Source organism: Vigna unguiculata, chromosome 9, assembly GCF_004118075.2.
Source record: "Vigna unguiculata cultivar IT97K-499-35 chromosome 9, ASM411807v1, whole genome shotgun sequence".
Lineage (NCBI taxonomy): Eukaryota > Viridiplantae > Streptophyta > Magnoliopsida > Fabales > Fabaceae > Vigna > Vigna unguiculata.
The window spans coordinates 30,636,971-30,708,552 of NC_040287.1; the positions used below are offsets into that span (position 1 = coordinate 30,636,971).

Below are 71,582 nucleotides of genomic sequence, written 5' to 3' on the forward strand. Positions count from 1 at the left end.
TTGTTAATTTGAGAGTAGAACTATATATATAAAAAAAAAGATTTAAGAAAACAAAGAAGTCCACCAAAAAAAATACAAAGATAAAGTTTGGAAAATACTAAATAATTAAAATCCTAACAATAAAGTCATTCAACAATTTATAAAAATAAGATTTATAACTTTTTAGTTAGCATATTTAATAATGACTTACATTATTTAAAATAATAATGAATATGGTATGCAACAATTAAAAGAATATCTATTGTTATAGATTAACAACACATGTATTCATCTGTACTGTGATTTTGTGCGTTCATGTATTTATTTCTGCTATATTTTTATTATGATGTCAATTTTTTTTTAATTTTTTTTAAATTGGCTGAAGTACTTAATATTACATATAATGGAAAAAAATATAAATGTAAACTAATTTTGTGAGTTTTAGATGAATTTAGCTTTAATGAATGTAATTTAGATAAACGTTTTCGAAGTATTTAGAGAGAAAAAAAAATGAAAGAATCTCTCCACACAATTTAATATTTGTTTATATTTAAGTTGAAAAACGTTTTTGCAAAAGTTAATTGATATAGTTTCTATAAATTCTTTTAAGAAAATAAATTTATCTTTTAAATTTTCTTGTTGTATAATAATATTTTATGTGTAAGAAAAGCTTTTGAAACAAGCTTGTATAAGCTATTTATTTTTAAAATTTATTCTATATTTAATTTTTACGGAAAAATGATCCAAGCAAGAAATAAAAAGAAAGGGATAAATTTGTTTTTGTTTCCGAACTATTCACTAAAAACTGTATTTCATCTGCATTTTCAAATATATCTCAAATTTGTCTCTGTACTTTATAAAATAATGTAAACAAAAATGATTTTTTGACAAATATTTTATTTCAAAAAATTGACAAAATTATTAAATAGAATTTTTTTTATTCTTTTATAAAAGTTATAAAAATAAAAAATAAAATTTAGGATTTCTTTTAACAAAAAGATGATTATTTCTCATAGTTTCTAAAACAAAACTTTGCTAAAGTAAAATATCCTTGAGATCAAACAAATTCTACCAAAGTCTCTCTCCCCTCACTGTAACTCTTTCTTTGGTGGTGGCGGAGGCGGTCTTGACGGTGGTTAGGGAGACTGGTGGCTGTCTCAGTCGCCACATATAGTAAATATACATGATTGAGTTTAATTCGAAAAACTATTTCTAAGTAAAAAAAACTCAAAATAATTCTATGTATGTAGACTGAAATTTTAAATTTAGTCATTTATATATGTATTGTCGAGTTAATGTGGAAGCATGAAAAAAATTGAAAAAAATAAAAATAACACCACAATAAAACTACGTACACGAGTCCATATACTAAGTAAAGAAATGCTGAAGAAGCAACAACATTTAACCAAAAAATAAATCCAATAGAATTAGAAAACGAGAAGAAAAAAAGAGTGAAAAAAAAAACACAACTTTCCGTTCGAAATAAACTTTACGTGTTGCTTGTGTGTGAAAAAATGAAGAGCATAAAGATGATGATGCATTTGAGAGATGATGAAACAATAATTTTGGTCTCACATCATGACATGGGTGGTCCCTCTAAACGAAGAACGACACTTCCCTGGAGTTGTGGCAGTTGTTGTGGGCTCCAAATGCAACAATCTCCTCCGGCGTCCAAGGCATCGGAAATAGGCTTAATGACAAGAATGCCCTCACCGGTGGTGGCGCAAGAAAAGGCGCCGAGAAAGGCCACAAGGGAAATGATGCCATAGACTTCCTGGTGGGGGCTCCACAACACGCTGAACCCCAACGCCACGATCTGCAACGGAAGAGCCACTAGCATTATCGATGCCAATATGTAAATCCTCACCCTAAGGCCTTTGTTGATGACAAGAGACAAAACCCTCCAACACGAGAACAAGAACCACGTGCAATAGGTTATACCAAAAGCTGCGAAGGCCACACTGGTAAGGAAGGGATAGGTGCAAAGCACAGTGTCGAAGCCGTATCCGTCATTGAAAATCATGGAGGTTTCCACAGGGACACGGTTCTCCAAAGGCGAGAAGAAAATGAGCAAGGCGTGGAGCGTGGCAATGGGGAGACAGATGAGGAGCACGAAGGTGATGGCCCAAGCATCGTTTGGGGTTTTCCTTTTTATAGAGGCATTGAGGAGGAACAAGAGGGTGACGAGGAAGGCGGGTTCGAAAAATCCTAGGGAAAGTACGATGTGGACTTTGCAGAGGTTGGCTTGTTGGGATATGGTAAAAGAAGGTAGAAAAGTGTAGATGTATTTTCGGCGGAAAAAAGGTAAGCGGAAAAGTTCAGTGATGGACCACAAGAATATGAAGAAGACAAGGAGGAAGCGCACGGTCCAAAGGGAGTTGAAGTTCTGTAAATGCGTGAGGGATTTTGATTTTAAACGGAGGTGGAAGATGAAGCTTATGGATAACACCGAGAGGATTATAAGGCCAGAGATGAATGTTACGGTCACAAGGTCGAAAATTGAGTTGAGAAGTGGCAGTGCATGCGTGAGCAACATGGATCGCTCTGTTTTTGTTTTATTTTCTTGTATGTATTATATATGTATGTGTGGTTACATATATATACATATATACCTACGTAAGTATCTATTTTTCCATGAATGGTTGTTTGGTTGATGTATATACGTGCGTTTGTTGTTTGTTTCCGTGTGTGTGTGTGTGTATATCACCCCACCAAATAATGTTGTTTTAGGTGGAAAGAAGGGTGCGAGAGGAGGTGGTGATGGGATTTGGGTGACGCTGGCTCTGGTGGCGGCGGCGGCACTGGAGGAGGAGAGAGGGTGAGGTTAAGCATGGGAGTTTGGAGATGGATGGTTTAGGGTAAAAAGGCATGTAGGTGTGGGGTGTAATTTTGGTGTTTTTGGTGTTGGTTTAGGTTGGAATGGGTGTTGTTCTCTCTCTCTCTCTCCCCACTCTTCCCAACCTGGGGAGGTAGAGAACAACTACAAAAGATTAAGGTTTTGAATCAGGAGGAAGGTTGCAGATAGAGAGAGGAAGAGCTAACCTTTTTTTTCTTTTTTGGGTACGAGGAGGAGAGGCTGGTTTTTTGCTGTAATGAAAAGGATCCTTTAATTTCGGTCGTTTCCGTTTCCATGGTTGGTTGTCATTTATGAACACCACCACCACCCTTACATATATACTTTCTCCTTTTTTGGTCTCACATGCACAAAAAATATATCTCCTTTTATAGATTTTTACACCTTTACTATATCATCTACTATCTATCTTCCTCATTTCGCTTCTATATCATCTATTTTCTCTTCTGCATTCTAAACACTATCACCACACTCTATTTTCAAATTTCCAATGCACAATTAATATCACATGACATGTAATACTTTCTTTTATGCATCAAAAAACTTCTTATGATTCTACCTCATATCACCAAAAGTGCGTTTCTAAATATATACAAAAAACAAATGTTTACATGCATGTTATCCAAACCGGTTTTAACAAAATAAGAGCATTGTTATAAATAGATATATAATTTTATTAATCTTATTTAGTTATCCATCATATTTTATGTTGTTTTCAAGATATTATTAATATACTATTATATAATATGGTTTGGAAGTAATTGTTTTATTTTTATAAAATTCTAAAAGTATTATATTTTTGTATCAAATATGATAATGTCTGCATATACAACGCATTTTAACATTTTCTTGTACTCAATTACACATTATAAATGCTTAGAATTTAAAAAACATAAAGTGTGTAGGAGTTGATACTTACAAATTACAAATGTCATGTTACAGATGAAACAATACTTCATATTTATGTTGGAATTTATGTCTACCCGATGATGTTTTGTGTTAGGTTTATCACGTTCAACACAAGAAAGTTAAGCTAGAATTTCAAAAGTATCACCGCATACAATTGGCTTATTTTCCTCTAATGTGATGAAAACCATTAAAAAACCAGACCACTCATAACATATTTGTAATGAATGGCTATTATTTTGGGTATTTGGTCACATAAAAATGGTGGTATTATCTTTAAAAGTGCAGTACTAGGTATGAAGAAAGTTTTTATATTGGCTCAAACTAAAACTAAAGTATGAGCTTGGATCACTAATAAATATCTATAAAAAAACATTCTCTTATTCTTACTACAATTACATGTTTTTTCTCAATCTAAAAATTTCAAGCACTTTTGGGGTGATTTATCACTTTTTGGTTCACCATGATATATCTTTTGTGCTTCCTGTATTGTGGTCACTGGTTAGAAGTGATATAATTTGCACACTCTAATATTTATATTTTTAGACTTCACTCACTCCTCTAGCCTTGGTTCGATTTATATCAAAAGTCCTTGGAATTAGCTCTTTGCATTATTTTTGTATGTCTTTCTGATTTCATCTTTTACAGGATAAATGATATATTATTAGGGGAAGATGTTTAAGTTTTGTATTCAAATCATAGTCATGAAGGGTGTGCTTCTTGCTTGGGTGTATATATCATTATAATCTTTGTTATATTCAGTCTGTGATGATTGTGAGATATTCTATATAGGTAATGGTGAAAGTCGTAACACTATTTTTTTTTTCCTTTTTGTATATGGGTTGAGGTAACTCAATTGCCTCCTATTAATATGTGTTTTTATTGATAAAAAAATAAAAAATAGTATGTGTGATGCTAATGGTAGTTAGAACATTCATGTTAATTTGGTGAATCATCACGAAGGAACAAATTGAGTCTTACAAGTAGAATGATTTGTAGAAGATGAACATACAATTTTGAATGTTGAGCAATACCTTATATGGTGCTTAATGTTGTTTGAGTTGTACATTTAGATTCTTTGGTGCAGCATACTCACAATGATGTACCAAACCAATGTAAGTTATGTCAAATACCTCTAGGTCTAAAGGCAATTGTACAAGAAGTTGTGAGGGAGAATTAACCATCCATGGTGTCCCTTTATAACATTGAACACGAGTGGTGGATGAAGCTCAAAATGTTGTTTCTCTATTGCTTGCATCCTATATAGAAGTTCATTTAGTGTGGGAGACATTGAATACATTTCTTGTATGGCCAAAACATTTTATCAAACACAACTTCAGCATGGACAAAAGTATTAAGAATGTTTATTTATTTTTATTTAATTAACTTTAATAATATTGCATTGACTTTTGTTTACTGTTTAGGATGTTGTGAAATAGATTGTAACTCTTGGTGATTCCAAAAGAGTTTTGAAAGGTTATTTTTAACCGTTATTAAAAATGTTGTGTTCGGTAGTGAATGCAAAACATTGTCAAGTGCAAAGAGTGATGGGAAAAAGACAAATGTCAAGTGAAAGTTGATCTGTCATGGGAGAAAACATACAAATTGGTTAAAGTTGTGCCTCAATTCCAAGGATATTTCTTGTTACCCAATGATTTATTTACTTAAAATATGTCATGTAAAGGATTAAGTTTCAAGGTACATGAGAGAGATGTTTTTCAACTAAATGATATAGATATTATGAGAAAGTATGAGATCTAAGAGAGAAATCTATGTACATATTTTCTATATATATATTTGTTGATAAAAAAAAACAATGTTATAAGATACGGAAGTCTTCTCTAAATTTTGTAGTTTGGTCTTTTTTTATTAACAACAAATTTGAATAATATATATAGATATAAACTGTTTTTATATAACTCAACCTAAAATTAAAATTGATATTCTATGGACCTCCTAGACTCATTTAGATTTTTACAAACATGCTTTGTAACTAACTTTTATTTAAGAAATATATATATATATATATATATATATATATATATATATATATATATATATATATTCTTTAATATGATCATATTAAGGCTAAAGTTGCGTTTTGCGAGAGGGAGGGAGGGATGAGAGCATAATTGTGTCACCTTCACCCTCATAAAAAAATTATCTTTTTCTTTTTTTTTATCCCATTTTACATGCATTTTAGGTTTATGCATCTTTTTCTGTATTTTCTTTTCGTTCTCATCCCATTTTATTTCTCTAAAACTATTACTTGTAACTAAATATAAAAATTAAAATCAATAAATATTGTCCTTTAAATTTTGAAAATATTTATAACCTAAAATACATTAATATCTTATATTTCATCAAATTCCTAGATACCTCTAACTTCTTTTATCTCTCTCGTAGTTATTTAACTATTTTGGCTATAGTTATGCAACACCGACACTATATTTACATTTACCTCCCCCTATAAAAGAAACACATTATATCATACCTTTAAAAAAAAACAAAAACATAAGTCTTAAAGAAAAAAGTCAAATGTTAACTTAAAAATCATTTAACATAAAAACTTGTGAGAATCCCTTTATTAAGAAAAAACCGTTTTTCCTTTAAACTCATGTTTCTCTCAAAACTTCCCTCTCTTTCCCAAATTCTTAATTCAGCTCTCATTTTTTGAAGATCAAACTTCACAAAAGTGATCTACACAACTAACTCTTCTAAGACCTTTCAATCAATTTCTATTTAAGGTAAGTTTGAATTTATGCTCTATTCTTTATAGCACAGACGATTTTCTATCACATGCAAACTTACTTTTGTTATTACATGTCACCTCTATTCATCTTTGGTGAAATTTTCTTTGGTTGAGACTCTATAATGTCATGTCTTGATTATCATTTAGGCTTTTTGTTGTGTAGATAGAGTGTTTCAACGTGTGAAACTGTTTAGGTAGAAAATAACAGTGTTAGGTCAAGACTATTAGGTAATGGAAGCTAATTCATGATAAAATTTTATGTTTTATTGTTGTAGATAAACTTTGCTAGGGATGGGCAAAAAATCCAATTTTCATGATCCAATCCAAATTTTCTCTAATCTAATCCATTTAATATTCATTTTATTAAAAATCCAATCCATTTAAAATCCATTTTATTGGATTTGGATTTCAATCTTATCTACATTTTATGGATTGGATATCTATTCTCTAAATCTAGATTTTCAAAATGGATAATTCAAAATATCCAATCCAAATTTTCAATTTATATTTTTGGTTAGGTTAGGATAAAGTTCGAGACAGACTAGCCCAAATTAAGCCGTATTTGATTGAGTCGGCGTGATCCTATACAAAATTTGGTTGAATGTTGTCGAATTCAGTCAAGTCGGTCTCGATCAAAATTTGGTCTGGCCGGTCTTGGACCAAATTTGGAAGTATTCAGTCGAGTTGACCCCTACCCAAATTTGACAATATTGGACTGAGTCGACCCAGACAAAATTTGACAATATTCGGCCGAGACGACCACGACCAAAATTTCGCCGAATTTAGCCTAGTTGGCTCCGATCAAAATTCGGTTGAATTCAATCGAGTTGGTCCCGATGTAGATTTGGTCGAGTCGGCCCTGACCCAAATTTGGCTATATTCAGCTAAGACGACCAAGGACGAAATTTGGCCGTATTCGAACGAGTCGATCGCGATCCAAATTTAGCTATATTCAACCGATTCGACTACGACCGAAACGACCAAATTCAGTTGAGTCGGCTACGGTCAAAATTCAATCGTGTTGGCCTCGACAAAAATTTGGCCGAGTTGGTCCAGGACCAAATTTGGTCGTATTCGCCAAAGTCGATCGCGACTGGAATTTAGTCGTATTCAGGTGAGTTGGTCCTGAATTCAGTCAAGTTTACCATGACCATAATTTGGTCGAGTCGGCCATAGCCCAAAATTAACCGTATTCAGTCGAGAAAGCCTAGGACGAAATTTGACTATATTCGGTTGAGTCGGTCGTGATCGAAAATTGTCCATATTCAGTCGACTTGGTCTCGACCGACGAATTTAGTGGAGTCAACCCTAACCGAAATTTCACCGATCAGGCTGTGTCCCAAATGTGGCCATATTTGGCCAAGTCTGCTCTGGCCAAAATTTGGTCGTATTAGGCAAAATTGGCCCTAGCCAAAATTTGACCGAATCCAATCAAGTCGATCCCTACTAAAATTTTGTTGAGTCGGCCTTCGCCTAAATTTGGTCATGTCGTCCTCGATCGAAATTCGTTCGAATTTGGCCGAGTCAACCCTAGCCAAAATTCCCGAGCCAAAATTTGGTCGAATACGACCTAGTCGAGCTCGATCAAAATTCAGCCGACCCCGACCGAAAGTTTGGCAAGTTCGTACCATGCTGAAATTTGACTTCGTTGGCCCCGACAAAAAATCTGCCAAGTTATATGGTATCGGTCCTATGGACACAAGTTTTAGAAAATTCATTTTAAATTTATTTTATAAAAAATGAATTTTGGATTTTGAACTTGATCCAAATATTTGGATATGAATTTGAACTTAATCCAAATATTTGGATTTGGATTTTAAAAAAACTCAATCTACTTTTTCTGAAAAATTGAATTTGGATCGAAAATTTAATCCAATGATTTGGATCCAAAATGGATGTGGATTGGATCATTAAAAATCTAATTCCATGATCACTCCTACTAATAACAAAGTGATGACTGGACATGACTTTGATGATGTTATGGTGAATTCATGGCTTTGGGTTGAAGGATTGAATATCTTTGATGTTATATTGTAATGTTTCTAAAATCCTTAAATTACTTGAATATGTTAGTACAATAAAACGAGATTAAAAGCAGCGGATGAATTTGTTAGGGACATGGTAAATTATTGGACCTTGTGGTGTGTAAAGAATAGAAATGGGAGAATGCACTGAATGATGCATTATTGAATATGGCGTGGTGTTTGCATTCTTAGTGTTGAGGTTGACCATATATCCTAATTTAGGATGAGTCCAAGTGTATTAAAGAGGGATTGTGATGTGAGACTATCCTGACTCAACTAGTATCTAACTCACATAGAGGATGATAGGTGAAAGTCAAAGGAGGATTCACAGGACAAACATTATTTTTTTTATCAGCCAAGAATAAATAAATAGATATAGAACACTTATGGGTACTCTAACCCAAAATGCACATGTTAGACCTTTACATAAGATGTGCAAAGATCCAAAAAGAGAAGCTTCTTAAAACAAAAGCTTCATACATGAGCAAGTTCAATATATAGGTTTGGTTCAACAAATAAACCCACATGGCAGATGATATATGAAAGAGGATTACACCAATTGAGCTAGTGAACTTAACTCGTAAATACTGGATGAGATATATGATGTTCCACTTGAGTTATTATTGTAGAGAGTGAGAAGAGGAGGGTCAATTTGATGGGTGCAGGATCTCATGAATCCATTCAATAGAGTTGTCTTCCGAAAGTAAGAGTCTATACATTTCTTCCCAGTTTGATGCTTAGACTTTAGTTAATTGACTTTCTATTATATTATATCATATATATATATATATATATATATATATATATATATATATATAAATATATATATATATATATTGTCTCAGATTTTATTTTTTAAATCTTGGTCAAAGTTGTAATATCATTCAATTGGAGATCATTTCACTGATAATTAGCTCACCTTGACATTTTTGTATTTTTTTTTTTTTATTCTTGCAATGATTGTATATTATGTATATACGAGATAGCATAGTTAGGAGTTGATAGGGATAGCTGGCCACCGAAGGTATAATTGAGATATTTTGGATGACGTGTCTTAGTATTTTGAAAAATTGTATTAAGTTCTTAATGGTATTTTGAAAGTTTTTTTATGACTTGTGTAAATCATATTCTAAGATAAAATGTTATATAGTTTAAGAACGGAAACGTAACCTAGTTTAATTATAATTACTAATATTATTTATAAGACTATAAGAATGTTTAGAAAAATAAGGTTGTTACAAAACTATTTTTAGACATTTTTTTATAAATAATTCTAAGAGAAAAATAGTAAAAATAAAATAAAATATTCCATAAGTTAAAATTAGCTTATGGGAAAATTTCATTTTTTTTCTTCTAAATTTTATTATAATAAAGTTTATGATTACAAATAAATTGGATTTACAAATTCATTAATGATTAAAAAATTCATCAGTAAATATTCGTTAGTAAATTTTACCAACGGATAGAAAAAATCTATTCGTAATTATTAATGGTCAAAATTTATCGATGTTAGTAATTATCCAGTGGCAAATATCCTAATTTGGTTTTTCTTCTTTTTTTCTTTCTCCTCCTCTTCTTATCATAGTGACCTCGTTGCCACCATCGTACTCTGATCGTCACCGTTGTTGTCGCCTTTACAGCTCTGACTTCTCTTCCTCCTTTCTTTTGCTTCTCACTCATGTCCAATTAATTTATGATAAATATTTTATTAAATTCGGCGAAAAATTATCGTACATATTATTGACGAATTTACCAACAAGTTTAGAATAATTATTTATTAACAAATTTACCAACAGATTTTAAAAATATTGAATTATTAACATATTTATAAATTTTAAAAAAATGCATTACCGACAAATTTTATAAAAATTCATTACCGATGAATTCCTTTATAATGTGTTTGGATGAGACAATTTAAGAGGTGATTCATTTATTTGGATAATTTGAAATTCTTTATAATGAAATGTTTTGTTTGGATAGAGAAATTAAAAAGTATTTAAAATGCATGCATTATTTTTTAAGTATTTCAATTAGCTAAATTAGAAGAAATTCAAATACCCTAAAAAAAGGTGGAATTTGAAATTCTTCTCACTTAATCTCACTATAGACTCAATCCCAAACGACATAGGCGAGTCCGACCAACCTGAAGACCTAGGCGGATCCGACCAGCCTGACGACCAAGACGAGCCCAATTGGCCCAACGACCTAGATGTGCCCGATCGACCCAACGACCTAGTTGGTTTGGGCCAATCGAACAAGCAGGCCCAATGACACAAATGGGCCCAATGACCTAGATGGGTCGAGTGGGCTTGACGACCTAGTGGGGCCAAGCTGGGCCAATGACCTAAACGGGCAAGTTGGAACAGGTCGTGTCGGGCCAGGTTGACGAACTTGACGGGCACGACCGGTAGGTATGGGCCATCAAACTTGTTTGAATCATCGGGCCGACCCAACCTGTCTGGTCGTCAGGTCAGACCAATTTGGCTGGGTAGTCGGGTCAGCCCGACCCATCTGGGTCGTCGAGTCCGTTTCCAAATTTATCATGAACTCAAAACATAATTAAGCCTAAAATAAATATTGTAAAAATTAAATTTTATCTCACAAGAAATTCAATTAATTTTTCTAAACAAGAAATTTAGATGTAAGGTATTTTAATTTCTTTATCCAAACAAGTTATTTAGGAAATGAAGGGGATTTAATTGCAAGCAATTCAAATACAAAACATTTCAATTTCTGAGCATTGTTGAAATACTACATCCAAACACAATGTTAAGAAAATCCATTACCAACAAATATTATTTGAAATGGTAATAACTAATGTGAGAATTTTAACGTCCAACTTTCTAATGAGATTTGTCGGTAAAAATATTTGTCAATTAAAAAAATTATACATTACTAGCAGATCTATTAATATTGTTATTAATAATAAAAATTTTAATTATCAACAAATTTTAATGATAAATCAATTATTGAATAATAATTGTATCAATAGTTAAAATTCTAAAAACTGTTAATAAATTTTATTTTTTCAAGAGATTTTTTTTCTGTCATTCAAATTCTATCAATTCTATGGATAATTTAGCTAAAAAAAATCGATGTGTATCAAAATATATCCTAGAAATAATACCTTTTGTATAATTTGTTCATTTTTATGAGATGAGATCTATTAATTCTTGTTCTTTGTCCAGCTGGATTAGGGGTGTTAAAGTGAGACAACCTGACTCACACGGGTTGGCTCACCGCGGATTGATCTAAAGAAGGATTATAGTTCAATCCAACTTATTCTTTGGTGAGTTAGAAATTTTGCAATCTGATCCAACTCACCATAGGTTGGTAGGTTAGGGATTGTCTTACTTACGAATATTTTTTTTCTATTTATTTTATATATTTATTGCATTACAATGAGAGTGAATTGACTTAATTTATTTTATATGATAATGAAATCAATGTATTCACCTAATTCTCGAAATATTATTATAAACAGTGGCAGATCTTGACCAACATTGTTGGGGGAGTCCAAATAATACATCCAAAATTTATACATTTCATTATTGTCACTAACACAATAAAAATGAATTCATAACTTAGTATAACAATAACTAAAAAATAAATCACAAATATCTAAAAGATTGCCCTTCGTTCCTTTAGATCCCTGAACTCATCAATAATTCACGGGTAGCTTCCCTTTTATCACTTCTAAAAAATGAATCTATTATTTTATTCTTCATCAATATACCTATTTAAAAAAAATACTAAAAAATGATTTATCATAATCTAATAAAAAATTGAGAGACATAAATACCAAAATAAAATTCGATGATAATCAAACCACACTTAAAATTCAATTATAAAAAACACACAGTACAATCATTTTTTCTTCTATGTTAATAAAAAAATAATAATATAAAAGAGGCTCATTAAATAAATTATTAAACTAATACTTCACTATCAAGTGAGACAAAAGAGAATTACCTTCTTTATTTCTTAGAGGATGGAAGAGAACAATTGAGAGATGAAAGCAAAAATAATTGATCTTTTTCTCTTCAGAAACAAAAGAAAATAGGTAAAAATGGAAGATGAGAACAATTTATAAAAAATTCAAGGCATAAACATATAAAAGTGACTCATTAAATAAATTATTGAATTAATATTTCACTATCAAATGAGATAATAGAGAATTACCTTCTTTATTTCTTCGATGATGGAAGAGAACAGTTGAGAGATGAAAGCAAAAATAATTGATCTTTTTCTCTTTAGAAACAAAAGAAAATAGGTAAGAATGGAAGTTGAGAACAATTTGTAAGAAATTCAAGGCATAAATATATAAAAGTGGCTCATTAAATAAATTATTGAATTAATATTTCACTATCAAATGAGACGAAAGAATTACCTTCTTCTTTTCTTCCTCGAGGATGGAAGAGAATAAAGGAGAAATAAGAGAAAAAATAATAGATCTTTTTCTTTTCAGAAATAAAAGAAAACAAATGAGAATGAAATATGAGAACAATTTATGAAAAACACAATTTATAATGAAAACAAATAATATAAAATATCTTGATAAATCTTTTTAATCTTTATTTTTTATTATATTTGATTTTATATTTTATTATTTATTAGTATTAATTATTATGTTTATAAAGGAAATAAAATATTTGATTTAATATTTATAACAAAATAAAATCAAAATACTAATATCTATAATAAAAAAATTAAAATGTCGATGGTAAAAAAAAAATTCAAAATTTTTGGGAGTGCCAAGGCACCCCTGCATCCATAATACTCAGCCACTGATTATAAAGATAATAGTTAAAGATTAAAGTATCAACATATCTAACTTGACCAACAAATTAATTAAACATTTAAACTTTTCAAATATTATTGAATAACATTCTGGTATTTAAAAATATAAAATTGTGAACCTATATAATTAGGATTAGTAAATAATTATAAAAAATGTTAGTGGATTAAGTAAGTCAACCTACTTTCATCCCGTTTAACACATGAATTAAGTGAATCAAGTTCAGTTTAATCCACTTTTAAAAAAAGTGAATTTTTGTTAACTCATTCTAATTCAAATCCGTTAGCTACGAGTTAGAACTCATTTTATCATTTATAATCCGTACTCCTACAAGTGTCAAAAGAAGAAAAAATAAAGTAAATACAGCAAAAACCTGCAACCTTGTTATAATCACCCTGGTACCAAATCCTCCTGCACTACCAGAGTTAGGCTGAGATTATTAATAGGTTTGTTCATCTGAGTGGGAGAAAAGTGGGGAAAGTAAAATTGGGATATGATTCTGCCAACAACTTATGAGGCAATACACATAAAACCTACATTTCCAGTGATCACTTTCTGTTCCACCTATATATTAAATTTTTGTTCTTTTCCTTTTGTCCCTGTGTTGCGCACCTGCATCCCACTAGTGAAATAAAAAAACCTCGATTTTAATAATTAATGTTTCTTGTTTAGTCATGCATAACAAAACATCGCCATGTATAACAAATTTACATCATTGTATCCTTCAGACAACACAAAGAAAAGAAAGGGTGTGAGTCACACATCGTGGGGCTTTGTCTTAATAAACATCACTCCCTTTATTCTGGTTTCGATAGTGTACTATATAGCAGAAGTAGCACAATAATTTTGAGGATGTTGAGACTATGTACCAAACAAAAGGAAGAAGGCAAGAAAATGGAGATAGAACTGTGCAAAAAGGGCTTCTCAGAACCACACGTTCATTTTCTTCCTTTTTCCATTGCATCAATCAACAAAACAATTCGTTAGAAGCTGAAAACCTGTGTTTCCATTATCGATGGTTAAATTAATGTCACATTTTGTAGATCAATTGTTAATTCTAATATATTATAATTAATTGACTTAAAGAACCTAATTCATGACACTATTATCTCCAATCGATATCAGAGAAAGCCTTACTTACTTATTTGGATAAGCTATGCCTAAAGTTTCTTCGTTATTTTGCTAACCTTTCCTCGCAGATGAGTTTCTTTGTTTTGTGAAATGATGACACCACCTAATATTAAAGCTACCTTTTGTTTTTCACTTTCTTTAACTTATAATATATGCATACACACACAAATACATAGTTAATATAAAAAAATGTAAAACTTGCAACTTAAATAATGATTATAAAAGTCAATAATTTACCATACACAATAATACATATAAATGGAATGATTAGAAAATAACTAAGATATATATAATAAGATTTTATTAGCCCAAATGGGTAACTGAGAATCGTTTGTGATTACGTTAAACTTAATTAGAATTAATTTGATCACATGGGGGGATATATTTTGTAGAAGATAAAATAAAGAAAGAGTTAAAGAGAGATTCGAAAGATTTTCAAAAGACAGCAGAAAGAGGTCTCCTTTTTATAAAGAAAGAAAAGATAACAATAAAATAGAATCTATTCTACAGAATATTTTGTCACACAATATGCTTCAACTTACTATCCTTCTACATCAATGCCTTCCACTCACAAAGAATTAATTGCTGAAAATGATGAAAAGAGAAATTAAAGGGACGAAAAAGAACAATAATTGAATAATTGGTAAAGCTGAGGCGGTGGAGATCCACACGACATGCAGTTCTGTAACAGGAATCAACCCGAAAATACATAGAACAACATTTTGAAAATCAACGGAGATGATATTACAGTAATTAACTTGTGTGTTATGGAGATTTAAAAAGAAAAATTGGGTTTCAGTTAGTAATTTTTCTTTTGTTATTCGTAAACATGAAGGGAAGAAGAGCTATTACGATATAGGTGCATATGCTAACACTATTTTACTTAGTTAAAAGTCTAGAAACCCCTAAAACAGATCCTACACATAGACAGACACATGAGATCTCGAGACTCGTGATGAGAAATTTGGATCCAATGATTGAAAAGAGTGAACAAGAGAGAATGATATATATAGGACAGTGAAACTGAAACAAGCATGACAGAAAGATCTGAAAATGAGTAGAACCAGAATTCAAAAAGCAAATGATGGGTGCCTTTTTTGTATTGTGTTGAAGACAAGAAGGGCACATGTGCAGTCAAATGTTTTCATCATTACACGGATCCACCACTGAATCTCACTCACCATGAATCTCCACAGGTAAAAAAAGGGAACACAACAACATAATCAACGCAAAAGGGTATAACAACAGCCGAAAATTCAAAGAAAACAAAAACAATTATATCTGACCTTGAGAGGATGGTGATTTTGATGATGGAAGCTGTAATTGAGGGGAATGAAGCCTGGTCCGAGGAGACATAAAACATAATCTGCAGATGTTATATACAATTATTGCATCTGAATGATCTTATGTGAAGCAGTGAAAGGTAGAGTTATATATATATATATATATATATATATATATATATATATATATATATATATATATATATATATGATCGATCTCCTTGGACCACGCAGCATTCCCCTCAAAAGATGATAGCTTCCGGATCTTGTTCATTACATATGTTGAATCTGACTAACCCTTAAGAAGGTGGTTTTGTGTTGTGTTTGGTTCTGATATGGAAGAAGACACCATATTTGAAGGAAAGGAATGAAAAAAAAAATGATTTGGTTTGAAAAGAAAGTAAAAGTAACGCGCAGAGAGAGAGAGAGAGAGTGGAGGATGTGAATGGATGGGGTCTGGTGGTGATGGTTATTTCTGGAACACAGCTGTAGTTGTTGGATGAGTCTCTCTCTCTCTTCTCTCTCTAAATGGTGTGGATGGAAGCACTAAGGTAATGAATGGAGTTTGTTGTATCTGGTTTCTGCCATAATATTTGATGCTTCCATATCTTTAACCTAATAACTCTTTCATTCACTCTCTTACTCTACTTGTCTTTTATGGTCTTGGTGGAAAATAATCACCATCATAGTCTATATACATTGTGGAAAACAAAAAAGAAACAAAGTAGATAAAGTAATAAATGTAAAAGGAGTTATAAGGTATGGAGGAGGAGGATTTGGAAGGAAGAATGAAACAAGAGGTTCCTCCACTAACAAAATATTAATAACTAATAAAAAACCTAAAGGATAAAATAAGAAAACAAAACTTTATAAATATATACATTAATTAATAAAAAATTATAATAAGTAAGATTTTTCAACAGTCACTACAAAAAAAATGTATTTTAGCGATCACTGAATTTGGTCGCTAAATAACATAAATCAGTCACTAAAATCATCTGCGACTGAATTAACGACTGAATTTATGGGATAAAAAGTCTAATTACATTGTTAGCAGAATTCATCTTTCTACAATAAAGATAAAGAGTGCTTACGTGTGTACATTACAAGAAATTTTTTAAATATTAATCAATTAATAATCAAATATTTAGTGCCTAATTTTTTAATTAAAGACTAATTTAGAGATAAATTTATCTAGTGATTAAAACCTTAATAGTTAATGATAATGACTAATTTAGAAACTAATTTAAAATAGAGATGAGGTTAATTATCAATTATAATTTTTTTAAACTATTTTAATTACCAATCATTTTAATTTATAAATGATATCTAAATTATTCATTACAATAATTAATTATTTTTTGTCATTAAAACTAATCATCGTTCAAATATTTTTTTTAGTGAGAATTTTGATAAAGGTTTTGCATCGGCAATATTAATTGCAGACCGATTAAAAAAATAAAGTTACTAAAGTTTAAACTTTAGATTACTAAGCAAAAAAAATTGATGTGTTTTTATAGAGTAAAAAGATCCTCGTACAGTTAAAAGAAGTATCCAACAATAATTCTGTTATTTCAAATGAAAATAATAATCTTTATCCAAATTTGCTTTAGATCGTATTCACGTGAGAGTAGTTGTAAATATAATTGTACTATGGTCACGCATCAGTTTTATATATCGTTTAAGTTAGATGCATTGTTTTATAAGAATATAAAGTAATAAAACAAATTTCCCAAATAATATTTTATTTAAAAAAAAAAACTTATAGCACTTTATGCTTTGAGTATGGACGTATATATAGAATTTGATGCAAAGGATCACTGAATTATTAGACAATATCAAGCGAATATGATTCCCATATGTCATTGAATGACAAAAGAAATATATAGTATTTTTTTGTGTTTCTTTTTTGTCGAACTAATAAAAAAATTCTTATGTGTATAAATTATCATGGTCCTATACTTATGTAAGTAAAAGAAATGTAGAAATAAAATTGATATTAATTAAGTATATTAGGTGGTCCACTTTGATACCATAAATTAGATTAATTTTCAAGCTCAAAATATTCCATGACAACTCATATTACAATAAAAAAAAGTGACGTATACAGATTTTTCGTAATTAAGTTGGTGGTGCATATTTTCTAGTTGATTACAATAAAAACAATATTGCACTTGCAACATTAATGCTAATAAATTAATAAAGATTCCTTTATCAATGACCCAAAATAACCAATAAAAGCTGTTTTAGGCACTACCTTTTTCTTTGATTTGAACTTTTAGACGCTACTTTTTGAAGAATTAGAATATATGTTTATCAATATAAGTTTTCTTTTCCTTAAGATAAATTTATTGAATCACATAAATAGTTTTGCATGTATAAAATTAAGGTTACAGCACATGCATTTGTATTGTCGGGAATAGTAGATGCATGCATGCGTAGATGGCGTAACCCAACTTAAGTAGGGTGGGTGGAGTAAAAGAAAAACTATAAGTTTTATTAACTATTTAATATATGAATGTTTTAGCAATTTAATGAAATAATGTAAAGATAAAGTCAATGTATACACATATTCATGTATCAATATCTTCGTTATCTTATTTCAAATATTGTCCATTTTAAATCTAATTTTTTTCATAATTTTGTTTTTAAAAAATAACTTGAAATATTAAAAAACTAAAATATATTTAAATTGTTTTTAATCTCAATTCATAAAATTATTAAAAATAGGAAAAATAATTAAATTAGTGTGAGTTGCACATATTATAAAGTAGTTTTAAAACTAATTTACGAGAGATATCTCAACTTTCTTAAAATATATATTGTAAAATACTTTTTTATTTTGTCAAAAAATTCAAAAGACATACAACAAAAAAAATTGCAAATAAATTAACCTTTCAACTCTTGGTAGCCAACCACGTTATAGTTGTCTTTCGACAAGTACTTGTGTATATTTCGGGCAATATTTTCTCCAGAATAATCAACTCAATAATTAAGAATTAATTATGAGTTATTCATTTTTGTAGTGTTAAGTATGTTTTTAGTTCTTAAACTTTGATTAAAAATTGGAATTCGTCCTTGTTCGAAACTTCAATATATTTTATTTCCTAAACTTTAAGAATGAATTAATATAGTTTTTTTAACTCAATTACATTAAATTTTTTAGAAGTGTCAAACATATTTCTTAGTAGATATTGAACTAAAAATCTGTCAAACAGTGTAAATAACTCTAATACTAATATGAAAAGCGTTCGACACGTCAAAAAAAGTTAACATAATTGAGGTTAAAAGGATTATATTCATTTATTTCTAAAGTTTAGGGACCAAAATTTATCGAATTTTCAGACAAGAACAAATTCCAATTTTAAATCAAAGTTCAGAGACTAAAAACGTACTTAACCATGCATTTTAAAATCAAATCAAACAGGTATGTTTTTGTCCGATGGTTCAACAAGTCGAAAAAAACATTAAAGTATTGAGCTCACATTAACTAAGGTCTTTTTTTTTCACCTCCCTTTTCTCGTCCTGCACCCCATTAAAGTCGTAATTTTCAAATTATCTCTTATTAAATTTATATTAAAAATCTCCACACCTCTTTATTTTTATATTTATCAGTCGGAAGATATTTTCAGAATTGGAAAATGTTTTTCGAAATATTTATTTTAAAAAATATGAAAAATATATTTTGAAATGATTGTTTCGAAAAATATTTTTATATCCAGAAATATATTCTACAACAGTCAATCCGGAATAAAAAAAAAAATATTTTTTATCTACAAATACATCATGAAATACTGGTTTCGAATTTTTTTTTGTATTTAGGAACAATCATTCTAAAATACAAAAAAAAAAAATAGATTATGTGTTTCAAAAGGTATTTTTGGTTTCCGAGATAATTTTCGAAACATCCATTTTGGAATTTCTTTTTATTCTGGAATGAACTTCCAAGTTTTTAGAGAAAGGATATTAAAGACATTTCGTTGGTGTTCTGAGTGCAAGAAAACAATAGAATGCAGGAAGAAACACCCTGGTGTAAGTATGAAGAAACCCAGTTTTGATGTGGGCTTCTAATGTCAATAGTACGGGATTTCTTTTTGCATCTCCCTTGTTTTCTTTTTGCACCCAAGTGTATGTATGAAGAAACCCAATTTTGAAACACTTAACCTGAAAATTTTTATTATTATATTTCGGATTAAGTATTCTTAAAATTATTCCCGAATGAAAATAACTTTCGAAGTGTCAGTCGTTAAGAAATATATTTTTTACACTGCATTCTGAAATAAGTGTATCAAAACATATTTCAAGATCCAAAATTAACTTTTGAAATATTTAATCCAGAAATCTTTTTTATATTTTGGATTAAGTGTTTCGAAAGATATTTTGATCAAAATACATTTTAAAACCCAAAATATGTATAAAATATATTTTATATTAAATTTTTCAAAAGCTATTACCAGATTTGAAAATTCATTCCAAAATATTCGGTCTGGAAAAATTAAAAAAGAAAATGGAAGTACAGGATTTTTTTTATTATAATTTTGACGAAGGGTAATTTGGAAATTACAAGTCTTGTGAGGGTGCAGAAAGAAAAGAAAATGCAGGAAGAAGAGCCCCATTAGTATGGTCGTTTATATGTAAAGGAAGGGTGTCTTTCCCGACTTAACTTTATTTTGAATTGTTACTTTTTCTCCGCTAACTTTTAAATTTGAATTCCATTTTCATGCATTTTTATGTTTTAACTATAAATTTTAAGGGTCCCAATAATAATCAATTGAAAATAATTAATAAATTTAACATAAAATGTCAATTTATAATGTTTTCTGATTCTATATTTTTTGAAAAACAATTGAAACAAGATAAAAAGTCACATCAAGTAGATTTTTCACCCATTTGGATCAATAAAACCAATATTTCTTACAGGCATCGCAGAATTGCCGTCGATCATATAAATATAAAAAAAAATAGTTATTTTTATCCTATAACAACAAAAACGTACTGCAAATACAAAAATTAAAAAAAAAAGAGAAGAAAACATAGTATAAAAAACATTGAAATAAAGAATAAAATTTAAATATGGATGAGATAAATCTACTCACACTTTGACTCTTTGCGGGTTGTACAAGAGACATCCCTGCAAGTTGACAAACTTAAATGTTTAATGTATTTATATTTTCTTATAAACATAAATACACGAATTGACCAGGATAACTTGTCCCACGCTATCATTAACTTCAAATAATTTTGAACACATATAACATTAAACAAATAGCAAAAAGCAATGAAAATTTCAGCTCAACATAATAATACTAAAAAAATAACAATATCTAGCATGTGATAATAACTCTAGTACAAATAATTTTTCGTACAAAAGACACAATTGTCAAAGATAATGTCGTCAAGGTAAATCACATGTGTGTGAACAAATAATTTGAATGATGTAATTTGTCCTTTAACTCCAATAGTTTTTCAAACATTTGGGTAGAAGAATTTGGTAACAATGACACTACTTTGCTTTAAGAGGATAAATTGTTTAGAACTGTGGTGAACTCCATTGAAATGAATTGGTGTAAATGAAGTTTGGAAGGAGATAGGTTAAAAAGAAGTAGTAGTAGTAGTAGCAGCAATGGATAAGGATGGTAAGAAAATGAGTATTTGAAGTTTGGTTGGAGACATAGGACATGATTCTTGTTGATATGGGAAAATTGTCCATTAACCTTGATTGTTTTGAAAATGATTAGACGAATCTATCTAAGGGTAATAATGATTGGAAGAGCAATGAGTTGATTTAGGACTTTGAGGCACCTAATACCTAACTTTGCAAACCTATTGGTCTGAGGGCCACCCATTTGGCACAATTGGCACCCCGACACCTATCCCTTCCTCAAAAGCATAAGGACCCCATCCCATCTTAATACCTTCACGATAACACGAACACCAACTTCTCGGATAATTCATACTTACCCAAACGGAAAGCAACCCTAATCATGGCCGTTTCAAGACAAATTTCATGTCACTTTCACAAACAAATCAACTTCCCATCCACGGACCAAGCCAATGCCTCTCTCCCCACGCACTTTCCACCACCATTTTTTCGCCCGTCAAAACTTTCAGGTTAAATATATTTTTAGTGTCGATATTTTTATGCAAAATTGAAATTTGTTCATACGTTAAACTGTGATATAATTTAGTTCTCTAACTTTAAAAATGATTATATATAATTCTCTTAATTCGATTAAACTATTTTTTTTTTATCAAGTAGTGTTTCAGGTTTGTGTTTGAGTTGTTTAGACACTTTTGGTATGTTTCAGCTCAAATCCTAACCTAAAATACTATTTAACATGTGAAAAGAGTTTAAGGTACTTGAGTTAAAATAATTATATTTAGGTTAAAATACATTTTTTGTCCCAATTTTCGTCAAGTTTTGTCAAATAAGTCCTAATTTTAGTTTTGTGTTCAAATAAGTCCCAATTTTCGTCAATTTTGTTTAATTGGGTCTTTTTTTACTAACACTGTTTAAATCATTAACGGCTATGATGAACAGTGACTCCACGTGTCACTTCGTGGTTTTTTTGATTTTTTTTAATTTTTTTAATTTTTTTAAAAAAATAATTTTTTTTTAAATGTCCACGTGTCCATCCAACCGCGTGTCACGTGTTAAAGTCAATGTTCTATATTCAATTTGTTCCTTATATTTGTTACTTTTGTTCAATTTAGTTCCAATTTTTGTTAACATGAACTAATTTGGTCCCTCTCCAAATTGAAACTAAATTTAATTTTTATATTAAAATTCACATTTTTTATTAAATATTTTTATATAATATATTAAAATTCACATCATTATAACTTTGATATAAAAATTAAATTTGGTCACATTTTCGATAGAAAAAAAATTGTTCAATTTTAAACAAAATTGCGACTAAATTTAACAAAAATAACAAATATAGAGACCAAATTGAATATAGAACATCGACTTTGACACGCGACATACTATTGGGTTGACATGTGGACATTTAAAAAAAGTTAAAAAAAAAAATTAAAAAAATTAAAAAAATTTTAAAAAAAATTTAAAAAAATTTTAAAAAAAATTTTAAAAAATTTTAAAAATCTAAAAAAATCACAAAGTGACTCGTGGTAGTCACTGTTCATGGTCGTTAATGATTTAAACGGTGTTAGCAAAAAATGACCCAATTGAACAAAATTGACAAAAATTGTGACTTATTTGAACACAACACCAAAATTAAGACTTATCTGACAAAACTTGACGAAAACTGAGATCAAAAAGATATTTTAGAATTATATTTATTTTCTTTTTCAAATTTTGAAACCAAAATTATTAAAATTTAGAATATGAGCGAATTCCAATTTCACTTTAAACTTTATAGATTACATATATATTTAACCCAAAACTTTTAAATCTAGTTATTCATTTTTCAGAGCCCTGCCTTTTCCAATGATTCAGGGATCAACAAACTAAATTAACTAAACTGTACAAAATTTTCTCTTAATTACATACAACCATTGCTTAATCTGAATTTTGCTTAATCAACACAAATCAAAGTGAATTGTTTTAAATAATAGTTTAAGGCTTTAGTTTGAAAAGAAAAGAAAACTCATTCATGTGAAGTTTGATTTCTGTGGTAGTATATTATAGTACTGTTTCGGGTTTTTCAAAAGATTCATTACTCAACTCATTTCCACATTTTGTTGTCGGGTATGTTTGTGTGCAGTTTAGCTTTCCATAAGCTGGTTTATTAGTGCAGTTTAATTAGTTTTATTATGTGAATAGTTTATGTTCAAATGCTGAACTAAAAATAAAAAGAAGACAACATCACATGTTTCAACATGAAGTAGCCACCAGAGCTAATCCAAGGATGAAGTGTGTGTTTGTTTTGAATTCGAACTAATGAAAAACTCCAATGGACCAGACCAATATTGGGGAAGAAACTATTCACTGTAGGAGTTTGGAGGATGAATAGAATGATGCTTCTTAAAAATGTTCCAAAAGTAATTCACTTGGCGTGCAATTGTGACATTTATAGTGTTGGGGCATCTCAACTTCTTGACCTTAGCGTTTTTTGTTTTGCTTGTTTGGATGCACGAGACACATCACCAAACACCAACCAAGACTGCACCAACACAGAAAAGCCAATCTTCAAAGGCTCTTAACCATGGACAGAGATTCATAAAGCAAACCTAATGCTAAAGCTTAATTTGACAAGGACTCGTGTCCACAGTTTTGCTAAAAACAAAACCAGGAATTAAGTGGGTTCCTTAGGCCAACAAGTATGATTGGCAATAAATGTAAAAACTCGCTTTCTGTGATTTAACTCCATAATGTAGCAATATTTTGTCTGTATTAGGCTACGTCTATTGACCCTTATCTTCTTTGCCATGGAAAATCTACATTATTAAATGATTCCCATTTCATCTTATCTCTTCTCTTATCTAACCAAATGACTCACACGGATTACAAACTTTCACCGTAGAATACATGTATATATATAACTTATTCACCGTTTCTATTAACTCAACTTTATAAAATCAGTTAGATGCGATTTGAACTCGTTTATATATTATGAAGGTACTTTACAACTCAAGCTAAGAACACAGTTCCTTCATTTCCCTTCAATAACTTGTGCAGAGTATTAGCATTTGACTCAGCCATCAACTGTGTGTAGAAAAAAGACACTGCCACTTTACCCAATTAACTTTGCTATCAACTGTGTCAATCAGACACACTATCCGGTCATATTTTGTATGAGTTCATCGATCTTCAATTTTAGCCACCTAATTTAGAAAGCAACCTGAGAATAATGACACGGGATAAGAATTTTCTTGTCAACAGATCCAAACAACAAAAGAAAAATAGGTCCACTGTTGACAGAAACATTAGTCCTTCCATAACAAAGTAACCTCCAATTTAGCTGGAACTTACAATCAAACAATATAATATCTTATTGTTGCCACCGTTGATTTTTGGCAGCCACTGCGTGAGAGTAGCTCAGCTGAATGATCACTGATGTGCCATCCCAGTTGTATTTCCCCCCTTTTTCTTCTATCAAGTCCAGAAGAAATAGTTAACTTCTAACATGTAAATGTAACGATGTGCATATATGGACCTTGTTTTGTGTCTGTTTCTAAGTTGTTGTTGACCTTCTTTTCTTGTCACTTTTATTTCTTGAGATCAACAACCATATAACCAAAGCTCTTCAAATATATGAATGTTCGTAGTTATTCTTGATGATTACTTTGTTATACGTGCTGTTGGCTGCATCTGAGTTATAATATTATTATACTAATATTGGTGACAGACAGTGTATGAGCAAGGTAGTGTGTTATTGGCACAGTTAAAATGTTAAAGTTTGAATTACTGGATGATGTGAGCTGAGATTTAAATTATGCAGAAAGTACATAAATTTTTTGTTGAGTGAAGATACATTGCAAGGAGTAATATGATATATATATTTGAGGGCTAATTTGGCTAATTGATTTTCTTGCGTGGTTTGGATATAAAAAAGCAACAGATACGTGTGCTTGTGAGGGTGACAAGTGACAAGCAATGAGTTCCTTCTACAAACAAAATAGTATATGGGCGATAGATAGGCTACAAGTAAACGAAGGAAGCAAGATCATTTCTTCTTACTTAACAAAAGATAGAAAGAGCCACACGGTATCTTATCCCATAGGACACCATCATCCTTCCATTACAAGTTCCAATAACGTGAAACAAATGCTTTTCAGATACTTTCTTTTATGGCTACCTATATATTCTGCACCTGATCCCCCCTCACCGGACTTTTAAATCACATAATTCTTTTTTATTTGTTGGTGGCAAACAGATTGTGTATCCAATTCCAAATTCACCCATAAAATACTTCCTTTCTCACTACTCACATGATGGAGGGAGATGAGAATATTCAAGCATCAAAGGGAAAAAATGTTGAAAGCTTCACCAGCTTGGAGGCACCAAGGAGGAAAAACAAGAAGATAGAAAACAAGAGGAGGTTCAGTGATGAACAGATAAGGTCGCTAGAATGCATATTTGAGACAGAGTCAAAGCTTGAGCCAAGGAAGAAGATGCAACTGGCAAGAGATCTTGGCCTGCAGCCTCGCCAAGTTGCCATATGGTTCCAAAACAGAAGGGCAAGGTGGAAATCAAAACGCATAGAGCAAGAATACAGGAAACTGAAGGATGAATATGACAATTTAGCATCTAGGTTTGAGTCCCTAAAGAAAGAGAAGGAGTCTTTGCAAGTAGAGGTAAGTTTCTGGTTGTTGTTCTGACAAGATTAGTTCTTAGTTCTTACTGTTGTTGATTCTCTCAACAAAACATGCGACCCTTTAACTTAGTTATTTGTTTCTCAAACAGTTGCAGAAGCTGAGTGATTTGGTGGTGTCATCTCATGATGGTGGAAGGGAAGACAAGGGTGGAAAAGAACACAGCATAGAGGATGGTGGTTCAGGCAGTGGATACAGCAGTTGGAAGCCTGAAGAAAAACCAAGGTTTTCGAATGAGGGTTTGGAGGAGAGAGTAGGTGTGTATTCAGATGATCAAAATGAGAATAGCATGATGAGGAGTGAGAAATCTGAGGACAAAGGACACCAAGTTCTGAGAATGGATGATAATGATCACGCTGAGATGCCATTAGCATCACTTGAAAAATGGTACAATAGTGTGGACCCTAATGGCATCTTGGACCAGTCATGTAGCAGCTCTCAGTGGCTAGATTTCTGGACTTGAAAAGTGAACAACACTCTGTGTTCCATGTATGATGTTTGTTTCCTCCGAGAAGGAACAAAGATTGGTTCGTACTTGGCTGGATCTTGTGCTGCCAACTGGTGAAAACTCAACATTCCAGCCTTGAAGAATGTCGAATAGGCCAAGAAACTGGAAGAAAGTTTTGTAGGCTTAATTTGATAGGGAGAGAATTAAGCTAGCCTCACCAAATTCAATTGTGTAGAGATTTGGAAAAGAAAATAATGTGCAATGATGTCTCTGTTTGTCCATGCTTGCATGCCTTTCCCATCCCTTTGCGTGTGTGTGCGTGTGTTCTTCCTTCCTTTTCCTTTTCCCACTTCAAGGGGTTAATACTTAATATTCTTTAAGGGGACCTCTCTTTTATTATCACTTTAGCTTATTCCAAGTGCGATCTCTACAGGAACAGAAACGAAACGAATGAACCGTGTGAATAAGATATTGCTCCAATTCATGAAGCAGAGAATATGTTTGTTCATTTCAACTAAGTCCATGGCCCTTAGAACAGAAGAGAATTTCAGTAGAAAAACCTGTTTGAGGAATGGATTATAATGGTTAGAATGTCTGCATAATTATTTGCCACACAAAATCCATGCTTTTGATTAGAATAATATAATATGATCATCTAACTTTGTTTGATATTCAATATATGGGATTATGTCCCATAATAAATTGGTAATAATAGATCACCGGAATTGTTTCAGTTCTTATGATTTCCACTTGTTAGTTTTCTTACTTAAAGTGACTTCAGCAACATATATTCTGCTAAAACACCAGAATATTGATTGGTGCGGTCAAGGTTAATGATTTGTTGTAAATTGGGATTAAAATTGAGTACTTTAAACATAAAAGAGTTAAAATATAAAAAGCAATGATCACATTCAGATTCAATTACAGTTATCATATTTATTAAATTAGAAGATTAGAAGAGTGTCCCTACATTTCAATGGATCAGAACACCACCTCAGACTCATCTCTTATCCTACCCCATATAAACAACCATCATCTTAGCGATATCATAAATGCACAGACATCAAATATGAAGCGAAAATAGTGAGTGTGAATTAGACATTACGATAAGTTCCCATCTTCAATCAAACATCACTTAGCAAACATTTTCTTCAAACAATTTATTTTATTATATAAAAGTTAGCTGGGCCTTGATAAAATGTATGCATGAATATCAACTTCACGTGATAATGAATTGTACAACTATATTATATATATTCAAATAATAAATGAATCATTATAACAAGTAAGACAGTTTGGCCGAGTGGTCTAAGGCGCCAGATTTAGGCTCTGGTCCGAAAGGGCGTGGGTTCAAATCCCACAGCTGTCAATTTCTGATTATTTTTTTGTTTTCTAAACTGATCCAAAAGGAAATCGAAAATCAATGGTTACCACACACAAAACATCAACTTATTTTAACGTTGCTGGTTAACTGTGTTCCAAACTGGTCTCGGTCTAATTCTTGAATTTCATATTTTTCACTCACCCTTCATCAATGGCACTCTCAGTTTGCAGTGTTGGCCCTTGGAATCTTAACCCCAAAGCATTATCAACACCATCTTTTTCCTTCAAGTCTCTCAAATTCCCTCCCTTTTGGCCAACCCAAAAGGTAAAACAATTTCCCTTTTGTGGCATGTATGTATGGTGTGAGTGGGAAGGTGGCTTCAAATTTCAATGGTTGATTGTGGCAGGTGAAGATGGGTCCTCTGAGTGTGTCTCCGATGGGGTTTGGAACGTGGGCATGGGGCAATCAGTTTCTCTGGGGATACCAGGAATCCATGGATGATGAGCTCCAACAAATCTTCAACATGGCTCTGGACTACGACATCAATCTCTTTGACACTGCTGATTCTTATGGCACTGGAAGGTTAAACGGTCAGAGTGAGAAGCTTCTGGGGAGGTTCATTCGAGAGTTTCAAGGTTCATCTCACATTCCTTTCTAACTTTCACTTACTTTGTTATATATTCTGTTGTTACTTGCCCTTCCTAAATGGTTTTGTTGTTTGATTTATGTTAATTTTCTGCGTCATAATTATCACGTTCATTAAACTTTTGAAATAGTGTTTTATCGAAGTAAATACTTGTATACATGATGGTTCGTAATTGAATGGTAGTATATAAAATCTTTACATCACAAGTGTTGTGTGTGTGTGTATTATATATATGGTGATTCTTTAATTCACATTCGTTGACCATATTGAATGTAACACTTCCTTAGAGAAAAAAGGGAGCAAACGTGACATAGTGATTGCTACTAAGTTTGCTGCATATCCATGGCGCCTTACACCAGGGCAGTTTGTGAATGCTTGCAGGTATTTCTTTGTGTGTATGAAATATTTGCTTTAAGTATCTTTTTTTTTGCCTATGATTTTGAATTTGGATGAAATAAACTTTCAGGGCGTCACTAGATAGAATGCAAATTGAGCAAATTGGGATAGGACAACTACACTGGTCAACTGCAAATTATGCTCCTTTGCAGGAATTAGCTCTTTGGGATGGTTTAGTGGCAATGTATGAGAAGGTTACGATAATTCACGTTTAATAGCAATATTATGGGTATATATAATCAAGTTAAGGCCTTGAGTGAAACATTGTTAAGAACTATGCTGAAGGGTAACTTGTGAACGTGTTCTGCTATCTTAACTTCATAACTGATGTTTGCAATGCTGCGTGAGTAGCATAAACCTGTAAGGGTTGGATGGAAAACATTAATCTTCTTCTTAATGCACAACGTGGATAAAGTCATTCAGAGTGCTTTTGATTGTACATTCTTTTTCAGTGTTAGATCCTCATATTTAAACATTAACTTAAATGGTTATTACATCGTCCAGAAAAATTAATTTAAATTTATTGAATGATCCAAATTTTTGTACTCATATATATGTTGTCGTTTAGGGTTTGGTTAAAGGTGTTGGAGTAAGTAATTACGGACCAAAGCAGCTTCTAAAGATACATGATTATCTGAAAGACCGTGGAGTCCCCTTATGCTCAGCCCAGGTATGAAGTTATGTGTAAATGTAATTTAGCATTCAAATTTTGCTAGACATAATGGGAAAATAGGCATGCTCTTTGTATGTAGACACCAATCAGTAATTATACTGGTATCATGTTAATAATGTTCTTCATGATTTCAATGTTTCAGGTGCAGTTTTCTTTGCTCAGCACGGGGAAAGATCAACTAGAGATCAAGAGTATATGTGACTCTCTGGGTATCCGAATGATTGCTTATAGTCCTCTGGGACTTGGAATGCTTACTGGGAAATACTCACCATCTAAACTTCCAAATGGTCCAAGGTATGTTGATATTTTAAGCAAATACTTTAGGGGGATAAACAGAGAATAACTTTGTATCACAATGCATTATTATCTTGTAGAATAGTTTAGTAATTAACCCCATTTCACAGGGCGTTGCTATTTAAACAAATACTTCCGGGACTAGATCCTTTATTGAGTTCCCTCAGAGATATTGCAAATGAACGGCGGAAAACCATGTCACAAGTAATCATTTTCCCATTTTCGTTTTCTTTTTATGGTGCCAATTTCTTGTAGATATCTTGTGAATGTCTCTTAGTAGTAAAAGAGAACTAGTTAAATGCTTGATCATAGATCTTTTAAGAGAACTAGTTCCATTGTGCATAGTTCTATATTACTATCAATGAATAGATAGTAATGTGTTTATCACTCCTTTTTGTTGGACTTCATTTTCTCACATGTATTGGGAAGCACAACAACTACCAAAATTTAAGCTAGTTTTATCACTTTTGCAAAGCTGGGTCCTCTTCGCCTGGAATCATGTTTAAAGTTTCACCTTAGTAAAATGTAATACATTAAGTAAGATGTATATTAGCAAGGTAAAACTTTAAATATGATTAGAAAAGTGTACACTGTAGAAGTCTTCTCATACATCTTATCCACATAAAACATGAGAACTAGTGTTGCTTCATTATCAAGATCAACTACCTAGAAGCAAACTTTTAATATGACATTTATGTTTATAAATGTGGTACTTCCCTACGCAGCTTACTTTTTTAAAGGTTATATATAAAGTAGTAGCCTTTTACAGAACCACCGACCAACCCACTTAATTGTCCTTGTCTTAGGTGCGTGGAAAATGACAATGCTGACCGACTACTTGACCAGCCTTGCCCGAACAGCACACTTTATCACCATCTCATTCTTTCATTTATCATGTCAGGTAGCCATAAATTGGTGCATTTGCAAAGGTACAGTTCCAATTCCTGGAGTTAAGTCAATTAAACAAGCGGAGGAAAATTTAGGTGCTCTCGGTTGGCGCCTATCCTCAGACGAGTTGCTTCGGTTGGATTATGCAGCAAACGAATCACCTCGAAGAATGATTCAAAACATTTTCCAAACCAGGTATACATATTTCTCCTATTCCAAACCAGATAACACACAAAACAGGGGTTGCAATGATTCAAGTGTTTTATTTTACGTGATTTGGTATTCATAACAGATAAAATATGAAGCGAGACCTCAGCACAAGGTGCGACAGAGAAAAGGCTTATTTTCACTCACTGAAGGTCACATTTCTTTATCATCCTGGTATCAAGAAAGGCGAATAGCGGCCAATGGATCCGTTTCATTTTTAAGAGAATTGCAAACTGATTAACCTGATTCAGGATGCCATGATATTACATTTAGGTTCTTGTGATAGGCCATTGAAATAAAGAAGAAGCCGCGATGCCACATCTACTTTTGGACGGTATAAAGCATTGCTTTTGTACTTAATTTGTTAAAAATCATACTGACTTAGAAAATAATTGTTCAATGCGCAATAATAAACTAAACTTTCAGTGAAGACCAGCAGCAACGCTTAGAATCCCCCATCATACTTAAAAACAACGTCGTCTCCCTCAATATTTTTTAATCCTCCGACCGCAAGCCCAAAAAAAAAGAAATTCTTTACGCTTCCAAGGGCAACCGAGTTAAATAAATAAAATGAATTAAGATATCAAAATTACGGTAATGGTGTATCACGAGTTATGTGAAAGGAAATTAAAGAGTTAAGATTACGGGCCTGACCTTCCACGACTTATAATGGAAATAAAAGTAATAAAAAATAGTCGGGGAAACAATGACTTGAAAAGCATTATTGTCAAACAAAATTGTATCACCATCAAGAGGAACGGTAGAATAATTCAAACGAGTCTCATTGAAAACAAAAATCATGAGAAACTGTCAAATTTCCAAAAGATTTCCTACGATACTAAAAAGCTAATGGAGTTGTCAGGTTTACAAGATATCCAGTAATCCATAACAACATATGTTTGCATCTTGCAGTCAGAACAGTTTACTTGATCTTCTTCTTTGGCCTCAACTGCAATACAAAAGTAAAAGCCTCATCAGATAACACGGAATTTCATTCCATAAAAATTGAGCAGTGAGACATGGCGCTAAAAATTTATTATACCTGGTTGCTGTGTCCACACTTCTTCTTCCTGCAGTTCACAGCACGAGGGTGTAAACGTGCGTAGCACCTGCGAAGCAAATTGATTAATGAGCATAATGGCTGTGAATGGACATTAGTCATCTAATGGACACTGAACATGAATAGGTTAAGCCACTGTATATAACGTAGGCTTTCTAATACTTGTAGTCCAACATGCATCCCTTGGTTCTCAAAAGAAACAGAATTTTGCTATGAATACTACCATTTCATTTTTCAAGAATATATCGTTTCAGATTACATTTCATTTACAGCACATCAGAATTCAACACCACCTTACTACGACAGAAGTAAGCCAGAATGCTTTCTAGAGTGCACTTAATTTGAAGCTTGGAACCTATTAATATCGAATTCATTTTATAAAAACGAAGTTCAAGTCCAAGAGAACATTTTGGAAATTCCCAGACAAACAGACATAACAGAAAATATGATTTGATGCATTGATTGTATCTTCTCAATCCAAATTACAAACAAGTTCCATAAAATAATTCATCTGTAAAGGAAGTTGCCTTTTGATTCAGCAGTGCCTAAGCAAGTTAAGCAATTATTCAAAAGCCAATTTCGCTACGTAAGTCTGTTGCTATAAAAAAGATAGCTGCTCATAGCCTAACACGCATCAAGATTTCAATGCATCTAAGGAAGTCAAAGGTAAAAGGGACTTGGCCTTAGCTTGGATGGGGGAAATGAGAGTAAAGAAAATAAAGGGAAGGAATATTATGGATATATGGGTATTCTCTGGTACATAAATGGTATTTTACCCTTGTGACAATATTCATCATTTAGATGTCACTCTAGATGATTAACAATTCATTCCCAAGGGTGAAAATGTCATTAGTAGCAGTAAATAAATTATTCTGAACGAAAAGTTTAGCATCCCTCCCCTTATCCATCGCAATGGTTGATCAAGAATGAGTGGATTTGGGACTAGAGTAGACAAATAAAAGGGTTCAAATCAACTGACGGCCGAGTGGGGGGTGGGAACACGGTATAAGGAACAAAACATAGGTCTTTGACATAGTGGCTGAGTAGTGAGCCAGAAGACCTTGGCACAGGGTTTTCTAGACACATGCAACTAAGAGAAAACAGCAATCTGATGTTGCCATACATTTTCCATACAGATATTCAGGGTAGACATACACTCAATTCAGCACTCAGCATTCAGCATTTACATCTGAATCAGTACACTACTTGCCAACAGATTAGGCATGCAACATAATTACAACAGAGTTTCATGTGACTTTAGTATACAATATAAAAAGTTTTCTTGTCAGTTTTGACTATACTTCACACAAGAACAATATGTCAAATTAGTGCTGAATGAACCAACTGGATCGAATACTAGGATGTGTAAACTTACTTGCGGCAAATCATCTTATCCTGGTTATACTTCCTGGCCAATGCCATCAAAGATGGCTCAATAATACCACCACGAAGCCTTAAAACAAGATGCAATGTTGACTCTGCAAAAATAGAGAAACCAACCTAATGATAAGTCTCATAATTTACACTAAAGTTATTGAGCATAATTAGCAATACTTGGGGTCTGCTGTTTCTCAGCCAAGCAGCACGAAGATGCTTGGAGTTGGACACAATAAAGTAAAAAGCACCTGATCGTCATATTCACAAAGATTATGTTAATTTTTACCAATTTAAAAACTACAGATTTCCACCTCAAACACCTACACTCTTTCATACACATATATGGCTAACTACAATTCCTACAATCCAATAAAAATGCTAAATCAATTAATTACCGCATTCAAAGCATTAGAGCAAATAACATAGACAAAGCAATTTCGAAATTGAGGTTTTGCAGACCTTTTTGGATGTTGTAATCTGCGAGGGTACGGCCATCCTCCAACTGTTTCCCGGCGAAGATCAACCTCTGCTGGTCCGGGGGGATCCCTGGAAAGAGAGAGATACATAACGAGTCAAACAAACAACGAATAAGAGAGAACGATTAATCAATGGTGACGTTTCAATTAAACTGCACCTTCTTTGTCCTGAATCTTTGTTTTGACATTATCAATGGTGTCACTTGACTCCACCTCAAGGGTGATGGTCTTCCCCGTTAGGGTTTTCACGAAGATCTGCATCTTTCCCTTTTTTTTCCCAAACTGCTATTAGGGTTTCTCGCGTGGTTTTACGTAATATTTATATGGAAGGGTTAAGAGTAGTAGGGTTTTCAGAACCCACGGTGTGTTTGGTTAGGGGTTATGTTATTCCAAAACAATTTCTTTGTTGATTTTAATTTGACAAAGGCTTCTTTTCCTTATGATATTATTGGCTAAGAATATATGTTTAAAATTATATTTAATTTTGATTTTCTATTATAGTTTCAAAATATATTGATTTTAATATTTTTAAATATATTAAAACATTAATATATTAAAATTAAGATATTTTGAAAATATGTTAAAGAGATAATATCAAATATTGAACCGAATATATAAAGTTGGTTATATCACATTTTCACTAATCATATTTTTTAGAACATCACATAGTACGGTTGTTAAAATTTTAATGAAACGCTTAAATTTAAAAATGAATATCTATATTATTAATTTATACTTCGTCATGTTGGTGTAAAAAAATTTTGTTCGGTTTTACCATTTTAATAATTATTTTTAAAAATTTAAATAAAACATATTTCATAATTTTATTCTTATTAATTACTTTTTTTAATTCAAATAATTATTCATATTAAAAAAATTATTTACGCAATTCAAAAATTATACAAATCATTTATAAACTATAAAATAATTTTTATAAATTAAAACTCATAATATTTTTAATTATTGAAATTAAAATTCATTTTATACTTTAATAATGTAATACCCCAATAAATAGTACAATACTACTAGTTAAGTTAAGATATTATATAATTGCTATCCAAGTATGTCCAAAAAGAATAGATGATTAGTTCATTGTAGCTATCTAAAAGGCAAAATTGACATCAAAGTAAATTCATAAACAACTCCAACAACAAAAACAAAATAATTATAAAAGGATAAGAACTGTGAATTTTTTTTTAAATATAACGAAGTGAATAAAAACTTATCTAAAGACCATACAGTTGCACCACCATCATCATCTTTTGTTGAACCAACACCTGATTCCTCATATACTCAAACCAAATAATAGTGATCATTGCAACATAACGACATAAGCACAAAAAAAGGTAATCTACTTTATAAAAGGAGCATGCATATAGGCAAGTAAAAGAGATTTCAACACATAAGCATACAATTCAAGTAGTCGTCGTGAAGTGAAACATATAATATAGACACTCTAAACTCAAATATTCGGATATATTCATTAATGTCAGATTCATTGGAGATACGCACTGACCATTGTTAATAGGTTTCATCCTACCACACACAACAATGTCCTTTGCGTCTTAGGCTAAGGAAAAAACCTAGATTAAAATCTCTTGCTACTTTTACCAAATAATCCAAAACAATTATATTGTAACTTTTTGCTAAGTTCCTTGGATGTGACACTTGTTGATAATACTACACATTAATGTACTTACTGAAAATGATTATTAAGAACTAGTCATAAACAAGCCAAGTATTCACTAAGTGAGTATACCTCCAAACACGAACAGATCTTAGTTTGGACAAAGGGGACCATGGCCCCCCAAAAACTTTTCTTTTATATTTATATAATTTAGAATATAATTTTAAATACATTTTTTAAAAGTTAATATTTGTAATATATTTTATATTTTTCATATTTTAATAAATTTTTATACATTTATATCTATATATGAAGAAAATTCTTTTTTTTTCTACATTTATTTTTCAACTTCACCTTTTAAATATATTTTAAATAAAAATAACTATTTTTTAAGTGATTATTTGTTTAATTTGACATTTTTTATTTGATTATTTTTTTTTAAACTTAATCATTATAAATGAAAATTAATTATAGTAAAATAAAAATTATTTATATTTAATTTTATAATTATAATAATTATTATTATTATAATTTTAATATTTTTATTATCATAAAAAAGTAAATAAAATGTTTTTACTTGTTTATATAAAAATTTTGGAATTACCCTCTTGGTTCTTATTTTCATTCATAAATATCAAATTGGTCTTCCATTTTTATTTTAGTTTAAATTTGATCCCAATTTTTGAAAATTTGATGCAATTTTGTAATTTTTTCGTTAAATTTCTTGAATAGGACCAAGGTTTTCTCATCAAAATTGAAGTTGTGAATAATGATGGTTTGCTTTGTTGGTATAATTGACATAATTTAGTATCATTTTTGATAAAAAATTATTACTCCGCTTCAAGAAATTTAATGAAAAAGATTAAGTTGCATTGATTTTTAAAAATCGGGACCAAAATGAGACTTAAAAACACTTGAGGACCAACTAAACATTTTTAGACAAAAAAATGGAACAAAAGAAATATTCAATCAAAATATTGGCACCCTAAAGATATTGGCCGAAGATCTGCCACTACCTCCAAAGTGAATTGTTGAGTAATAATGCTCACTAGGCGAGCCTAAGTATGAAAAAAGAAAATAACTCTCAACCTTATCTCACGGGGTGGGCTTGTATGTTTATTGAGCAAGATGGGAAGATTTTATAGATAAAAATAAATGATTTTAAGGTTTTAAAATAAAAATTGCATGGATGTGTGAGACTGAGTAAAGTTTAGGTGTTAACCAAAATCTATTGTGGATGTGTGTGAGACTGAGTAAAGTCTGAGGTTTGGGTGTTGGTCGAAAAGTGTGGATATGTAAGACCAAGTAGAGCCTAGATGATATCCGAAATATACTTTTGATGTATGTGAGATTGAGTAAAGTCTGGGTGTTATCCAAAATCTACTATGAAATTGTTAATTTAATATATGTTTTATGTAAATGTAGTTATTTATAAAGAAAAAATATTACATTGAGTGGTTATATGACATGTATTGAACATGGATTATGAGAATGAGATTATCGTAACTTTGATAATATTGAACTTATATAGAGAAAGATATTAAATGATGAAAGTTGATAAAGGTTTTTACAATTTGGAGGGGTGGTGTGAAAAAAATGTGTTTCGCATGTAGAAGAAAATTACTTTATCATTGAGGAGGACTTATTTCCTAATATGTGACTTTGTGATGTGGGAGGTTATATAATAGTTGCGAAACCCCTTAATTTAATTCAATATTACCAGACTTTTAAAGTAGGAGTCAAATTTCTATTTTGATAAAATTATGATAATTGATAATATCCCTCTTTTGTGTCTACAACTACTTATCCTAATTTACCCTTTATAATATAATTATTTATTTATTTTTTGAAGACTAACAATTATTTTTACATGTTTTATATAAAACTATTATAACAATTATTTATTTATTTTTTAAACACTAACAATTATTTTTACATGTTTTATATAACACTATTATAACAGTTATTTATTTATTTTATTCATTAATTATTTTTTCAATTTTCTCCATTTATTTCCACTTCGTTTTTAAGAAATATGAATTTACTTTGTGTTCATTAACAATTATTTTCTCTTCATTAAGAGTTATTTTTTATTTTTTTCTATATTTACTCCACTTTATTTTTAATAAATATGGATTTACTTTGTACATTAACATGTGGCAGATCTTGATAAAAAAAGTTTGGAGGGGTCAAAATAATATACTTAAATCTTATATATTTAATTATTATTACTAATATAACAAAATTATATATAATTTAGTATTGAAATCCTCGTTTATTTTTTGTTTAAAAAATTATAGTTTTGAATTTGTATTTGATATGAAACTTATTTTAAATAAGTTTTTCTAACTTCATATCTTTCTCTGAATATTCTTATATTTGAAAACGTTTTCTCATATTCTAAAGAATTAATATAAAACATTTCACCTATAATTTAAAAGAATTAATATGAAAATTTTCACTTACAATTATTTGAATCTTAAGAAATTGTCCTTTAATTCAACAATTGAATTCCTAGTATCATGCTTGAAAATAATTTGTATTATTTTCATCTTCAAAGTATCTGTGACATCCCATTTTAATAGATTACACTACTAAATAAAGTATCACACCATTATAATAACGAGAAGCACTCAGATGAACAAAAACGATAGAAAAGTTAACTGTTACAGTCATCCAGAAGTATGCTGTGAAAACAAATTTAGGCATACCACCATGCCATAGGCAACCTAATAGAAAGTTAACAGTTCTACAAAAGGCGATGCTCCTCTAGAGCATGAGGTTACAAAAGGCACTTAGGGCCATAAACTAACCCAGAGAGTCACACAGAAAGATCCCCTAAGCTGCACCACTGCTATCGCCGGGCCTACTCCCAGAATTTCCTCCATCTGCTCCCACCCAGGGTGATCATAGCAAAAGAGAAAACACAACAGGAACACAAACAGAAATGCAAGGGTAAGCTAGTGTAATTGAATCTTTTCATGATACGACGGACAAGTACTTAAATATACCTTAACATGCAACACAACAGGCACAAAACATCATGTTATAGCAAACAAGCAGGACACTATGACTCAATTATCCGGATAACTATACTAAGATCGGATTCACTGGACGCCTGCACTTGTGGTGGCCTCTACTGCTCTGCAGAGCCATTGCCAATGGGTTTCACCCTACCACACACAAGGTTAGCCTTTAAGCGTCTAAGGCCATTATCCTGCCATAGACTAGGGCCTCCCGCTACTCTCACCACTTGGGTCAGTTTGCTCTACATGAGACTTACTGACCCTTTAGAGTTTCGGGATGCAGTCCTTACTTGAATCCATATCTCAATATATACACTACACGCCACCATAAAGTCTCCCCATGAGACTCATGGAATTACGCCTATTTCACACCAATCGCATGGTTCGTATCTCGTAACCACCACTTGTTATCCCAACATTCATTTCTCATGCATATTCTCAACCAACCAAACAAAATTTCATAAATTACTCATGCTAACCCACAGATTTCAGTGCATACAACTCATACAACTCATGAACTCACACCACAACCCTGCATGGTCGAGAGAAGTAGCCACACCCAAGATAAATAAGAATCCAAAACATAAAACCACATTATTCTCGCCTGGGCTAGAAGACCTTGCCTAAGCTGCAGCGACTGTCTCGCTTAAGTTAGGCCTTCTCGCCTGGGCGAGACCTGGAACAGTGGCACTCTGCGAGTTCTCGCTTGGGCGAGCCATTCTCGCCTGAGCGAGACAACGCATCGCTCAAAACAAGCTTTGGTCGCCTGAGCGAGATGCTCGAGCAACACCAGGGCGAGCTCTCTACTATTCTCGCCTGAGCGAAACAAGCTCGTTTAGGCGAGAATACCAGTCTCCCCCACTGTTTCACACATGCAACACCACAAACAGACATATCCACACCACACAGTTCATTACCATACCAGCACAACACTTTTAAACCATCTCATTCACGAAATAAGGCACAAATATATGGAAAAGCACTAAAATTTTACAAAACAGAAAAGACTAACTCCCCTTACCTTTTCTATACTCGAGAAAAAGAACGGCAACCCAAGGAATGCAACCTGGCACAACAGCTCTACGGATCACAAAGGTGAGCTGAAATGGAAACCCCAAGACCCAAAACGAGAATGAGAAATGGAACCCTAACCGCAACCAAACGCCAACTGGAAGAAGGTAGAAGGAGAAAAAGAAGACTATAAAAGATCCAGGATACTTACCAAAGAAGAACACAGAGCTTAGCTGAGAAGATGAAGTCTCCTCTGTGCCCTAGCAGAGCTCCTTGTTTGAGTTGTGGGATGGAGAGGAGAGTTGTTTCTGAAAAGGTGACAAGAGCCAAATGAGACAACTGAATGGGTATAGGGTCCTACTGAAGGGCTGGCCTTGGGCCTCCGAAAAGGCCAGGCCCAAAACTTTATAACACTGAAGAAAAAGGGGCTTACAGTATCTTCCCTTTTATCACTTCAAACAGATAAATCTATTATTTTATTTTTCATCAATAATAACTATTTAAAAAAAATTAAGACTAAAAAATAATTTATCAAGATCTAATCAAAAATTGAGATACGTAATTACTAAAAAAAAAATGATAATCAAGTCACCTTTAAGAAATGGTTATAAAAAAACATATAGTACCTAACTTTTCTTTTTATATTTATAAAAAAGAAAAAATACAAAAAATTCATAAGATGAAAAAATAAAACTAAATATCAAACTAATATTTTTCCTATCAAGAGATATGAGAAAATTACCTTTTTTTTTTACCTTAGAAGAGAACGGATGAAAATTGAGAACGAGAGAATGAATTTATGTCTAACTTTATATTTTTTTAAACAAAAAATAAAAAAAAAAATATGTAAGAGTAATAAACGAATAATACAATATGAGAAACTTCAAATGTATCTTAATAAATTTTATTATTCATTATTATGTTTAATTTTTTATTTTATTATTTATTAATATTAAATAATATATTTATAAAAAAATAAAAATCAATTTAAAAAATATTTAAAAAAAAAGTATAACATCTTGGGAGTGTCATGGTCTCCTATGGACTTTATAAGGTTTCCCCATTGATATTAACCTGATGATATTATAATATAATCACCTACTACTATAATATCATATGTATTTAAAAAATACATACACATAAACACGATAACACCTGTGTTTACATAAATAAAAACAAACTAAATGGACTATTAAATATAAATACTTGATTCTTATTACTGTGATTCGTATTTTTTGAGTGAGTATATATGACACCATTTGATATAAAATGGATGTATGATATTTTATAGATCACTAGTTCACAATGTCTTGTGCTTGTATTATTTTCAAGTGTAGTGATGATATGATATATAGAAGCATATGATGTTTTATGAGTGTTCAATAGAATTTTAATTGTCTTTTTGAAACGCTAAAATAATATATGTAATATAAATTATTAAATTGATTAGGTTTTTACTCGTAGGTTAAAATTTTATTTTTGTCCTCTAATTTTTATAAAAAAAATTCAATTGCATTTCTAATTTTTATTTGATTGAATTTAGTCTTTTAATTGTTAAAAAAATTCAATTAAATTATTTTTGTTAGATTGAAGTGAAATTTTCTTTATAATTTATAAATCAAATTATTCTATTAAAAAATAAAATTGATTTAAAATAATTTGATATATTAATTTTAAAACAAAATTTAACATCAATGAAAATGACTTAATTATATCATTATTTAAAATTAAAGGAGTAAATTGAATCGCATAAAAATTAGAGGAAAAGAAGTTTTAACCTTACTTATAATATCATAGTTTTGCTTTAAAGGTAAGAGAAAAAATTAATTGACTAAAAATATAATACAGTGTAGAAATATGTATGTATTCATAAATTTAAGAGTCGGATCTCATAACATTTTTTTTACTAAATGTACGGTGATTATATAAAATTTAAGATTATTACAGTATATTTGATGAGGTTAATCAACTATTTAATAATTTATAAATTAATTTTACGAATATAAAAGTGTTTGATAATTAAACTCGAAATTAAATTAGATATTAATTAACTAATTATTAGTTTCCTAACTACTTTTGTTAAAGAGACTATTACTCTCAAATAAAACATGAAAATAATAATTTTCAAAGACATAAAAGTATTATCAAAGTGAGAGTTTTATACAAAAGAATTGTCTCCAAAAAGAATTAAGACGTCATATTAAAAATAAGGTTTAATTAATCGCAAGGTACCCAGTTTGGTACTAGAATGTCAAATTGGTACCTACTTTTAAAAAAGTATCAATTGCGTACCCAAATACGTTTATGTGCATCAATTGGGTCCAATAATTTAGACGCCGTTACAGTGGTTAACGTTGACTGATTTAAGTTGGTTTGAGAAGCAAGAAAATAACACGTGGCCATCAGAGAATTAGTGACGTGGATATTGTTGGTGTGAGAAGTAATTTAACGTTATGGTAAAAATTAATTGTAGAAGGCAAAAAATTAAAAAGGAATTTTGGTAAAGTTACTGGTGTAGTTCGAAGAACAAAAGAGGGGAGAAGACGAGACCGACGAATCGATTCGCGCTTACTTTCACTGGCAATCAATACATGATCGGAAGCATCCTTGACAACGACGTGGGTTTAGCGGTGGAAGAAAGGTATGTGTTCCTGCCATTCAGTAGACGAACCACTCGCGCAGGCATTCACTGCCATTTAGGGTTTTTAGTTTTGTCTGACATTGTGGTAATTTTTGGGGTTCTGTTCAATGTATTTATTGTTTTGTGTGCTTTTATTCTTGTGTTGTTGTTATTTGTATTGCGGTGCCGGTGTTGGTCCCCCACTTTCAGATTTCTTTATTCATTTGGTCCCCCATTACATGTGACGGTGACGGTGACGGTGTTGCGTTTACTGTGTGGTCCCCCTTTGTTTATTTTGTCACTGTCTTTGTGTGTTGGATGGTATGGTTTGTAATTTCTTTTTGATTGTTTGGGCATTTTCATATGTGACAGGGATATATAGATAGGAATATAGTACTTCATATGGAAGAAAATTTCGAAGTTGTTTTTCACCATGGGGGAAGGTTTGTTAACGATGGGTCACTGAAATACGTTGGAGAGAGTAATATTTTGTCATGTGACCCAGACAAATGGAGTTACTTTGAGATTATGTCCATTTTGAGGGAAATGGGATACATCAATGTCAAAGAATTGTGGTATTCAGTAGGTGGAGGTGTTGTATTGGATGGAAGGCTGGAATTACTGAGCGATGATAGAGGTGCATGTTACATGGTGAACATCGCCACACTAAATGGTCAAGTGCACCTATATGTGGTGCACTTCGTCTGTGAGCCTGTAGTAGTACATATGATAGAGGGTGGGACTGAGACAAAAGTTGGTGTGGATGGTGCAGTTGAGGGTGAGGTTGATGTGGAGACTCGGGGTGATGAAGAACCTGCTGTGGTGGGTGGGGTTGAGGTGGAAGCTGCAGTTGAGGTGGAAGCTGCAGGTGAAGGTGAGGGTGATATGGAGGCTGCAGTTGATGTAGAACATGTTGGGGTGGAAGTTGGTGAAGCTCCTGCAGATAAGGGTGAGGGTGAAGTGGAGGTTGAGCATGATGACCAACCTGCTGAAGTGGGTGGTGCAAGTGAGAATGAGGGTGAAGTGGAGGTTGAGCATGATGACCAACCTGCTGAAGTGGGTGGTGCAAGTGAGAATGAGGGTCAGGTGGAGGTTGAGCATGATGAAGAACATGCTGTGGAGAGTGAGGAAACAGACTATGAGGGTGATGATGATTATGAAGTGAGGAGTTGAACTGATTTTGAAGAGGAAGTAATGGGTGAGGATGAGTTGTTTGATGTTAGAATTGAAACCCAGGAATTGGAGGATGATTTGTTTGATGTTACTATTGAAGGAGGAAGTGACCCAAAGGGTGAAAATGTGTTTGACAGGGGGTTGTCTGATAGGGAATGGGAGTCCGAGACTTTAGATAGTTGTGGAAATAGTGATGCAAGTGATGATGATAGAGATAGGTATGGTAACTTTGGGATATTCTCCATGCCCAAAAGTATGGAAGACTATAATTGGGAAGTTGAGACGTACTTTATTGATAAGGAAGAATTCACTGAGGCTATTAGAACTTATGGTGTCCAAAGTGGGAGAAAGTTAAAAATTTTTAGAAATGACAAAAGGAGAATTTGTATGAAGTGTTTGGGTGCGAAGGGTAAATGCAAGTGGTATGCATATTGTGCTTATAAAGCAGCACAAAGTACATGGCAGTTAAGGAGAATTATCAACAATCACACATGTAGTAGGGAATTCAATGTGCGTTTGATGACTTCAAAGTGGTTAAGTGGAAGGCTGGAAAAATCACTAAAAGAGAACCTAAATATGAAGTTGACTGATTTGAAAAACAAAATTGGGAGAAAATGGAACATTGGTGTTTCAAGATCAATGGCCTTTAGGGCTAAGACTATGGCATACAAGAACATTGATGGGTCATTCCAAGAACAATATAAACGTGTTTATGACTATGCACATGAGTTGTTAAGGTCAAATCCAGGTTCCACTGTCAAAGTCCATGTTGATGAGAATGAGGGCAATCCAATTTTCAAACGACTATATGTATGCCTCAAGGCTTGTAAAGATAGCTTCTTCTGTTGTAGGCCTATTATTGGTGTAGATGTCTGTTTTTTGAAGGGAAAATATGGGGGAGAACTGTTAACAGCTGTGGGCAGAGATGGAAATGACCAAATGCTTCCATTGGCATACGCTGTGGTAGAAGTAGAGAACAAGGAAACATGGACATGGTTTCTTGATTTGATGATAGAAGACCTAGGAGGAGCTGAAATTTGTTCTAAGATCACTTTCATGTCAGACCAACAAAAAGTAAGTAACTATATCCATGTGCTATTTGATGTTTAATTGTGATTCCTTAATATTTGACCAATCAATTGTTATGCTCTAAAAATTACAGGGACTGCTTCCAGCATTGCAAGAACTGTTGCCTGGTGTGGACCAAAGATTCTGTGTACGTCATATATATGCCAACTTCCGCAAAAAATTCCCTGGAAAAAATCTGAAGAGACTACTCTGGAAAGCAGCATATGCCACACACCCACAAGCATGGGAGGCTGTAATGAGGGAGATTAAAGAGTTTAATGTTGATGCTTTTAAGCATCTCATACAGATTCCCCCAAGACATGTTTTTAAATATTTTTTTATAAGTACTGTTTTGGATTTAAACTGATTTCAAATTAAAATGGTTTCTTCCCTGCAATCAGATTCTGGTCCAGGTCCAGATTTACATCAAGACCTGCGTCTGACACTGTTGTGAACAACATGTCTGAGGGTTTCAATAGCACTATAGTAGATTCCAGGAGTAAACCCATCATAACCATGATGGAAGAAATTCGAATGTATCTGATGCAGAGATGGGCTTCCAATAGAAAGAAGGTAAATGCATTTCATGGTTCTATTTGCCCAAAAATTCAAGACAGACTGGACAAGGAAGCACAAAAGACCAAATATTGGTTACCAAGGTAAATGTATTTGATGCACCTAATTGTAATAATGTTTCATTAAATATGAATGTCTTTTGGCTGTTTTTTAATTATATCTTGTATTCATTGCAGCTGGTCTGGACAACAACTATTTGAGGTCAACCATACTGCTATGATTGGGGAGAAATATGTGGTGGATTTAGATAAACAGGAGTGTAGCTGCAGGAAGTGGGCAATAACATCAATTCCCTACTGTCACGCAATCACTGCCATCCGATTTCTGAATTTGAATGCAGAGGATTACCTCCCACACTGGTTTTTGAAGTCAACATACGAGGAGACCTATTTGTCCCTCATATATCTTGTTAATGGACCTCATCTGTGGGAGATGACATCTTATGCTGATGTGTTACCTCCTGCTAAAAGAGTGCTGCCTGGAAGACCAAAAAAGAAACGAAGGCTGGAGTCCTGGGAGCTGAGGAAGGATGACACCCAAGTCAGGCAAGGTGTAACCCATAAAAGATGTGCCATTTGCAGAGCACTTGGACACAAAAGAAATACTTGTCCGCAGGCACCTCCACCACAACAGCAACCAACTCCAACTGCTGAAGAAACACAAGCAAATCAGCCAACTCAGGCAACTGATATCAGTGGTGGTCAACAAAGTCAGATTACTGCATCTGAACCAGTTATGCCAGCAGCAACAAATCAGCCAACCCAAAATCCTTCATGCCAACATAGTGAAGTGCCTCAAGCAACCCAAAATTCTGCATGCGAACAGACTCAAGTGCCTCAACCAACAACAACAACCACATTCAGAGAAAAACTGTCATTTAGGAGGGGACCAATCACGGAGCCATGAAGAAATTATGGAACACTTGTTTTATTTTGGAAAATCAATATGTAGTGGCTTTTTTTTGACAAACTCAGTGCTGTTATCTTAGAATGTAGTAGTGTTATTTTGGAAACAGCTTGCTTTTGTGCTGTTATTTACATATTCAGGTCTTTTGAAGAACAATATTATGTACTGAAATGGCATTATGAACCACTTTAATATTATTTGCTTTCTCATCTCCAGATTATCTTCATTATCAAATCATGTTAAATGGAAATAAATAGAACACAGTCAGTTCACTCAAACTTGTAATTCGTTCATTAAGAATTCATTACAACATTACACCACTGATACTTACTGAAGCAGTCAGTCTAACAACAGTTCAACAACTCTTTTGAACTAACTTACAAACTAAAATTACATTAACGAAAAGCAAAAACACTATTATTACACTTAAAATTTTAACCCATCTATCAGAAATCACAATTGCTTTTTCCAGAGTGTAAATCTTTCTCCTTTGTCTCCCAATGGTAGCATCTTTTTCATCTCCATTATCTTCATTCAGCCATTTGAAGTAATTGCACCCTTTAAATACCTCATTCCCACCACTCCGCTGTTTGCAAGAACAAAGAATCAAACATTAATCAAAAACAGAGAACATCAAAAACATTAATAAAGATTCAATCAAAATTAAATTAAAATCAAACATCTACTCCGACCTTATATTTAGGACACCCCCAAAATTGTTTGTCGGCATTCCTGACTGTTTTAGCGACTCTCAACACAGCGTTCTCCCCACAAAAGCAAAGAGGACATTCACCCAACACCCTATACGAACCACCAGTGGAGGACATACTTTGCTTCTGCAAACCCCACGAAGAGCACGAACATCCTTCACTGTGAGACATTGCAGATTCACCAAAAATTACCTCTTCCAATCAAGAACGAAGACCAAAATGATTGAAGAAAGAAGAGCAGAGGAAGAACTGCAGAGGAAGAACCCCACCACAATGATAGCGAAAACCCAATTCTACAATTAGGGCACAACACAATCTGATTTTTAAATATACCACACCACGTCACTGTACAATTATTTTTTCAGCCACAACTGCTTTTTAAATTGACACGTATCCGTTCACAAATGCCACATCATCTCATTTTTAACGCCGTTTCTCATAATTTAACGGTATGAACCCAATTGATGCACATAAACGTATTTGGGTACGCAATTGATACTTTTTTAAAAGCGGGTACCAATTTGACACACTAGTACCAAACTGGGTACCTTGCGATTAATTAAACCTAAAAATAATGTAACACAATAAAACTCACAAAAATAGAAATTAAGTTATTAACCCAAAAAAATTATTCAAAAACCCTAAAGTAAGAATGCATTGGAATAAACTCCCATCAGAATGGCGTGCTCAATAAAGAAGAAAAAAAAATGGTGGAAGAGAAGAAAAGGAAGGAAAGGTAGACTTTGTTACTGCACTGTGTTCCAGATTATTTGTTTCAGTGAGCTTATAAGAATACTTTACCCACTGAGGCATGGCGTGTATCTTTTCTACACTCTCATCAAACACTTTGCGATTCGCACTCTCTTCCTTCCCCAACACCAACCTTCAACCACCCTCAAGCCACATCTTCTTCTCTCGCCCTCTCACATTCAAAGGGCTTAGCGTCAATCCCAAGAACCTTCCAGCCCCGCTGAAAGCGTCGATGGCGGGGACCAACAACGTTGTCATCGAAGTCTTCGAACAAGAGGATCTTGCTGTCTCTCTGGCCAAATACGTCGCCGATCTCTCCAATAAGTTCACTTCGGAAAGGGGGGCATTCACCGTTTGCTTGTCTGGCGGCTCTTTGATCAAGTATCTCGGGTGAGGGTTCTTTTTCATGGATATAAAAAAAGTTATCACTTTGAACCTAAGCGTGATTGGGTTCAATTGAATTGGATTAAAGTGAATGTCTTTTGTGTTGGGGTCTCAGGAAACTGCTGGAACCGCCCTACGTTGATTCTCTTGAATGGTCCAAATGGCATGTGTTTTGGCTGGATGAGAGGGTCGTGTCTAAGACGCATGAAGATAGTAACTACAAGCTTGCTTTAGATGGGCTTCTCTGCAAGGTATATTTACTTGTTTTTTATGTTGGAAAATGGTTTGTTTACGTTGAACATGTTCTAAAATTGTCGAGAATGTTTTTTGTTGCTGAAGTGTTGGTGTTGATGTTGAGAAAAAGAAAATGGAAAAAAGGAGATCAGTTCAGGGTTAAAATTTGTTGGAAACTAGGGGAGGGGGAGGACCTAATTATGTAGAAGAAAGTGGAGCGCTAACAAGTAGCAACATACATTTTTTCTAACATACTTGGTACACTTGGTTAAAATTTATTGAGAACTAGGAAGAGGCCTAACCATATGGAATGTCTCCTGCACAAACTGGAATATAGTAACAGCAAGAAAATAGTGACAATTAAAATTTCAGAAAATGATATTTTAAACCACTTTTAACCCACCACTCTCATCACCTTTAGATCATCTATTTTAATTTTTCGTAGTGATGTATTATCCTAAAATTTCTGGTGTATTCTCAAAGGAGATAAACTGAGCAACCTGTGAGTGAGGTAGAAATCAGAGAGAAGAGAACATTGAGAAAGAGAAATTCATAACTACTTTTTTTTTTCTTTTTCTCCTCCCCTTTTGCATACATATACCCCTTAGTCCCTTCAACGCGCTGGTTTGTTTGCAATTCTGTTGCTTTTCCTTCCAACTTTCTCTCCACTTTTCATATTTCTCCTATCTATGGCCACGTGTCACACTGAATTTTCCCCTACGTCACTACTTACCATAACACCATATATTTTGCTATTCTACGAAAGAGGAGTGCTGGAAACCAGTAACAAACTTTCTCTAACGTACGATTTACAATTGATTGAAATATATTGCAAACTAGGAAAATACTAGAGATATTCACCGAGTTAGAAATGGGTCACAAGATGTTGGGATTTTGAATCAATTTCAAAGGAGTATATAGCTATAATTTCTCTCTAAGTAGTAGTTTTAAACTAATCATTTAGTCCCTACACGTGCCACCAGATAGCTCAGATAAAAAAAAACTTAGGTTTTAGCCCTTACATTATTAGTACATACTGGTCTCTGTCATTGTATTTCTTAAGATTCTTAAGTTTTGGTTTCCATACGTCTTTATAATTTTATTTTTTTTACCAAAGATTGATTTCTAAATAAGTATAACCTATGACCAAACAAATCCTTTAAACTGATTCATGTGGAACCTGAATGTTATGAAAATATCATATGAAGCTAAAAATATATATGAAGTTGTGAAAATAAATGGATGAGTACAAGGCTACAAGCGTTTCATGGAGAGGTTACTTAATTGTGGATGATGAGGTGGATGAATCGAATCCCCTGTGTTGGGTGCTGCATATTAATGTTTAGTGAGTATATATCTTATTCCTGTAAAATGATTCAAGAGAGGGAAGAAATGGCCTTCTGTTACAAGTTATGAGCTATATTTTTTCTGTGTTGTCTTCTTTACAATCACTGCGTGACCAGATTATGTTGTCTAGCTTCCATCAGCATAATCTATTTTGTGAATCTAACTTGTTGGTACTTTCATCTTGGTTGTCGTGGCAGGTACCAATTCCTCTGGACAATGTGCATGCAATCAATGATACCCTTTCAGCTGAGGGAGCAGCCGATGATTATGAGACACGTCTCAGAGAATTGGTCAATAAAAATGTGATTACTTTATCACCTAACAGTGGATTTCCAAAATTTGATCTGGTGCTGCTGGGCATGGGCCCTGATGGCCACGTAGCTTCTTTGTTCCCAGAGCATCCTCTTGTGCAGGAGAATAAAAGATGGGTTGCCTTCATCAAGGACTCCCCCAAACCACCACCGGAGAGAATAACTTTCACCTTTCCAGTGATTAATGCCTCTGCTTACGCAGCACTTGTGGTGACTGGCAAGGGTAAAGCAGATGCAGTTCACTCTGTGTTAGGCAAATCTCAAAATTCTGTTAAGCTTCCTGCTGGATTGGTTTCCCCTGAAGGGGAGTTGAAATGGTTCTTAGACAAAGATGCAGCCTCAAAGCTGTAGATGCAGCAGCTGAGCCAATTGATCTGTATGTTGTCGTAGTTATTCAACTTTGCAATTTTGAGTTTGTGTATGACAAGTGCTGAACTTCCTATTCCCAGTGATAGTTTTGGCATTGGACAGGGTTCATTCGATTTAAATGCCACTTTTCTATCCTTAGAGTTGAAATGAATCAAATAATCACTTGGACAGGTTTTATTAATTTGTTTACAACTCAAGCTAAGAACACAGTTCCTTCGTTGCCCTTCAATAACTTGTGCAGAGTATTAGCATTTGACTCAGCCATCAACTGTGTAGAAAAAAGACACTGCCACTTACCCAATTAGCTTTGCTATCAACTGTGTCAATCAGACACACTATCCGGTCATATTTTGTATGAGTTCATCGATCTTCAATTTTAGCCACCTAATTTAGAAAGCAACCTGAGAATAATGACCCGGGATAAGAATTTTCTTGTCAACAGATCCAAACAACAAAAGAAAAATAGGTCCACTGTTGACAGAAACATTAGTCCTTCCATTCCATAACAAAGTAACCTCCAATTTAGCTGGAACTTACAATCAAACAATATAATATCTTATTGTTGCCACCGTTGATTTTTGGCAGCCACTGCGTGAGAGTAGCTCAGCTGAATGATCACTGATGTGCCATCCCAGTTGTATTTCCCCCCTTTTTCTTCTATCAAGTCCAGAAGAAATAGTTAACTTCTAACATGTAAATGTAACGATGTGCATATATGGACCTTGTTTTGTGTCTGTTTCTAAGTTGTTGTTGACCTTCTTTTCTTGTCACTTTTATTTCTTGAGATCAACAACCATATAACCAAAGCTCTTAAAATATATGAATGTTCTTAGTTATTCTTGATGATTACTTTGTTATCCGTGCTGTTGGCTGCATCTGAGTTATAATATTATTATACTAATATTGGTGACAGTGTATGAGCAAGGTAGTGTGTTATTGGCACAGTTAAAATGTTAAAGTTTTAATTACTGGATGATGTGAGCTGAGATTTAAATTATGCAGAAAGTACATAAATTTTTTGTTGAGTGAAGATACATTATTGCAAGGAGTAATATGATATATATATTTGAGGGCTAATTTGGCTATTTGATTTTCTTGCGTGGTTTGGTTATAAAAAAGCAACAGATACGTGTGCTTGTGAGGGTGACAAGTGACAAGCAATGAGTTCCTTCTACAAACAAAATAGTATATGGGCGATAGATAGGCTACAAGTAAACGAAGGAAGCAAGATCATTTCTTCTTACTTAACAAAAGATAGAAAGAGCCACACGGTATCTTATCCCGTAGGACACCATCATCCTTCCATTACAAGTTCCAATAACGTGATACAAATGCTTTTCAGATACTTTCTTTTATATCACTTGAACATAATGGTTTGGTTTGTAAGGGTTTTGAGATACTCACATGTATTCTTTTATGCTTTCAAACGAATCAAATAATCACTCGAACATAATGGTTTTTATCATTATCCTCTCCCAAAATCAGTGCTATCATGTGTTGACCTATACACAGTTCTTTTGGTTCTTTCACGTGGATTTTTTTGAGAATTATGTAAAGCATTACGAGGCTGAAAAGTAAAGGTAAGAAAGGACTAATCAATGATAGATTAGCAAGTGATGCATGATCTTATTTACATATTTCTGCAAAGGTCCCTTGATTAAAAGGAAGATTGTCTTATTTACATATTATTGTTAATCAAGTATCATCACATCAATTGAGAGTTATTTTATGTTTGCTTTGAAATTAAAGGGACAGTTAAATTGTTTTTCGTTACCAAATTATTTTAAAAAATTATGTTTCATTTATTAACTAAATTTTAAAGTATTTAGTCTTTGCACATTAAAGTCATGTAAAACATTTTTCATGTAAAGAATATATTTTACACAACTTTCATAAAATATAAGAACGAAGTAATTTATAATCCAATTTATAAATGAAACATAACTTTTTATAATAATAGAAAACATATTTAATTTTAGAGAAAACTAACTTGTCTATCATATTTTTTCTTTGATTATAGTAGGGATGACAATGGGACGGGACGGGTTTCACTATCTCATACCCATTCATGTAGAAAAAATTCATTCACATCCTTATATCTATATCTGTTTTCTTACTACTTCAATATTAATTTTAATTAATTTTTATAAAATAACAAAAAATTACGGTAAAGGAAACATAACATTACCAAATATTCAATATTAGGAAGATGGTTGTTTTTTCGATATCAAATACTTTGAAATAAATTATAATTGTTTACATTTTAGATTAGAATACCAAATAAAATTTTATGAGAACCAAAACATTTATTAAATTTGCAAACATTAATGAAACCTAGTTGATAAAATTTAAAAATATTTTTAAAAAAATATAAAAGGAAAACAAATATTCAAATTAAAATATATTTTAAATATTTTTTTACTTCAATTTTTTAAATTCTAATGAATCTCTTTTTTATATACTAATAAAAGTTATAATACTTGATCAAAATGATGCAAAGAACAAATAATAAAATTTTAACATATATTTTGTATCTTTTGAACTCCAATATATGTTGGATGGTGATAAAAAATATTCATGGAAATTACATTAAATTTTTATATTGTAGTAAATAAAAGTTATTTATACAATTATAGTGAAAAAATTACGGTATGATTGATAATGAGTTAAAAAATAAAAAATAATTAGATAAAATATATCAAAATAGTATTTTGCATGATGAAAATAAACAACAAATAAAAATATTAAAAAATTAATAAATGTCTAGAAACCATTTGAGAGACTATTGAAAGAAATCGCACAAAAGAAAACAAATGTATAATTAAGGGTATGATAAGATGAAAAAATACCTTAGAGATCTAAGAAAATTTTCAAATATTAACAAATAGACTCAATGGTTAAGAAATAACAAAAAAATGTTTTACCGAAACAAAAAAGTTCTTCAAATGAAACAAAAATTAATAATAAGTAAATAATTTTTTTTATGTTACCTAGTAAATGAAAGGTTTGTGCTATTAAATAATTAAATTGAGAGAATTAAACATTCTCATGTGAAAGAAAAGTATCCAATAAATAAAAATATTAAAAAGTAATAGAAATATTCAAATGTGAGACATAAAAGAATTTTAATTGACATACATCATTTTAAAATAATTACATAAAGATTATGATAATATGAAAAATATAGTAAAAATACGAAAAAGTTTCATGACAAACCAAATAATTAGAAGAAATAAAAAATAGAAGTATATATATATATATATATATATATATATATATATATATATATATATGGTACTATGAAAAATAGACATAATTACCCATTTGAACTAATATGATAGTTAGATATACTTGTTAGAAATTTCACATTATGCAAACTTGTTGAGTGAGTCATCCATTCACTGAGAGAAATTCTACTTTTAGAAATCTAGAGTCTGAACAAGCCTTTAGATAAGGCTTATAGAGTTCGAGATGATTTGGTCGCCAAGTAATTTTTTGAGTATTCCAAATTTGTTAATTATTAACTATTAGTACTTGATCACTAGGTGAGTCAATACCCTCCTTGAGCCAATTCATTTTATAAAAATTTAAAAAGATAGAGATTGGTTGTTGAGTGAGTCATATCCACTAAGAAAGTGTAATATCCCAATTTCAGCAGCTTAAAACTAATAAAAATAGGGAGTTTCATCATAGTTCCAAAACAGATAATCTAGTGTACCCAATATATTAATACAGTCTTACAAAAGGTATGACTATAAAAAAATATATCACTTATACACTTAAACTAAACTAATAAACTCTGTACTACTGACCACTGTTAAAGCTCCCACTGGAAACCTCCTCTTCAACACTAACACGATGGCTCTTCATCCTTCATAAGTGCCTTTGACACTACAACCACATCTGCTCCCACCGAATAGGTGATCATCGCAAAAGGAAACATACAACAAAAGACAGGAACACAAAAAGCAAGGGTAAGCTAATCTGATTAAGGAATCATGCAGTTCAATTATAAACAGAAATCACGCAATCTTTCTCATTATCACCAGAATCATATAGACCACCACAACACATTTACATGACTCTAGACTCAATATCCGGATTATGTAAGCGACATCGGATCTCTTGGTGGCTTGCACCTGCGATGGTTCCCAAACTCTGCAGAGTTTGGACACAAGGGGTTATCACCCAACCACTCCCAGGGTAAGTCCCATCACCTCTATGGCAGATCGGGTCCATAGACCAGGACCTCCTGCTACTCCCCCCGACGTAATCCATCATACTCTACATGAGTCTTAATGGTTACTAGGAGCGTCAAGATACCAACCAAAACTGAGTCCTTATGTCCTTACATACACTAAAACGTTCCTCTTAGAATTTCCCTTGAAATCCTAGTTCAACCACTTCTTCTCATATTCCAACTTCATGCAATTTCACCGCACATATTATCAGTCATAACAATTCATGCATATCATAACTAAGTTCATATTTTAACATTCAAACATAGCTTCATCCATTAGAAACAAAGAAATAACACTCAACTACAGGGTTTATCGCCCAAGCTAGAAGGTATCGCCTAGGCAAAAAGGCTCTCTCGCTTAGGCGAGTCATTCTCGCCTGAGCGAGGCTCAAAACAGAGAACAACCCAAACTCTGGGCGAATTCTCGCTCAGGCTAAGTTGTCTCGCTTAGACGAGAGTGACTCTCGCTCAAGCGAGACTGGCTCGCCTAGGCGAGATCTCGCACAGAAACAAGGGATGAGTTTCTGGTGTTTTCGCTCAGGCGAGAGCTGCTCGCTTAGGCGAAAATACCAGATTCCCAATCTGTTCTCACATGCAACAGTAAAGAAATCTAGCACAATCCAAGCATACACTCAATTACACAATTCAAACACTCATACAACAATCAATCATGCAATTCAAAGTCATCAGAATGATTTCTAGATGAAATTCAAGTAAAACAGTTAGCTTCCCTTACCTGTTATCCCGTTTAGACAACTTTATAAACGTCAACGCCTTAAAAACGTCAACACCTCTAACTCCACAGGATGCTCTATCTACACATAGAAACATCACAAGAACGATCAAGACATACCGTTATGATCACTGATCAGCAGAGACTCATACTGATGATTAAAATGTCACATGCAAGCGGAAGAGGGCCTGCATGCAACAGAAAACAAAAAAAGACTAAAATAAAGAGCGAAAACTCAACTTACGCGAACGGAGAAACTGATCGGTCCAATTTGAAGAGCTCGCCGAGAGGATCAATCCTACGGTCTCGGTTCTTCAATCAGACGACCAGAGAGACAGAACCTCTAGAAAGAAGTCAGAGAACTCTAGAAAAGTGGTTTCTAGAGAGATGGTGTGTTTTAAAATAATGAAACTCGTTTATAACAATTCTATTTATACTAAAATCTTTTAATATTAAAATAATCGAGTCTCACTATTTTTAAACCACTATCACTTTTAAAACGTCATTTTCTAGGGTCTTACAGAAAGTACAACTCTAAATGTATCACATTCATTAAGCGAATCTTAGTTACAAAAACTCCTCTAGTTTTGTCTTGCTGGTTGAGCTTGTGTACTTGTCTAAGAGAGAAAATTTTTTTGAGTAAGTAAATATGTATGTTGAGAATTTTTTTATTTATTTGTGATAATTAGCATGTTACACAAAAAGAGATGATGTTTAAGTGTAAGTTTCGACAATGATAAATTAAGGAAAGTTAGAGGAAGTTTTATTTTAATTTTAGAGTAAAAACATGTGTATATATGTTTAAATTCCTGATAAGGAAGGAATAATCTTATTATGAAAAATATTTTAAAAAAAAATGTACAAATTTATATATGTACATGTACATGTTTAATCTGAATTATTTAATAATAGTTTAAGACTTAATTTTTTATTTTTTATTATGAGAACTAAAACATCCGTAATTTTTAAATAATTATATTATTTATTTTATTTTTATTTTAAAAATAAGATTTAAAAAATTCTTGCATTTTTACTAATGTTTTTGTATTTTATCAGACGTAGCTTGAACATTAAAAAAGGTGTCAGTTAATTTTTAGGAAACATTGTGAATAATTAAAAATACTAATAGTGAAAATAAATAAATAATAATAATAATAGAATTAATTTAAATATATATATATATATATATATATATATATATATATATTATCATTAAAAAATAAGTTACTAATCTATAAATATACGTTGATTTAAAATAAAATAAAGTAAAAGCTTTTAATCTTAAATATAATAGATGAGAAAATATAAGAAGAAAGAATGAAAGAAAAGAAAAGAAAAAAAAAGAGAGATAAACCTTGTGTCTCCACTGAAGGTAAGTAAAATTGACTTTGACACATAGACTTATAAATATCGGTAAGTAGGAAAACAATTAATTATTAAAAATATAAGTTCCTAGTCTATAAATATATAGGTTAAATATTAAAAAATAGCCTTCTAATCTTAAATATAAGAGATAAAAAAGGATATAAAAAAAGAATGAAAGGAAAAAAAATAAATGAATAAAAAGAAAGAAATAAGATGAGGAAGAGATAAACATTAACTATTTATTAAATGTAAGTCATAATGATTTTGATACATGACAAAACTTATAAATATGAATAAATAGAAGGAGAATATGAATAAAAGGAGAAAGAGAAAATTGAGAGCAAGATAAAAAAAGAGATCGAAACTTTCTAAAAGTACTATAATTTACTGTTAAATTATTTTTAACTTCTATAATCTTTATTTATTTGTATATATTATTTAATTTATTTTCAGTTACTATTAAATTGTATTAGTCCAAGAGAATGCAGTCAAAGGTAACGTGAGAATGAAGGTAATTTTTTTTTTGTCAAACCGTTGTACTACTTTAAACTATAAGTGATAGTAATTTTATTTATTTTGTAATTATTTATCAAAATAATAGGATGAGAACGTAGTTAAAGGCAGGATGACAACAGGACAGGAAGGGATGAGTTTCGTTATCCTATACTTATTTTTATAGAAAAAATTAATCTTCATTCTCATTCCAAGTTTAACAGGTATCAATTTTTGTCTCATTCTCATTTCTACTGGATAACAAGTATAATTTCGTACTCATATTCGTACCTGTTTTCTTATTACTTCAATATTTTTAATTAATTTTTATAAAATAATAAAAAATTATGGTAAAGGAAACATAATATTATCAGTTATTCAATATTAAAAGGATGATCGTTTCTTCAATAGTGAATACTTTGAAATAAATTATAATTGTTTACATTTTATATTAGAATAGCAATAAAATTTCATGAGAACCAAAACATTTATTAAATTTTCAAATATTAATGAAACCTAGTTGATAAAACTTTAAAATATTTTTGAAAAAAATATAAAAGAAAAATAAATATTCAAATTAAAATATATTTTAAATATTTGTTTACTTCAATTTTTTAAATTCTAATGAATATCTTTTTTATACACTAATAAAAGTTATAATACATCACTTTGTCAAAATGACGCAAAGAACAAATAATAAGCATAATAATAAACTTTTAACAGATTTTGTATCTTTTGAACTTCAATATAAGTTGGATGGTGATAAAAAAAATTAATGGCAATTACATTAAATTTTTATATTGTAGTAAATAAAATTTATTTATACAATTATAGTGAAAAAATTATAGTATGATTGATAATGATTTAGAAATAAAAAATAGTTAGCTAAATATCGAAATAGTATTTTATATTATGAAAATAAATAATAAATAAATATATTAAAAATTTAACAATTGTGTGTCTTATTCACAATTTGAGATACCATTGAAAGAAATCGCACAAAGAAAAGCAAATACATAATTAAAGGTATGATAAGATAAAAGATATCTTAGAGATCTAAGAAAACTTTTTAAATATCAACATATATACTCAATAATTGAGAAATAACAAAAATTGTTTTAGTGAAACAAAAATATTATTAAAATGAAACAAAAATTAATAATAATAAGTAAATAATTTTTGTTTATATTAACTAGTAGATAAAAATAGGTTTAATTATTCGGATGGTACCCACTTGGTAGGAGTGTGTCAATTTGGTACCCGCAAAAAAAAAGTGTCAATTGAATCCCTACTTTTGAAAAAATGTCTCAATTAGGTCCCTTTCAAACAAAATAATTAACGTCGTTAAAGGCACGTCACGTGTCACTCTCTGGTTTTTTTAATTTTTTATTTTTTTAAAAACTTTTTTAACTTTTTTTTGCAAAAATTTTTTGTTGCCACGTGTCAATTCTATGTTGTGACACATGACAATGTTAGTGCCACGTGGCAGGATAACGCCACGTGTGACAAATGTCACGGACTAATTTCAATTTAGTAGCCATATATATATATATATATATATATATATATATATGTGTGATTTTTTTAATTTAGTCCCAATTTTTTTAATAGTTGAAGTATATTTTTTAAGTCACTTTTTCATAAGATTAAAAATAATTAAGTATAAATATTTTTACAACATTATGTACTGATATTTATATTAAAATTTAGTGGTAAAAAAATGTTATACTAATAGAACAACATAATCATCCACTTTTTTTTTTCAAAATAGAACACTATTGTCCTTTCAATTCAGGACCAAATCTATTATTTGTATAAATGTTATACTAGTATTTTTTTTATTAAAAATATATTTTTAACATATTACGTTATTGTATATTATTAACCCATATCTTGTCGATGTTTTCTTTAACTACTAAATTTTAATATAAATATAAGTACTTAATTTTGTAAAAGTATTTATACTTAATTAGTTTTAATCTTATAAAAAAAATGAATTAAAAAATATACTTCAATTATTAAAAAAAATTGGGACAAAATTGTACCAAAGACATAAAAGTGGAGACTAAATTGAAACACTAAGATAAATATGAGAACTAAATTGAAATCAGTATAATGACATTTACCACACGTAACATTATCCTGCCACGTAGCACTGACATTCTCACATGTCACGACAGAGACTTCACATGTGGTAACAAAAAAATTTTACAAAAAAAATTTAAAAAAATTAAAAAGTTAAAAAAATTAAAAAAAATATATAGTGACTCGTTGCGTGCCGTTGCCATAATTATTTTTGTCTGATTGAGACATTTTTTTAAGAAATGGGAACACAATTACACTTCCTTTTCCCCAGTTATCAACACAACTGACACACTCCTACCAAGACCGGTACTATCCGAATAATTAAACCATCCAAATAAAAGGTTTATGGTATTATTTGTTTTATAAATGATAATATTTTTTATTTATTTTGTAATCATTTATCAAAATACCATGCATGGAAGAGAGGTTTTGCGTCGGAATGTGTTCCATTTGATTCGCGCCTATAAGAAGAGCACCCACAGAGGAGTGACATGCTCTGTACCCATTATCAAACACTTTGCGATGCGAACTCTCTTCCTTCCCCAACACCAATCTCCATCCACCCTCAAAGGGATTAGCGTCAATCTCACGTCGATGGCGGAGACCAACAAGGCTGCCGTCGAGGTTTTCGAAGGAGACGATCTCGCCGTCGCTCTGGCCAAATACGTGGCCGATCTCTCCAATAAATTCACTTCGGAAAGGGGGGCTTTCACCGTTTGCTTGTCTGGTGGCTCTATGATGGAGAATCTCCGGTGGGTTATTTTTCTTATAAAAATGTTCTCACTTTGAGCGCAAACTTGATTCGATTGAATTGAATGTGTTTTGTGTTGGGGTCTCAGGAAACTGCCGGAACCGCCTTATCTTGATTCTCTGGAATGGTCCAAATGGCATGTGTTTTGGGTGGATGACAGGGTCGTGCCTAAGACTCGTGAAGATAGTGACTACAAGCTTGCCTTAGATGGGTTTCTCTGCAAGGTACATTTTTTCTGGATACTTTGATACTTTTGGATATTCATAATTTTTCTGGGAATCTAACCTGTTGGTACTTTCATCATGGTTGTCGTGGCAGGTACCAATTCCCATGGACAATGTGCATGCAATCAATGAAACCCTTTCACCCGAGGGAGCAGCCGATGACTATGAGAGACGTATCAAAGAATTGGTCGATAAAAATGTGATTACTTTATCACCGACCAGTGGATTTCCAAAATTTGATCTCATTCTGCTGGGCATGGGCCCTGATGGCCACGTAGCTTCTTTGTTCCCAGGGCGTCCTCAAGTGCAGGAGAATAAACGATGGGTTACCTTCATCAAGGACTCCCCCAAACCACCCCCGGAGAGAATAACTCTCACCTTTCCAGTGATTAATGCATGTGCTTACGCAGCGCTTGTGGTGACCGGAAAGAATGAAGCAGATGCAGTTCAGTCTGCGTTAGGAAAATCTGAAAATCTTGTTAAGCTTCCGGTTGCGATGGTTTCCCCTTCTGAAGGGGAATTGAAATGGTTCTTAGACAAAGACGCAGCTTCAAAGCTGTAGATGCAGCAGCTAAGCCAGTTGATCTTCATGTTGTGTTGGTTATTTTTAACTTTGCAATGTTGAGTTTGTGTAAGAGAATAATTAAAGGGAATATAAAGGGACGTGTTCATTCGAATCAAACAATCACTTCAAGTTAATGGTCTTATTAATGTCCTCTCCCAAAATCAGTGTTATCATGTGTTGACCTCTACACAGTTCTTGGTACTTTCACGTGGAGCTTTTTTGGAATTATGGAAAGAATTAGGTAAGAAAGGACTAATCAAGGATGGATTAACAAGTGATTAAAGGAAGATTATCTTCATGAGAAGAAATGCATGTAAGTTCAGAAGCCAAATTTCCATGAAGAGAAAACATAAAGTAAAATAACAGCCTAGAAGTCAGCATCACAATAAACCTTGGTGCTTCCCAACCTTTTGACCAAATACACCACCCATCACTGCAGGTCATTGCATGGACTTTAACTTTCGTTGGAGTCAAATTAATTGATTTTATTTTAAATTGTTCTACTTTTTAAATATTTTTTTAATTTATTCAATTTTTTTAGCTTAATTCTTGATTTAGTTTTTTAATGTGTTTTTTTTTTTTCAGTTTGATCTTTTTATTATTTTTTGGTTGAATTTATTTTTTCAATTTTTTAAAACAGTTCAATTTGATCATTCAATTGTTTACAAAAATTTAATTTTTAAAAGAATTTTAATTTGTTAAAAACATATCTGTCTAATTATCTTAACCACAAAGGGATCTGAATTGATTAACAAGCTTTTATATGGTTTAAGATGAATCTTGAATAAATCTTTAGGTTTTAAAGCTCAATTAATCAATTTCGTAGTTTTGGGTTAATGGTCTGTTTAAATCAATCAAGAAAGATTATGAGAGAGAAGAAAGAAGCAAGACACACAATTTATACTGGTTCGATTCAAAAAGAATCTACATCCAGTCTTCTCCTAAGTAACACACTTAGGAGGATTCCACTAAACATAAAGGTTCCAAGAATTATAAGCACACCTATGTAATTCTAACCCCCAAAACCCAAGAACTTGATTCAACAATCAAGAACTCCCCCTAGGAGCAATGCATCCACACAATTGCACCTAGGTCCACACTTCAAACACTGAATCTACTGTAATCAGAGATACAGAAAACAAAACAAGAAACGAAAACACCTAAGCTGTGCAGATTTGACTTGATGCTCCTTGAATCAAGCAAGATCCATCATGGTAGAATCAACCGTCAATTCTTCTTGGATCTGTACTTGAGTTATCTTGCAGAATCTTCTGAAACTTTGTGTCTCTCAGATGGCTCTATCTCAGATGAAAACTGCGTGATCTTTCTGATTTTTTCCAGACCCAAAACAGATTCCAAAACAGTTTTTATACAAAGGTTTTTGTTGTCACTAATTCGATTAGCAATTTACCTAATCGATTATCGTGAGTATATTTTCACTTACTTTGTACCATACTCACAGCTAATCCATTAGTTAAAAAACTAATCATATGCAGAATTACACAGCAGGCCGGAAATACATTTGATAAAGAGAAGCTAATTGCCTAATGCATATCCTAACTGGACCAAGCTGTGTTTTATCCTAGATCAGTAGACATCATCAAAATTGTTCTTCATTTATGGATGAAAGGCTCCCCCTTCCAACATAATTTAGTCTCTTTATTTAAAATTCAAATTCAATTTTGTATTCATATGTTTTAAGACGATCTAATTTTATCTTTTTTAATTGTAAACTAAATTAGTAATTATGTTTAATTACAAATTATATATACAGGTTATTTTTTTAGAATTTATACATTAAATCTGAATACAAAATTAGATCGTTTTAAAAAATATACTTAAATTGAATTAAAAATTTAAATAAAGGAATTAAATTAAAAATTAAAAAAAAAATTGAACCTTTTAAAAAATTTAATGATCAAATTCAAAATATTAAAAAAATGGAGGACTAAATTGAATCCAAAAATAATAAGAGGATCAAAATTAACAAAATTAACATATTTGATGACTAAATCGCCAATTAAGTATTTTTTAGACAAAATATTGTAATTCCTTTTAAGTGTAAAAAGTTATTTAAATATTATAAAATAATATTATAGTGTAAATTATAAATTACATTAAATTCTATTAAATTATCAAATTATATGAAATGAAAATATATATAATTACAAAATTATATATTTTTTTTTTTGCAAAACATGCATAAAATTTTAGTGTTATATTTTTGGAATTGTATATCTTTATACAAACTTATAGTGTTGTATTAAATTACAAAAGTATACAACATTGCATATCATGTTATATAAATTATATGTGTTATAAAATTAAAATTTTGTATAATTTCAACAATAAAATTATAGAAAAACAATTATTTATATAATTTTTGAAAACAATATTTAAAATCTATTATTTAATAAATTCATTTATCATTAGTCATAAAGTAAGAAAACAAAAAAATTTCAACTTAAGAGAAAAATAAGACAAATAAGTTGATTTATAATTTCACCGATGCTTGGAAAATCTGAAATCCGATATATTTTTTTCTTGATTTCAACTGTATTAAGATAAAAAAACAATCATATTATTGAAGTTTGATAACAAAACGTTCTTAATATTTTTTTTATTCTTACCTCTTTTTGGAAGTAATATCTCCAACTTCATGATTTTGTACAACAATAAGATTTTTCTCCTCATTTTTTCATTTTTTTTCGTTTTCTTCTTCTTCTTCGTTGTTGTTGTCGTCGTCGTCGCCATCGTCTTCTTCTTCTTCTTCGTCGTCGTTGTCATCGTCGCCATCATCGTCGGTACTGCTGCCACTGCCGTCATCGTCGTAGGTGAGCTTTGGACGGAAAAATTCTTGCTCCTTTTACCGACGGATTTTATCGACGAATTTTAAGTTATTAAAGTATCGACGAATTTTACCGACGGTCAAATCCGTCGGCAATACAAATTTGGACGAAAAATTTCTCGATTCTTTTATCGACGAATGTATCCGTCAGTAAGAAAAATTTAAATTATCGATGAATTTTATCGACAGAATAATTCGTCGACAATACAAATTTGAGTGAGAAATTTTCCACTCCTAAAAATATATCCGTCAATAAAATTCTGACAGTAATTTTTTTTTTTTTGTAGTGACTACTGAGTTGAAGATTAAATGCCCCTACCTTTGGACCTAAGATACTATTTTATATTACATGACATTCCTCTTGACTTTATTACCTTCAAGGTCGTTGTTCTTTTTCATAAACAATGAGGAATCACATCAATACCTTACATTGTAATTGTCCTGGATCTTAATGCAACAGTAACATTTTCATATTTCCTTCAAGGTTGAGAGTTTGTACTTGTCGTCCTGCACGCTACCTACCTTAGTATCGGATCTACGCCATACTACCATTGGGCCGGTATGTGCACGATCCCTTTGGGCGGGATATATGCGGCCTCCTAGGTCGAGATGTGTCTAGCCTCATGTTGTCCCCGTCAACCAAGAGACTTGGGTCGAGTCCGATACCATTACCCCTCTTCACACACCCCTGGGCCGGGTACACCTAGGATTGGTCAACATCCTTCCTTGTTGTACCACTTGGTTGGATACACCTAAGATTGGGCAACATCCTTCCCTATTGTACCAATTGGTTGGATACACCTCGAGCTCCCTACACATGTACATATATATAAAAAAATAAAATATTTAATGTACTACAATAATAAATTAATAAATAAAAGTACAAAAATAAGTGAAAAAAGTAAAATAATATGAGATCCAAAATAAATAAAAGATTAATAACCCCATAAATTTTATATGAAAAGGACTTGATGTAAAATTTTACTTTTAATAAATGATATTATTTACTTTATTCTTATTTTAAAAATAAGAGTTAGAAAATGTTTATTTTTACTAATGCTTTGTATTATATCTATATATAGTCTGAATATTAAAAATAAATCAAGTAGTTTTAAGAAATATTATAACTGAGTAAAATGATAAGAAGAAAAATAATAATAATAATAATAATGATATATAAGCATTATTTATTTTAAAAAACTTCTAAAAGAGATGAGAACATAAGTAGATAAGGAGATAAGAAAAAGAAAAACAAAGAAAAGATAAAAAGATAAAAAGATAAAAAGAAATAACCATGAATTTAATGCACATGTGATGAATCCTTGAAAATTTGACTTGTAAATATGTGTATGAATGTAAATAGGATGGTGTTAAACAAAGAAAAGAAAGTAAGCTACTAAGGGAAAAAAATGAAGAGATAAGATGAAGAAGAGATAAGACTTATCTCTTCAATAATGAAGGAAATCTTTGTATTAATTATAATTTGGAATAAAATGAGCATATGCTTTGTTTATAAAAGGATGAAGTGAAATATAAAAGGTAAAGAAATGAAGAAATTATGAGTTAGGTGAGAGAGAAAAAAGAAAGAAAGAGAGAGAGAGGGAAGAAAGAATGAAAGAAGTTGTTCTAAGATATTAGAATAAATTTTAAGCTTTTAAATAAGGTAAGGGAGTTAAAGTCTCTTTATGGTAAACTTGATAAACTCATATGTGATATATTTATCTTTTATTTATTTTTAATTATATATTATTTTATTTGCTTCCATTTTATTGTTATCCTTTTACTTATTTAATTTAATTTTATCTTTAGTTACACATTAATCTTATTTATTTATTTAATTTAATTTAACTTAATTTACCTCTAAGTACTAATCCTTTTCATTTATTTTATTTTATTTTATTTTCAATTATGCATCAGTTCTACTTAATTATTTCCTTTAATTTATCTTTAATTATGCATTTATTCTATTTATTCATTTTATTTAATTTATATCCAATTATGCACTAGTTATGTTTATCTATTTTTATTTAATTTATCTTACTTATTGATCCTATTTATTCATTCCAAATTTTATTGATCTCCAGTTATGCATTGGTCTTTTATATTAATTTATATTTTTTTTATCATATTTGTTTATAACATTCTAATTCATATATAATTATTTATTTAAAGTTCTTACTTTGATTCCTATTTTATTTTATTTTGGATTATTTAGAACATCATTGTTTTAAAAGTAAATATCATTTTATTAAGTGAACTTCCACAAAAGAAATTTACTTATATGTTTTTTGTTATTGTATGTGTTTTGTGTTTGTTTGGATGGTGTATGTATTATTTGTCAAGAATAACATAACTTGATAGTCATTACACACATTTTATGATGTTTAAAAATGTTCAAGAGTATGTCAGTTAAGAGAGAGTTAAGTCTGGTTTCAAACCAATGTTAAAGTGTTTTTATCTAGGAAGTCACAGTTTGGTATACTGTGAAGTGAAAGGCAGAGACCATGGTGGGGTTTAAGGAAGTCTTACCAAGTAGGTGAATATCTGGATAATTCATAATAGCGTCTTGGACTATGATATTCCTAGGTCAAACTTGGGACTATCCGATACCCGCTCAACATCGCCAATGATAGGTATTGAGTATATAATTCTTTCATGGACCAATAAATGGCTAATACTCTTGAGAAAGAAATGATTATGATTGTACATATATGATAAAAATGAGATTGAGACTAAGTCTTGTGGTTGTAGGTCCAATCATATGCCACCAATGTATATATTATAGGTTGAGTTTATTAAGATTGATATTTAAGGCTTATAAAGATTTCACTTCTTCCATATTTTTCTTCACATGTACATGTTGTATAAATAGAAAAAAACTTTGCTCAGTAAAAGCTATTTGGAAAATTTGTTAGGAGATATTCTAAAGATTGATTCATGAATAATTTATATTAATATCCTTAGAATATATTAAATATATATATATATATATATATATATATATATATATAATTCGTTACTCTAATGTAGAATTCTTAATAGCTTACAATTATATGTTTTTGTAATATTTTACGAATAGTTAAAAAAAATGTAAAATATTTTCATATATATATATATATATATATATATATATATATATGAAAATGAAGTTATGTTATTATTATTTTCTCTCTAGGAAACATCTTATTTTACAAAAAGAAAATTATTTCATTCTTTCATCAAATAATAATTATTTATATAATAGTCGAAGCATTACATTTAGTGATATCAGAACAATTCTTTCTTTCAAGACCTTGAGTATGGTCTTTTTCATGTGTCTAGTCTCTATTGATGAGTAGAGGTAGAAGTTGTTTGTTTTTACACTTTTCTTGAGTTGGAGAAGTGTAAGATAAATATACTAGTAAGAAGTAGTAACAAATAATTAATACTTGTAGTAAGGATAAGAGTTATTTCTTATTTCTTATAATTTAATATGTTAAACAAGAAGAGGTGATGTTTTTAAGTGGAAGTCCAACAATGATATTAAAGGAAGTTTTATTTCCTCTTTAGAATAAAAATATGAGTATATGTTTAAAGGCTTAAATATACATTTGGTCCCTATTTTGGTTGGTTTTATTCAATTTGGTCCCTATTTTCGTTTTATGTTCAATTAGGTCCTCATTTTTGTCAAATTGTGGTCAATTTGGTCCTTTTCACTAACGGTGTTTAAATAGTTAACGTTTTTGAACAATATATGCCACGTGTCAGCTCCTGGTTTTTTTGATTTTTTTTAAATTTTTTTAAATTTTTTTAATTTCAAAAAAATGGTCCACGTGTCAAGTCACAGTTGTGCCACGTGTCAATGCTAGTGCCACGTGTCAGTTTGTGGTAGTATTATTTTTTTTGTTCAATTTAATCCCTATATTCGTTATTTTTGTTCAATTTAATCCAAATTTTTGTTAAAATAAATCAATTTTGTCCCTTTCAAATTGACACTAAATTTAATATCTTATATACAAATTATATTAATATCTTTTCTAAAATTGACCTTTGAATTTATTATTTTTTAAATTCAATTATAAATTATTAAATTTAATTATAAATTGAATAAATTCTTATATTTAATTGCTAAATAGAATATAATTATTTAAAATATTATAAGAATATAATTATTAATTTTTGTTCTAATATTTATATTCTAAAATATTTTTAAAATTGATGTATAAAAATATTTTAAATATTCAAAATATTTTAGAAAAATAGTATTTGTAAAATTAACATTTACATATAAAATATTTTAGATTTTAATATCTAAAATTCAATAAAAATATTAAATATTTTAAATTTAAATGTAAATTTTACAAATGTTAATATATATTTTTAAAATTTTAATAATTATATTTTAATAATATTTAAATAATTATATTCTATTTAACAATTGAATCTAAGAATTATATTCAATTAATAATTAAATATTATAATTTATAATTAAATTTTAAAAATAACTAATAATAATGTCAGTTTTAAAAATTAAATGGTTTTATTTTAACAAAATTTGGGACTAAATTAAACAAAAATAACGAATATAGGGACTGAATTGAACAAAAATAACGAATATCTGGACTAAATTGAACAAAAATAAATAATACAACTACAAACTGACACGTGGCACAATTGTGACTTGACACGTTGACACTTTTTTTGAAATTAAAAAAAATTTAAAAAAATTTAAAAAAAATAAATAAAAAATTAAAAAAAACCAGGAGCTGACACATGACATGCACTGTTTAAAAACGTTAATTATTTAAACACCGTCAGTGAAAAGGACCAAATTGACCACAATTTGACAAAAATGAGGACCTAATTGAATATAAAACGAAAATAGGGACCAAATTGAATAAAATCAACAAAAATAGGGACCAAATGTATATTTAAGCCATGTTTAAATTATTGATAAAGAAGGAATAATTTTATTATGAAAAACATTTAAAAATTGTACCTATTTATATTTGTTTATGTTTAATCTTTATTTGGATGATTAATAATAATTTAAGACTTACAAATCTTTTTTTTTTTATTATTAGAACAATCTTCTTTAACATAGTGCGTATGTATTGTAATAATGCAAACATTAACTTTTTATTAGTAGAACAATTTTCTTTAAAGAGTCCATATCTAATGTAATATAATATAAACATGATTTTTGTTTTTTTTGAAAGAAATGAAGGTTTCTATCGAATTAACTTTGGAAATTGAGGTATAATTTAATCTGAAATAAATTCTTTTTCTTTATCAGCCTGAAATAAATTCTTTATCTAAATTAATTTATTCTCGTTTAAACGTTAGAAACCCATGCATGCAATTTAAATGATTCAATTAAATCTTTTTAAAACTTAAAACATCAACTGAAGTCTTAACTAAAATTTAGGGGATAAAAACTAAATGATTAAAAATATAATACAGAAATCATCATGGATTTAACACCTAAGCTTTATAAGATCATTAATATTTTAAAGGTAAAGAGTTATTTAATACACGTTACTGTAATTTGACAATCTTATTGTGAGATAAATTAACAAAAATAATTGTTTATATTTTTGAAGAAAAATAGTCAAAGGTAACGTCAAATGTGGGAGTAATAATATTCTTAAGCTAAATATGTTTTTATTTTCTTAAGTTTTAATAAATTTTAAAATTAATTTATTTTGAAATTTTGAATTAATTTAGTATTTCATATTTTAAGATAAGTGAATTTAATTTTTTTAATCAAATTTTATCAAATTTATTTAATATTTTAAAAACTAAAATTTAATTAAAAAAACTAAATTCATATATTTCGAGAGTTGAAAGATTAAATTGGTGTAAAGTTTTAACATGAATTAACTAAAAATTTACTGAAAAATTTAAGGAAAAAAAACATTTAATTTTTTTTAATCAAAGTGTTGTCCAGTTTTAAATTGTAAGTGATAATATTTTTATTTATTTTTGTAATTATTTATCAAAATAACATGCATGGAAGAGAGGCTTTGTCTCGGAGTGTGTTCCATTTGATTCGCGCCTATAAGAAGAGCACCCACAGAGCAGTGGCATGCTCTGTACCCATTCTCTACTCATCAAACACTTTGCGATTCGCACTCTCTTCCTTTCCCAACACCAATCTCCATCCACCTTCAAAGGGATTAGCGTCAATCTCACGTCCATGGCGGATACCAACAAAGCTGCCGTCGAGGTTTTCGAAGGAGACGATCTCGCCGTCTCTCTGGCCAAATACGTTGCCGATCTCTCCAATAAATTCACTTCGGAAAGGGGGGCTTTCACCGTTTGCTTGTCTGGTGGCTCTATGCTCGAGTATCTCCGGTGGGTTACTTTTCGTATGAAAATGTTCTAACTTTGAACTCAAGGGTGTTTCGATTGAATTGAATTGAATTGAATTGATGTGAATGTGTTTTGTGTTGGGGTCTCAGGAAACTGCCGGAACCGCCTTATCTTGATTCTCTGGAATGGTCCAAATGGCATGTGTTTTGGCTGGATGAGAGGGTCGTGCCTAAGACTCATGAAGATAGTAACTATAAGCTTGCTTTAGATGGGCTTCTCTGTAAGGTATATTTACTTGTGTTGTGTATGTTGGAAAATGGTTTGTTTAGGTTGAATATGCGTTGTTTGTTTATGTCGAACATGTTCTCAAATTGTTGAAATGTGATGAGAAAATAGGGGAACCATTGATATATCCAGTTTGGGGAAGTATATAATTTGGCTTCAGAATTCCAAGAAGCTTCTCTCACGTCAATTTTTGTTTGAATTCATATATGTCTCAATCAATCATGTTACAAGTGTAGTGTAATATCCTCTTATAGGATGAATACTCAACGCCCACATTAATTCACAATATCTACTAGTAGCGTTTTTAATTCTTATTATATGAACATTATTTCCCATATTTAATTGAAAAAAATAAAAATTACAAAAAAAAACTCACAATTGCATTAACCCTTTAATATCATATCAAAATGTTTTATGTTCGGTAACTGTTGTGTTGTTAATGTTGATAAAAAGAAAAAAGAAAAAGGAGGTTAGTTCAGGGTTATGTATATTTTTAAGCTGAATTCGAGCCATTGTTAAAACAGTCCATGTGTGAGGATAGGAACCCATTTTGGAATCGCATACAACATGAAATCTGGACCAGTTTTTTTCTTAAGCCACCCACAAATCCTGAAGAATCAAACTATCCCAAACAAACACAGTTTTGGGTGCAACCATATGCCCTGCTGGAGTCTGATTCCATTTGGTCGGGGTGCTTATCCGTTTCTTTCATTAATCTAAGATAGGGGAGTCTTGCAAATGGTAATGCATTTTCTTACACAGTGTTTGCAATTGGTTGTAAAATTTGTTGAAGGCTAGGGCATTGGGGGACCTAACCGTGTCACTGAGTATTGTAAAAATTCGAGCGCTAGCATGTCGCAACATCCTTTTTCTAACATATTTGGTACACTTGGTTAAAATTTATTGTGAACCAGGAGGAGGCCTAACCATATATTTTGCTATTCTACCAAAGAGGAGGGCTGGAAACTAGTAACAAACCTTTTCTAACATGCTATTTACTATAGTTTAAAATATATTGAAATCTGGGAAAATATGAGAGAGATTCATTAGTCAGAAATGGGTCACAAAAATTTTGGATTTTGAATCAATTTCAGCCTAAAGTAGAGAGTGTTTTCAAAAGAGTGTAAATCGTTTAGACCCTACATGTGCCACCAGATGGGTCAGATAGAAAAAACTTAGGTTTTGTCCTTATTGCTACACATTGGTCTCTTTCATTATATTTCTTAAGTTTTAGTCTCCGTACGTCTTTATAAATATATACTTTTTTCCAACAAAGGTTGATTTCTAAATAAGTGTAACCTATGACCAAACAATTCCTTTAAAGTAATTCATATCAAACCTGAATTTTACGAAAATATCATAGGACACTAAAATTATATACGAAGTCGTGAAAGTAAATAGCCGAGTACAAGGCTACAAGCATTTCATAGAGATATTACTTAATTGTGGATGATCAGGTGGATGAATCACCTTTGTTGGATGCTGCAACGTAGGGTGTTAGTTTGACATGTCTATTGAGCGTATTCCTAATCCTATGGCATGACGCAAGAGAGGGAAAAAATCTGCCTTCAGTTTCTAAGTTATGAGCTATAATATTTCTGGCCAGTCTTCTTTAAAGATGACTGCGTGACCAAACTATGTTGTCTAGCTTCTTTGTCTTTGGGTTGGACTTTTAATTATGTATCTAAAAAGTTTAAATTAGTTAAACCATACATTTTGCAGCCTTTAGAACAGAGAAATGAGAGAGAAAACTAATTGACATATTTACGGAGCTATCTCAGTAAAATTATGACT

The 71,582-nt window shown here is 31.2% G+C and overlaps 8 protein-coding genes, 1 long non-coding RNA gene and 1 other non-coding gene across 12 annotated transcripts in view; 7 read left to right on the plus strand and 3 right to left on the minus strand.

The window, feature by feature from the left end:
- Positions 1 to 1,555: 1,555 nt before the first annotated feature.
- On the minus strand, positions 1,556 to 2,515 carry LOC114163658. Its single transcript, XM_028047955.1, has one exon. It carries the CDS (start codon positions 2,513 to 2,515, stop codon positions 1,556 to 1,558), a length of 960 nt encoding a protein of 319 aa, XP_027903756.1.
- A 10,950-nt stretch (positions 2,516 to 13,465) lies between these two features.
- LOC114196285 lies at positions 13,466 to 15,889 on the minus strand. The gene is made up of 2 exons (XR_003606654.1): positions 15,731 to 15,889; positions 13,466 to 15,029 (listed from the first exon to the last, which is right to left on the minus strand). It is a non-coding gene; the product is annotated as an uncharacterized LOC114196285 (long non-coding RNA).
- Positions 15,890 to 25,278: 9,389 nt separating this feature from the next.
- Positions 25,279 to 26,734, plus strand: LOC114162695 (homeobox-leucine zipper protein ATHB-12-like). The gene is made up of 2 exons (XM_028046654.1): positions 25,279 to 25,987; positions 26,097 to 26,734. Exons 1-2 carry the CDS (start codon positions 25,622 to 25,624, stop codon positions 26,466 to 26,468), a joined length of 738 nt encoding a protein of 245 aa, XP_027902455.1. The 5' UTR covers positions 25,279 to 25,621; the 3' UTR covers positions 26,469 to 26,734.
- Positions 26,735 to 27,742: 1,008 nt separating this feature from the next.
- On the plus strand, positions 27,743 to 27,822 carry TRNAL-UAG. Its single transcript has one exon. It is a non-coding gene; the product is annotated as a tRNA-Leu (tRNA).
- On the plus strand, positions 27,769 to 31,311 carry LOC114162694 (pyridoxal reductase, chloroplastic). 3 transcript variants are annotated; one of them, XR_003599290.1, is made up of 9 exons: positions 27,769 to 28,101; positions 28,184 to 28,412; positions 28,711 to 28,804; positions 28,890 to 29,013; positions 29,388 to 29,489; positions 29,635 to 29,786; positions 29,897 to 29,990; positions 30,593 to 30,869; positions 30,967 to 31,265. XR_003599290.1 is itself a non-coding variant. In XM_028046653.1 (9 exons), exons 1-9 carry the CDS (start codon positions 27,988 to 27,990, stop codon positions 30,968 to 30,970), a joined length of 1,086 nt encoding a protein of 361 aa, XP_027902454.1. In that variant the 5' UTR covers positions 27,769 to 27,987; the 3' UTR covers positions 30,971 to 31,311. The 3 variants fall into 3 exon arrangements, 2 of the variants coding, with proteins under 2 accessions (XP_027902454.1, XP_027902453.1); XM_028046653.1 differs by having other exon boundaries at positions 28,720 to 28,804; positions 30,688 to 30,869; positions 30,967 to 31,311; XM_028046652.1 differs by having other exon boundaries at positions 27,773 to 28,101; positions 30,688 to 30,869; positions 30,967 to 31,311.
- A 252-nt stretch (positions 31,312 to 31,563) lies between these two features.
- LOC114162696 (ubiquitin-60S ribosomal protein L40-like) lies at positions 31,564 to 34,190 on the minus strand. The gene is made up of 5 exons (XM_028046655.1): positions 33,953 to 34,190; positions 33,778 to 33,864; positions 33,317 to 33,419; positions 31,924 to 31,990; positions 31,564 to 31,830 (listed from the first exon to the last, which is right to left on the minus strand). The coding sequence occupies exons 1-5, from the start codon at positions 34,053 to 34,055 to the stop codon at positions 31,804 to 31,806; spliced, it is 387 nt and encodes a 128-aa protein (XP_027902456.1). The 5' UTR covers positions 34,056 to 34,190; the 3' UTR covers positions 31,564 to 31,803.
- A 9,082-nt stretch (positions 34,191 to 43,272) lies between these two features.
- LOC114163659 lies at positions 43,273 to 45,801 on the plus strand. Its single transcript, XM_028047956.1, has 4 exons — positions 43,273 to 44,325; positions 44,414 to 44,592; positions 44,721 to 44,978; positions 45,072 to 45,801. The coding sequence occupies exons 1-4, from the start codon at positions 43,273 to 43,275 to the stop codon at positions 45,799 to 45,801; spliced, it is 2,220 nt and encodes a 739-aa protein (XP_027903757.1).
- A 1,409-nt stretch (positions 45,802 to 47,210) lies between these two features.
- Positions 47,211 to 50,135, plus strand: LOC114164574 (probable 6-phosphogluconolactonase 4, chloroplastic). Its single transcript, XM_028049293.1, has 3 exons — positions 47,211 to 47,651; positions 47,761 to 47,896; positions 49,424 to 50,135. The coding sequence occupies exons 1-3, from the start codon at positions 47,323 to 47,325 to the stop codon at positions 49,886 to 49,888; spliced, it is 930 nt and encodes a 309-aa protein (XP_027905094.1). The 5' UTR covers positions 47,211 to 47,322; the 3' UTR covers positions 49,889 to 50,135.
- A 9,194-nt stretch (positions 50,136 to 59,329) lies between these two features.
- Positions 59,330 to 60,460, plus strand: LOC114164702 (probable 6-phosphogluconolactonase 4, chloroplastic). The gene is made up of 3 exons (XM_028049446.1): positions 59,330 to 59,573; positions 59,661 to 59,796; positions 59,891 to 60,460. Exons 1-3 carry the CDS (start codon positions 59,344 to 59,346, stop codon positions 60,356 to 60,358), a joined length of 834 nt encoding a protein of 277 aa, XP_027905247.1. The 5' UTR covers positions 59,330 to 59,343; the 3' UTR covers positions 60,359 to 60,460.
- Positions 60,461 to 69,245: 8,785 nt separating this feature from the next.
- Positions 69,246 to 71,582, plus strand: part of LOC114162167 (probable 6-phosphogluconolactonase 4, chloroplastic) — a 3,412-nt gene continuing 1,075 nt past the window's right edge. The window contains exons 1-2 of the mRNA XM_028045964.1: positions 69,246 to 69,545; positions 69,653 to 69,788. Of these exons, the coding sequence (XP_027901765.1) occupies positions 69,277 to 69,545; positions 69,653 to 69,788 (405 nt within the window). The 5' untranslated portion in view covers positions 69,246 to 69,276. The remainder of the gene's footprint in view (positions 69,546 to 69,652; positions 69,789 to 71,582) is intronic.

Bases quoted from the DNA above. Each gene is read 5' to 3' on its own strand.
- LOC114164702 (XM_028049446.1), top strand. From the start codon at position 59,344: ATGCGAACTCTCTTCCTTCCCCAACACCAATCTCCATCCACCCTCAAA. The intron at 59,574-59,660 runs GTGGGTTATTTT...TTGGGGTCTCAG, and splicing joins TCTATGATGGAGAATCTCCG to GAAACTGCCGGAACCGCCTT. The intron at 59,797-59,890 runs GTACATTTTTTC...TTGTCGTGGCAG, and splicing joins TAGATGGGTTTCTCTGCAAG to GTACCAATTCCCATGGACAA.
- LOC114162695 (XM_028046654.1), top strand. From the start codon at position 25,622: ATGATGGAGGGAGATGAGAATATTCAAGCATCAAAGGGAAAAAATGTT. The intron at 25,988-26,096 runs GTAAGTTTCTGG...TTTCTCAAACAG, and splicing joins AGGAGTCTTTGCAAGTAGAG to TTGCAGAAGCTGAGTGATTT.
- LOC114164574 (XM_028049293.1), top strand. From the start codon at position 47,323: ATGGCGTGTATCTTTTCTACACTCTCATCAAACACTTTGCGATTCGCA. The intron at 47,652-47,760 runs GTGAGGGTTCTT...TTGGGGTCTCAG, and splicing joins TCTTTGATCAAGTATCTCGG to GAAACTGCTGGAACCGCCCT. The intron at 47,897-49,423 runs GTATATTTACTT...TTGTCGTGGCAG, and splicing joins TAGATGGGCTTCTCTGCAAG to GTACCAATTCCTCTGGACAA.
- LOC114163659 (XM_028047956.1), top strand. From the start codon at position 43,273: ATGGGTGAGGATGAGTTGTTTGATGTTAGAATTGAAACCCAGGAATTG. The intron at 44,326-44,413 runs GTAAGTAACTAT...TAAAAATTACAG, and splicing joins TCATGTCAGACCAACAAAAA to GGACTGCTTCCAGCATTGCA. The intron at 44,593-44,720 runs GTTTAATGTTGA...CCCTGCAATCAG, and splicing joins GTAATGAGGGAGATTAAAGA to ATTCTGGTCCAGGTCCAGAT.
- LOC114163658 (XM_028047955.1), bottom strand. From the start codon at position 2,515: ATGTTGCTCACGCATGCACTGCCACTTCTCAACTCAATTTTCGACCTT.
- LOC114162696 (XM_028046655.1), bottom strand. From the start codon at position 34,055: ATGCAGATCTTCGTGAAAACCCTAACGGGGAAGACCATCACCCTTGAG. The intron at 31,991-33,316 runs GTAAGTTTACAC...TTTGCTTCGCAG, and splicing joins GATAAGATGATTTGCCGCAA to GTGCTACGCACGTTTACACC. The intron at 31,831-31,923 runs GTATAATAAATT...TTTGTATTGCAG, and splicing joins AGTGTGGACACAGCAACCAG to TTGAGGCCAAAGAAGAAGAT.
- LOC114162694 (XM_028046652.1), top strand. From the start codon at position 27,988: ATGGCACTCTCAGTTTGCAGTGTTGGCCCTTGGAATCTTAACCCCAAA. The intron at 29,014-29,387 runs GTTACGATAATT...GTTGTCGTTTAG, and splicing joins TAGTGGCAATGTATGAGAAG to GGTTTGGTTAAAGGTGTTGG. The intron at 29,787-29,896 runs GTATGTTGATAT...CCCATTTCACAG, and splicing joins AAACTTCCAAATGGTCCAAG to GGCGTTGCTATTTAAACAAA.